Below are 72,089 nucleotides of genomic sequence, written 5' to 3' on the forward strand. Positions count from 1 at the left end.
TGTTTATTATGATTTTATGCCATGCTTATTTAAACAAATATAAGATGTAGATGATGCTTAAATACCAACATGGCTACCGAGCAATATATGTTAGGGAATAAGGAAACTAATTAATTATAGGTATAGATATGTTTATTTTAATTTGAATGTAAGCAACAGTATGATTCTTATTCCACTTAACTAAACTTTAACATCTTTTATTAGAGATATAGTGATCAGAACAAGAGAAATAGGGAGGCCCCAGCAAGCATCACAAATATAGATCAAAAGGGCTGTGCTAGAATGAAAGAAGAACTTGCAAGTTTCATTTTATTTTTTTCCTACTTTATATTGTAATGTAATATTCTATGATGCATTAATATATGAATAGATCTAGTGAATGGAACAAGAGAAATTGGGAGGACTAAATAAGCATCATAAGGGTTGTATTGAAATCAAGGAAGAACTTACAAGTCTTATATTGTTTTTTCATTCATTATATTCTATGATGCACTAGTATATATATTCATATAATTTTTTTTTCTCACAAAATATTTTAAAATATACAACCTTCTTGACTTGAAATATATCCTTCACTTTGGGAGCTATTTCTAGAGGCTCACATGCCTAAATAATATGGGATGAAAGGATGAGGAACACTTTCTAAATATGCATCCAAAGTATCTACCAATGATGTTGATCTATTGGAGACATATTAGAGACACTTTGGGATCTATTTTTACAAGCTCACTTTGGGAGCTATTTTAAAATCTCACATCTAAAGAATATGGTATGAAAGGAAGAGGAACACTATCTTATTATGCATCAAAAGTTTGTACCAATGATGTTGATCCATTAGAGGGAGATTAGAGGTATTTCATTTTATCTTAATTTTATGAATATAAGTTATTCCTATATGGAAGATGAGCATGGCTAAGATAAATTTTATAAATTCATGGTTTTTTATAGTACTGGATGCTATTCCAAAGACTTTAGATAATCCAATTGATATTGGACATGTACACATTTTTTAGATAAATTTTATAAATTCATGGTTTTTATAGTACTAGATGCTATTCCAAAGACTTTAGATAATTCGATTGATATTGGACATGGACACATTTTTAAATCAAGATTAGGCTAGTGGCAAAAAAATATCACAATTGGTGATTTAAATGAATTGGCATTTGAGAAGGCCATTGACCTACAAAGAAATATTGATGAAAAAGATAAGGCTATGGCTTCCTTGCATGAGCAACTTCTTGATGATTTGAGAAGAAGGATCTTAACACTGCCTTTGGTAATTTTCTTACTTATTTTCATATTAACTTTCAAATGAAATAAAATTCATGTCTAAATTATCATTAAAAGGTTCATGGATCATTGACTAGGATAGAAAAGATGACTATGCATACAAATTAAATACATTTTAACTAAGTAGTAAAATTATTTTTTCTTGTCAGCAGTTAGTATTGCAAGAACCTTAACTTTTTTCAAAGTGTGCTAATAAAATAACCTACTAATGATCTCTTTACCTTAGATGTATTTTTGAAGATTGGCACTTTCAAAAGGTTACAGAGAGTGAAGTCAAAATACGAATTTAGAGTAGGAATAACAATAATTTTGGAATTACTGTATCAATAAGAGTTGACTCCATAGCAATAAGCGTTGATAATGCAATAATCAGAGGTGCTTCTATATTCAAATCTAGTGATGAAATTAGTACATTGGGTCAAACCATAGGTCTGAATGTTGCATGAAAAACTCTCCATATAACCTATTTATATTATTGTGATTCAATTTGACGTCTATAATCTTTATTATTTATTCTAGAATTAATTAAAGAGCATTATTCTTTATTGTTACGATTTCATAATCTTCTTAAAATTTATTCCATGTGTTATATGAGTAGTATGCTTAGATATTTGATGAAACTTTCACATCGAAATAATGTATTTCATTGAAGGATAATTTTTGGTTTATCATCGTGTGAAATTTCTATACAAGGAAACTAGGAAAATTTTATGTTTTAGCAAATTCTTGTGAATGCACTAAATATAAGAAATGGAAGACAATATTAAGCTCTTATAATTTCAACAATTCTTACCACTTAGAACCTAACAAAGGGCAATGTTGATGATACAATTTTCCATTTATAACATAAGATATGGTAACATTTATGTCTCCTTATTTTTTGCTACTTAGAACATATAAATTGACCGTCACAACTTTAATGTAACTTTTTAGCCATTAAAAACCTAATTAATAACTAGTTTAACGATAACTTAATCAATTATAATCTCATAAATAGTGGCAACATTCATATTGCTTTTTGCCATTTGCAACATAAGAAATGGCAACTTTATATCCCCTTTTTTCCATTAAAATCTCATAAATGATACTTCTATACCATTCACAACCTAAGAAATAGCAACCATGTTTTCAATTTTTTCCATGTAGAGCATAAGAAATGATAACTTTGTTACTTTTTTTTCATTTTAAACATTAAAAATGAAAAGTTTATGTCACTTTTGCCAATTCAAACATAATAAATGACAATTTTTTCATCTTACATTTTGTCATTTTTTGCACACTTGATCATTAGATTGGGATTGAGATTGAGACGAAGGTTCTAAGACACACATTTTGAGATTGAGATTGTGATTTATCTTCTACCTCCAATTGAGATTGAGATATTGGAGATAGAGCATGGGGGTGGTAGGGTGATACTTCTCTCTTCCTTCCAAAAGTGTTCTCTCTTGTAAAAGAATCACTTTGAAAGCCAGAAATTTCATTATTTTTCTTCTTGAAATTGCTCTTTTGTGTGGATTTACAAATGTGACTTGGCACCTTACAAGGTCATCTTGGTGCCTAACTTGGACCATTGCACCCCTTAAAATTACAAGTGTGTGAACATGAGAGGATACGGCTCAAAATATAGAGAGAACAATAAGGATTCACATTTCTTGTGACTTGGCACCTTACAAGGTCATCTTGGTGCCTAACTTAGACCTTTATTTGCATTATGGCATCCTCTTCCATGTCTAAAAAGGAGTTTTTCAACATTAAAAAGCTTGATGGAACAAACTTTTCTTTATGGAAAGAACAGATAAGGGATGTGCTTATTCAAAAGAAGCAAATTAAACCCTTGGCAGGGATTGAAGCTAAGCCTGCAAATATCTCTGAGGATGATTGAAATGAGTTGGATGCGTTAGCAAAGTCTACTATTAGACTTCATCTTGCACAGTCAGTTTATTTCACAGTAGTAAATGATCAAACTACGGAAGATTTGTGGAAGAAACGATGCACCACTTATGAGAAGGAAACTGCCTCTAATAAAGTTTACCTCGTGAAGAGGTTGTTTGAGCTGCAGATGAAGGAAGGGGTCTCCATTGCTTCTCACTTGAATGAATTCAATATTATTTTCAGCCAGCTTCAGGCTTAGAAGATGAATTTTGATGCGGAGACTAAGGCAATATTTCTCTTATGTTCATTTCCATCCTCATGGGATACCTTCCGTACAGCTGTCAGTAACTCTGCACCTGGTGGAGTAGTGAAATTTGATGATGTTGTGGGTAGCTTGTTGGCCGAGGAGATCAAACAGAAGTCTATGGATGGCAACAAGCAGGATGCAGCCTTAAATGTGCAAAGGGGCAGATCACAGTTCAAGGGGAAGTCCCAAGAAAGAGGGAAGTCTCGTAGCAAATCAGGGCACGGAACATTAAGTGTTACCACTGTGGCAAGAAGGGCCATATGAAAAAGGATTGCTACAAGCTGAAAAGAGAGCAAAAGGATAAGAAAAAGAATGCAAATTGGGGTGCAAATAAGAAGGAAGAGAGTCCAAGGGAGGACAAAGGAAAAGTGAAGATCGAGGAGATCAATGCAATCACACATGATAGTGACAATGACGTTCTCATCATGTCTAGTTTATCTACAGAGTTGTTTTCCACTTCAGATGATGCATATTCCCAGGATTGGATTTTGGATTTTGGTGCCTCATTCCATGTTACTCCCCATAGGGAATGGTTCTCCACTTATGACAGTGGAAAGACAGGTTGTGTGCATCTTGGAAATGACTATGCATGTGACATAGTGGGAGTAGGTGACATAAAGTTTTCTTTTGCAAATGGGTCTGCATTTATTTTGAAACATGTGAGACATGTGCCTAAGTTGACCAAGAGTCTTATTTCAGTGGATCAGCTAGATGATGTTGGTTTTCACACCACTTTTGGCTTTCAAAGTTGGAAAATTCAGAAGGGCTCTATGCTTTTGGCCAGGGGTGCCAAGTGTGGGACTTTGTATCCCTTACATGTATCAGGGGTGTTTGATCATGTTGTTGCAATAACCGAGCAACTAAGCACTTCTTTATGGCATTGCCGATTAGGCCATATGAGCCAAAATGGGATGAAACTCTTATGCCGTTTGGGTTATGTATCGCATTTGAGTTTCTCTGATTTTGAATTTTGTGAGCACTGTCTCTATGGGAAGCAGACTAAATCAGCCCATAAAAGAAGGGGAAAGAAAGAGTTTGAAAAGCTTGATTTGGTGCATTCAGATGTATGTGGTCCCATGCCTACACGGTCATTAGGTGGGGCTGAATACTATGTGACATTCATTGATGATGCAACTAGGAAAGTGTGGGCTTATGCTATAGCTCGAAAGAGTGATGTGTTCCAGGTATTTCAGAAATGGCTGACCTTGGTTGAGAATCAGTCAGGTAGAATGCTTAAATGCCTATGGACTGACAATGGTGGAGAGTATCTCTCTCATGACTTCCAGCATTTCTGTGATACACGTGGGATTAAGAGGGAGCTCACATCCCCTCGTACTCCAAAACAAAATCTAGTTGCAGAAAAGATGAACCGTACCATTCAAGAAAGATTGCAATGCATGCTTTCCAATGCAAGTCTTTCTGGGCTGAGACAATGAAGACTGTAGTGCATGTGATCAAATAGATCACCTAGTAAGAGTTTGGATGGTGGTACTCCTGAAGAGGCATGGAGTGGCAAGAAGCCCTCTTACTCTCATTTGCATATATTTGGGTGTGAGGCATATGCACATGTGCCGCAAGAGCTTCGAAAGAAGCTAGATCGTAAGTTTATGAAATGTATCTTTCTGGTTTATGGTGAAAGTGGAGAGATGGGCTATCGTCTCTGGGATCCAGAAGCAAAGAAGATCATATGTAGCCATGATGTAGCCTTCAATGAGAAGAAGATGCATAAGGCACCCATGAGGGATGTGGAAATGAGGAGAATCACTTTCCAGGATGTGAGTCCACCTACATATGTTGATAGACAGCAAGCTGTCCATGCACCAAATGTGCAAGAAATGGTACCACCAAGTACTCCCACAGGTATACAATCAAGGGTAGATGATGGATCATCTATTGGTGGAAATGAAAAGCCAAATGTGGCTAATATGCAGGTGGGACAGCAAGCTGAAATGCCCTTGAGAAGATCATCTAGAGTGTCTAGATCACCTGATAGGTTTGTTCCAGGGGTAGACTATGTGATGCTTACTGATTGCGGGGAGCCTTCTTGCTACAGAGAGGCTATGATACGCAAGGATCAATGCAAGTGGGAGTATGCTATGCAATCAGAGATGAGTTCACTTATGAAGAATAAGACTTGGGACTTGGTTTCTTTGCCACATGGAAAGAAAGCATTGCCATGTAAATGGGTCTACAAAATGAAGGTCACAGGTGATGATGTGCCTAGGTACAAGGCCCGTTTGGTCGCTAAAGGGTTCAAGCAAGAGAAGGGTGTGGACTTTGAGGAGATATTCTCTCCGATTGTGAAGATGACCACACTTAAATGCATGCTTGGACTAGTGGCAGCAGAGGATATGGAGCTTATGCAGATGGATGTCAAGATAGCTTTCTTGCATGGGGATCTGCATGAGGAAATTTACATGGTGCAGCCGGAAGGCTTTGAAGAAAAGGGCAAAGAACATTTAGTTTGCAAGTTGAAGAAGAGTCTCTATGGTCTTAAGCAAGCACCTAGAGAATGGTATAAGAAGTTTGATGCTTTCATTCAGTCCCAGGATTTTAGAAGGAGTGAAATTGATCACTGCCTCTACACTAAAAGGGCTAAGGATAATAGCCTGATAACCTTGGCACTATATGTGGATGATATGCTATTGGCTAGCAAGAATACTTATGAGCTAGATGCATTAAAGGCCAAGTTGCATGAGGCCTTTGATATGAAGGATTTGGGACTTGCAGGTCATATTCTTGGTATGTGCATCACGCGTGATCGGAGTAGGAAACTCCTTTGGCTTTCACAAAAAGAGTATGTTACAAAAGTATTGCAGCATTTCAATATGGAGGGGGGGAAGGCAGTGAGTACTCCATTGCCTCCATATGTGAAACTAAGTCATACAGATAGTCCCAAATCATATGAGGAAAGGACCCTCAAAGGACCATGATGGTGTATGCTATGATAGCTACTAGACCAGACATTGCATTTGCAGTGGGAGTTGTTAGCCAGTATATGGCTAATCCAGGAAAGAGGCATTGGGAGGTAGTTAAGTGCATCATGAGGTACATGAAGGGTACCAAGGAGATGTGCATCTACTTTGGTAGAGGAGACATGCGTGTACTTGGGTACACAGATTCAGACTATGCAGGGCATGTGGATAGTAGGAGATCCACTTCTGGTTATGTGTTCACCTTTGCAGGTGGTGCAGTGTCATGGATGTCTCGCACACAAAAGTGTGTTGCTTTGTCCACCATAGAGGCTGAGTATGTTGCAGCCACACAGGGTTGCAAGGAGGCTATATGGCTTGATCGACTAGTGGGAGATTTGGGGATTCATACAGGTGTACCGACATTGCATAGTGATTCCATGAGTACTATTCAACTAGCATGGAATCTGGTCATCTTTCATGCAAAGACCAAACACATTGAGGTCAGGTACCATTTCATCAAGGAGTTACTTGAGGACAAGTGCATAGAGCTTGTCAAGGTTCATACATATGATAACCCTGCAAATATGCTGAGGAAGAGTCTACCTAGTCAGCGGTTTGAGTATTGTCATGTATTAATGGGCATTGGATAGTATGCTCACATGTTTTTCTCTCTTAAAGGCACATTGTCCTTTAAGTGGGAGGTTGTGGGGGTTAAAGGTCACTGTGCCTTTACCCTGGTTATGTACAATACTCAAACACATATATAAATGAATGAAAAAGAAGATTAGGGTGGTTCTGCACCCACCAAAACTTGTGTGGCTCTCTGTCTCTCTCTCTCCCTCTTCCATTCTTGCTTCCGTTGAGAGCACTCTCACTACCTTGTCTTTAAGCTCCACTCTCATCCCGTAAGGCAGGCACTCTCCAAAAACATGTGTGAGCATGCATGTATTTAAGATACCACTAAATTTAAATTTTTACATTTCTTTGTATAGTATTTTACCCCTTTTTTGAACATATACAAGTTTTGATATGGAATTGAAAAGCCCTCTCCATGCATGTACACACAATAATTATATCGGGTAAGTATTTTTTGGATCTAGTCCTATCTATACATGGTTTGTGAGTACCCCAAATTAAAATATCCCCTTCCTTTAGCAAACCTACTATCTTACACTTTTTATACTCACAACTTCCAAATGGGAAGGGGACACTCAATGGAAGGGAGGTACTGTGTTAAAGTATGCTTTAGAATTTAGCTAGGCTAGCTCTAATCACTTGCTCCCCATCCCCACGCCTATTGAGGACATAAGTGATATTGTAAGGGTCCTAAACATTAGATGGAAGTTAGGGGACGGTATCTATTGCTGGAAAGCTAGGTTTGATAGAATATGACACTATGACATTCTAGAGAATAATGTCCACCTTGATATGGTTAATCCTGCATAAATCAATATGGACCAATGCTAGTGGTCACAAAATTGGAAAGGGGGATGGTCTTTGCAAGTGCTATCAAGAATACATTTTCCATTTGTTTGTCTCATGCCCTTATGCTAGGAAAGTCTAGAAAATAGCTCAGATCTAGTAAGTCAAACCTTTGAATTGGAAGTCAATTCTTCTGGGCTAGTCCACTAAAGTCAAACAATCAGTCTGGGCACCTGTTAGAGCTCATGCATTATGGTTTATCTGGCTCTCTAGAAATGCTTTTCAGTTTAGTGGTACTGCTACTAATCTTGATTCTCTCTTCTTGACTTTAGTGATACTGCTGCTAATCTTGATTCTCTCTTCTTGGAATGGTTCACAGGATCAATAAATATTGGCTCAAGCCATCAGGACCTTCAACAAGCACCACAATCACCTATTCCAAGAGATCCAAGATCATGAAGTCGAGTACCAATAGCAACACCGTAGTGAATGCCAACACAAAGGCTCCATTCTCCTCGCATTGGACTCAAAATGAAGATATTGTTCCTTTTCTCCTTGCTACAGCATGCACTATTGACACCTATGATGAGCTACATGATGGTATATCCTAACTGGGTTGTAGAGGACTATATGATAATACGTCTTGTTTTCCCCTCACGTAGAGGGTGGATTGTAATGGAAACACAACTATGTATTTTTTGATCTCTTAATATAAAAAAATACTTCTTTTGCTAATATAAATGTCTTGATTTGGATAGATAGTATGTAAGGAATTCCTCATTTATGGGACAAAGCATTGGATTCAACTTGGCCCTTTAAGTCAACCATAACAAGGGAGCCATTTTTTCACTGGTTGGGCATATTGAAGAAATGCTCATGCAAGGCCTTCACTTAATGGGATTGAGCTTATGTCAAAGCCACATAAGCATTGGTTTTGATATGCCCCTATAATTCAACCCTAAGCGGTCTTGTTTCACAATTTCTATAACAAGGGATAAATTTTTATTTTATTTGGATGTATGAAATGGGTAAGGGACACTGAGTTAGAAAACAAGCATGAAAGGCCTTCATAATCGATGGCATTTAGCTTTTGGAAAGGCCACATAAGCATTGGATTCCACTTCCATGTCATAATCTCAATCACATCAAGAATGAAGGGCTCACATTTTTGTTGCCTGATTTGAAAGCCTTAACAAAATTTATACATCCAAATTAGTGAAAAATGGCTCCCTTGCGATACCAAGTGTGAAAATAACCATTATTTTATTTTTATTGTTAAAAAATAACCATTTATGGTTGAATTAAAGGGGCAGGTGGATCCAATGCTTATGTTCCCTGGCCACAGGCTCAATCCCATCAAGCATGAAGGCTTTGCACACTTTGTGTTTGACTCAAAGCATTTAATTCTATTGGATTTGCAAAACAATGAAAAATGGCTCTCATGGTATAGAAAGTGTGAAAATAGACCACTTTGGGTTGAATTAAAGGAGCAATAGATTTTGCTTTCCCCTCTAAATCAACCATAAATGCTATTTTTTCACAATTATCATCCATTATAGGAGCCATGTTTCACTGGTTTGACCAACCCAAGTGGCCAAAATGCCTTAACTTAGACAACGAATGTGCAAGCTTTCATACTAAATGGGATCAAACTTGTGGCAAGGCCAAAGCCACATAAGCAATGGATTCGACTTGCCTCTCTAATTCAACCATAGGTGGCCATTTAAATGGAATCATTTTTTGCGACTTTCGCCAAATCAAGCGGACAAAATGCCTCAAGTTAGCAATGAGTGTGTAAGGCCTTCATAACTGATGAGGTTGATCTTCTGCAAGGCCACATAAGCATTGAATTCCACTTTCTCTTCTAATTCAATCATAAATGGGCTTTACACTTTCTATACCAAAATAACCATTTTTCATTGATTTAGGTACAAAATGCATAAGGGCCCAAGGATTGAGAATGGGAAATGCCATAGGAGCATTCTGTCCCCCCCACCACTTCAATTGAATCATGAGATTGTGAAGTGCCACATGAGCATTCTTTGCCCCCTAAGGCCATCTCACGTTTCAAGGACAAGGTAATTCACCCTCCCTCTCACTCTTTCTTTCCCCCTCCCTCTCCCTCTCTCCCTCTCCCCTTCCTCTCCCATTTAGGACATGTGTTTAATAATGCATCCTCTCTGCCATCCCTCTCTCATTTTGCCATTCCAATTTCCATCTCCCTTTCCCTCTTCCTCTCTCCCTTGGTCTCCCCTCCCCCTCCCCCATTTAGGAAATGTGGTTTGAGTTTAGAAAATGCAACTCCCCACCTTCTCTCAATTCCCTCTCAAAATTTCCCTTGTCGTTTTCCTTTCTCTAGGAACCTCTAAACTTTCCATGCTCCCATTTTTTACTTTCCCCATCTAATCCCCACCCATTTTCTCCTTTCCCTCATCCACTCCCATCCCCTATCCCCTCTCATTTCCCCTTTTTCCTATTTCTTCCCAATCCCTCTCCCACCTCCCCTTTCTTTGCATCCCATCCATCCCCTCTTCCATTTCCCTCATGCCCTCTCCCATCTTCTCCCATCCTCTTTTCCATTTCCCTCATCCCTCCCATCCACTCTCCCACCTCCCCTTTCCTTGCATCCCCTCCCCTCCCCTTTCCTTGCATTTCCTCCTATCTCCTCTTCCATTTCTCTCGTCCCCTCTCCCATCCCCTCCATTTTCCCTTTTCCTTCATCGCCTCCAATTTCCCTGATCGCCTTTTCCCTCATCCTCTCTCCCATCAGGTTTTCCATTTCTACTTTACTCGCTCATCCCATCCCATTTGCCCTCTCATCCCCTCCAATTCCCTTTCTCCCATCTCCCCTTCCATTCCCTTCATTCCCTCTCATTTTCCTTATCTTCATTCCCCCTTTTTTCTTTCATTCATTTCCCATTTTCCTCATGCCCTCTGATTTCCCTCTCCGTTTTCCCTTCCTCCCCCATCACTTTCCATCCCCTCTTCATCCCACCCATTTCCCCTCTTGTCCCCTCCCATTTTTCCTCTTCTCCCTCCCATTACCCCTCATCCCCTCCCATTTCCCCTTTCACATATCTCATCTATCATCCAATCCCCTTTGCCTTTACTAATGCACATGTCATGTTGGGACTGCAAGCTAGCTGACACAAAAAGGAGTGGTCATTAAAAAAACTCAAGAAGGTGTTCCCCATGCTTGATTCATAATCCTTCAATCATATGTGAATTTGCAACAAAATGGTGTAGTTGCTTAAGCATGGCTATCTAGGAGGTGGCCATGAGTAGGAGATGACAAGGGATGAGCATCTCAAGAGGCCATGGGCAGCAATAAGGATGATGATAAAAAAGAGGATGAGGACGATGAAGATGTGAATTAACAATAATTGCAAGCGTTGGATGATAATGGCAACATCAATGACTCCTCTTAAGACTCGACAACTAAATGTAAAATATACTTTCCCACCTTTAGACATGCAATTAATATATATTCTTTTAAATATACACAACAGGAGTCTTATGAAGGGTCCAAATGAGTCCTTGTAGAAGCTCCTGCATAATGTACAAACAATGTGAACATGATACATCTAATAAAATATGGGCATCACCCTAGCCCTAGTGTTTTTTTTAAAGGCAAGTGTTAGAATTAGGTGCTTGTTTGGGTTTGGGACAAAAAATTAGGTGAACTAGGCATTTAACTTTTTTTGATATATCTATGTGATCACCAAAACAACCAAACTTTGACAATCTGTATCTTTCGATTGGCAAATCCAAATGGGTCATGTAGGCGGCCTTAGGCTTGCTTCCATTCATGTATAGGAGCTTGTAGCTAGGTGGATAATTTTAGGTAAGTTACCAACATGATAAATCATTTAACCCCACCTAAGATGAAAAAAATGTATTTGTCTTCATCCTTGGCCATGGAAAAGCAACCCCATTATGCTTACGATGTAACCAGAGTAGTAGAAGCCCAGTGTCCTCACCTTAGATGGGGTAGGTAATGCTAGCTAGGTTGTGGGATGTACCCTTGGCCTTGAAGAGCTCAAGAGGCTAATCATACAAGCCTTGCACCCTTGGGCCTTCAAGATGAACCTTTCAAGGAAGAGCTTAAGCATTCCTTACATACATCCCTATATGATGCTTATAATATAAGGGACATTTTTTTAACATCTATCAAAGTGTTTTCCCATTGTTGTTGCCTCAATATGGGTGGTAATGGCTGTACATTGGAGTAATTAAAGTCAGTGTTGAGGTAGATGACTTGAAAGATTTGAGAAAGTCACCAATGAAGAGCTTCCAAGTCTTCAAAATTATGGGCATGGCTAAGACAGATCATCCTCACAAGGCGTCCTGCTAATACTATGCTAGTGTTGCTAGTTTCAGCAACATGCTTGCTAGCCTTCAGCCACAACAATCACGTGGCGAAGCCCTTTTCCCGCGTAGGCCAGGTGCAGTGGAGGTTCAGGTGCTGAAATGGAATCCATAAGGCCTCTAGGTATTGGTATTCCCACTCGGAGCCCCAAGCAGCATCCCACCTGTGAACCGGGGAGGGTACCACTTGGGTGGGTGGGAAAAAGCCCTAGGAAGGGGTTGTTCTTGCAGCTTGGGCATCCAGATCTTGGAGGCCTCTAGAGATTGGATTGTGCATTGGAGGCCAAAGGGACCAACACGATGCGAGCGTTGCTGTTGATTCCAAACCACTCTTGTGTGTGTGGCAATAAGAGACTCCTACACAATTCTCTACAGAATTTTCCGAAGCGGACATGTGGGTGCGTGCACGCGGGAATAGGCCCTAAGCGAGGAGGCATGTGAATGCATGAATGACATGACAAGGCAGAATGGTCAAAGTGCACGTTGACTATAAGTGTCTTTAAAGTGCAGAAGGTTCGAGTGCTATGCATATTTTTTGCAACTTTCTGTCACACAAAAAACAAGAACAAGAAGAAGACGAAGACAGACGAAGACGACGATCGATGGGGCGGTTAAGCTTGAGCTTGCATTAGTTTGCTCTCTGCAACATCATGGATCAATCTGCCTCTTCTCCTCATCCTTCCTTGGATTCTTCCCCTTTGCTTGGAACCGGTAGTGCCGGCATCTCTGTCAGCCTTGATAATGGACGACCTGCTGCTCGCCGCGGTGGCCTCTCTGGCGCAGCTCGCTTTCTGCGCCGCGCTAGCAGTCGCAGGATGATGAGAGAGCCTTCTATGTTGGTTCGGGAGACCGCAGCAGAGCAGTTGGAAGAGCGGCAGAGTGATTGGGCGTATTCCCAGCCGGTTGTCATATTGGACCTCATTTGGAATTTGGCCTTCGTAATGGTTGCCGCGGTAGTGCTAGGATTGAGCAGCGATGAAAGGCCGCGTACCCCATTGAGAGTGTGGGTTATAGGTTATGCACTGCAATGCGTCGTGCACATGGTTTGCGTATGCGTTGAGTATAGGAGGCGCCGTCAGCAACGCAGACCCACAGCAGCTCATGGTATTTCTCCATCGACCAACTCCGGCGCAAATGATCGAGTCCATGACTTTGAAATAGAGGGGGACGAATCGTCAGAAGATGGAGAGATCCCCTTGGAAAGCACCAGGTTTATCTTCAGATCCTCTGTTTCAGTCTTATCGATTTACTACATTTCAGAAATTTAAAAGGCCTCTACACCCTAGCCATCGAAATACCCGCCTGTGTACCTGCGCAACAGAAAATACAACCACCAACAAATGAATCCGGTTATTTCACATTTATTTGAAAGCGAAGCTTTATGTCCATGAATCACATGCGAGTCACTGAAACTAGTACTTTGCTATTTAAAGGATCCAATGCCAAAGGCCTCGACCTCGACCTGGATAACATTTGAATACTCATGTAGAAACCATTGTTGTACTGGATAGAATTCAGCATAGAAAGTTTATCTTTTACCTCCTTTTAGATGAATAGTATATAAGATTTGCTCAGCCAATATGTGGATGGACAATCTTATTATGCAGTTTCACAGTATGCACTACCGATGCTAAGCTTTAAGGCATTTGTCTTCGACATGTGTTCACTACAAGCTTTAATATGATGTTTCTACTTTGAATGTTTTAACCCACAAGAAATAGCCTTGCACAAATATTTTGCATCACTCTACCATATATGCATAGTTTTCATCAGTCTGGGAAATTATGTGAACCAATAGCAGTATCGAAAAGGGAAAATAGATATTTTAAAAAGCATAGTTGCTAGATGAAGGCGGGCAGTTGATGTTGTGGGAAGAGCAAAGCGCAGAATTTGCTCACTCGAAACAGTTCCTAGCTACAAAAAATGGAGCAAGAGTCCCACCAAAAGGATGAGTTACATGATGTCACCAAAACGTTAAGGGATCGAATGATTAATCAATACTTCAAATCTACTCAAGGGTTGTAGGTTTGCACCAACTCATGTTGTCTTTGAAATAGTGTAGCTACAAATGCGAGTCTTCCATATACCTGGGTAAAGGAAACTCGATAAGGTGGTTGGATTGATGGAGTATTTCTAGGAGAGTAACTCGATTGTGTGATCCACAAGATTACCAGGAGGTAATTTCGGAGGGTACTCTTTAGGGAACAAGTCCAAATCTGGTTGAAAGAAGGGCTGCTGCAGAGAAGCTGGAGAAGTATCCTTGTTGAATTCTCCTTTAGTGCTAGCCTTTGTCATGGATGAGTTTGCCCTTCACCTCTAGAGCGTCGATAGAAACTTAGTTACGAAGACCTTTGTATAAGTGGATGCTCATGTATGTGTATGTGTGTGGATTTGTATGTGTGAGAGCATATGTTTATACTATGGTCCACACCCACTGTTGGGTGCTGATGATGTCAGTGGGGACGTCATAGTAGCTAGTTCCTGCTACGCGTGATGGAGTTTATGGTTTTCAACCTTATGAGTGACTATCATGAAATTGAATCTGCACTATGTGTTGTGTTTTTCGAGGATGAGTTTGGGCATTCCTAGAGTCATCTAGATGTATCCTTGTTGAATTTGGAAGGATAGATGCTGGACCTAAGTAGATCCGTCCACAATTTCAATTTCATAGTGAAGTGGACTTTGAGAAGTCTTCAAATGCAAATGTTGTACGAGAGAAGATACCAAAAATGATGAGAGCATCCACTGTCCATGAGAATTGAGACAGGAGGACCGCAAATAGAGTCTTGAAACTGGAGCACCTGCTTTGACAAGGGGGCGCTGAGGTTGACGTGTCCTGCATTGGTGGAACCCTTTTTCTTCACGTCTATCGAAGTAGGGTTGGGATCCTCTTGTGTGTCTGAAGTAGTAGATTACATATTAGAGTTTTACTGGGTGCTTTGGAGAGTTAATCCATTGATGTGATCTTGAACAAATTGTGCATCGTCCAAAAGAACCTATGGATCGTGACAATTTGTGGCAGAACCTTTATGATGAAAAGAAGAGTCAGATCTTTGAATTAGGATCTCCGGCTTTGTGTATCGGTACAATAGTGGTAGTGCTCCAAGAAGGTGGGAAACTGTAGCGCACAACCCGGTTGAACATCTTTGCTAGGACCGGTGCTAGGACCTCTTGTCCATGTGCAAAGTGCTCGGTCCGTAGGCTCTCATGGTCCCGCATTCTCCGATTGTGTAATCTGCGAAGTGCTGCTCGTACATTCTGTGTGGTGAACAAGTGGCAAGTAGTGGGCCTGGGCATAGAAGACATATCCGGTGGTGTCTGCATGTGGGCATTATAGAGGAAACATGCATACGTGTGCCCAGAGAGAGAATACATTTAGACACATACATACATATGTGTGTGCGCTTCTTCACACACGCGCGCGCACACACACACACGTGTGCACGCTCGCGTATCCAAGTATGTATCTACATGTATATGTATCGATAAGTATGTATCTACAGACTATGTGTATATGTATATGTGCGTATATAGAAGGATACACGCACATATGTATCTAAAAATGTGTGCTACACACACACGATATTGTTTTTTACACACACACACACACACAAAGAGAGAGAGAGAGAGAGAGAGAGAGAGAGAGAGAGAGAGAAGTTTATTAACACACACACACACACAAAGAGAGAGAGAGAGAGAGAGAGAGAGAGAGAGAGAGAGAGAAGTTTATTAACACACACACACACACAAAGAGAGAGAGAGAGAGAGAGAGAGAGAGAGAGAGAGAGAGAGAAGTTTATTAGAGGTTTTTGAAAGACTAAAGGGCCTATGAGACTGAAAGAAGTTGATACTATGAGCTGAAAGGGTGGAGCCTCTAAGCAGGCATCAACACCCAAGACGAATACATCATAGCCATCATCATAGAAACACCAATACATAAAAGGAAATTTCTGAGCCTATGGAGAGGATGGAGGCTGATGTGGCTACACCATGATGATCATCCGGAAGCTGGCATAGGAGTCAAGCATAAGAGGGAGCACGGCGGTGCATGAGGCTGGGCGGCATAGAGCCTGTGATAGAGCATTGCCGATGGCTGGTATGTGTGGTTCAATGTGGTCTCCTAGCTGTGGCCTTGTGTCGGACAAGTGCCACTGTCACCCTCGTGGGCTATGCCTCTGGCGTGGTGAGCATGGAGGGAAGTTCCCCAAGGCTGATATGTGCCTCAACTCTAGCGTGTTTCTCGCGCTCCTCCTTGGATCTGCTGTCTCCCTAGGGCCTACTGGTCCATTGGAAAAACTCACCAATCTTGCTTTGAGTGCCGAGTTTTGCTGTACAACCTTATCTTGCCTTTGTGTCCTGGGCAAATGCTCTCTGTGTCGGATGGCCTCATGAATGAGAAGTCACCAGACATCTCTGATCTGGGTAGGGCAAGAAACTAGATAGGGGTTTGAAACCATCCGTGAAGAGACGGTGATAGCGACCTCAGATCTCATAGTATACATGACATCTGAAAGCGAAGTGCTCCTTTGACTTGATCTCTTGCCGATCAATAAAGTGCAAATGCGATCCTCTCTGGGATGCCCTCAACTCATCCACTTTCAATGAGAGGTCAGTGTGATGAGACCGGAACTGCCTGATCGATATCCTCGAGGGGTGGGGGAGAGGGATTCGTGTATATTTTGGTGGGTCAATGAAGTCCTCCTAAAATCTGCAAGCAGAGGTCTTTGTAGAAGTTGAGCTTCATAGGAAGCTTGCTGGGTGCCAACCAGGTCCTTGAATGTGTGTAGCTATAAGAGATCCTCTTGGGTGACTTGGTTGACCTCGTGATTTGTGAGCGAGACGGAGGGAGCCTCAATGCTATATTGAAAGCGTGCTAATTTGTTTGTGTGGAGCCCAAACTCTCAAAATGTGTGTACGTGCATACCAACACCTTTGATCGCCCTCAGCTGCCAAAGAAACTTTTTGACAATTTTTAGAAGTTTAAATCTAAATAATTGCTCATCGCCTCTCTCCAATGAGAGGCTTAAAAATGAGACTCAAAAAACAGAAGTGTATTTACAGTGATATTTCTTTCACAATAGGTTATGGCTATCCTCAATGCATGTGAGACTCGTCTGTCCTCTATATTGGGGTCTGATAATCACTCCATCCTCTGATACTCTCCAAAAGTGATCTCGGTAGAATTGGTTAGCTCCTTTTACCCCCCTCCCCCAGTCCATGATGTATGCTGGATTAGATGCAACCATATGATGCGATTGATCTCATCTCGTGGGAGCAGGGGGATGGCACATCCAAGTTGTACTAGAAGGGGGGGAGTCGGTCCATTTGAATACCGTGACTTGCAAACCATCGAGATATGCATGCGTACTAGCCTCCAGTGTCACGAGGACGTGAAATTATGAGACTTTTGATTTGCGACTCCCGTAATTTGCGCGTGACTACCTTGAGCCTCTAGGGCGCAAGGGTCCGGCCATGGGGCGGGACTTGGGAAATTAAAATTCCTAGTGGGCCCTTGGAAATGGTGAATGTGCGCCCAGTTACTTGGCAATTAATTCCTAGGGCCAAAGTGTGGGAAATTAAAATTCCTAGTGGGCCCTTGGAAATGGTGAATGTGCGCCCAGTTACTTGGCAATTAATTCCTAGGGCCAAAGTGTGCAACAGGGGGCCAAAAGAGTGGTGCAATTAAAAAACTGCTTTTAGGGGCCCAAAAGAGTGGTGCAATTAAAAAACACTGCTTTTTGGAGCCTAGGGCTTTAAAAGGGGGGGGGGAAGCCCTTCTTTTAGAGGCAGTTGGCCAAATCAGTTTCAGAGGAGCTAGATCATCAGTTTGGAGCTTCCAGAGTCTGCTAGGGAAATTCGTTTTTACCTAGGGGCTAGTTTCAGGTGATCCAAGGCTTGCCAAGGAAATTCGTTTTTACCTAGGGGCCAGTTCCAGGTGATCCAGGGCCTGCCAGAGCAAATCGCAATTGATCCAGGAGCCTATTGCAGGTGGCGATTTCTGCTAGGGTGTCTGTTCTAGTTTGCGATTTGCTTTTGGGCTCTTCCAGGCTGTTCTAGGTGCCTGCGATTGGTTCTAGGGCTGTTTCAGGAGTTCTGGACTTGACCAGGCTGCTCCGGGTGAACTGCGACTTGCTTTTTCAGGCTTTCAGGCTTTGCAGGAGATTTCGACCTGATTTCTGGAGCTTTCTGGGTGTTGTGGCTGGTTTTGGTAACTTTCCAGGCGTGGGTGTTCACTTTTAAGCTGCTCTTGGGGCTGTGCCAGAGCAGAATCAGCTTATCTCCGCAGGATCTTGGTTTTCTAGCCAGAGTGACCTTTCTTCTATGGATTCCAAGTAGAAGAAGGCTTGTCTTTGCCGGCTTTTGCCGTTCCCAGGTTGGTTGCTGGCTAGTTATTGCGTTTGGGTTTCTTTCCTCGTGAAGAAGGGTTGATTTATGCTGTTGGGCATGTTGGAAAGGTCACCTCGCCATCTGTAAGCCCCCATATGAGGAGAGCATGGGGGAGGTGGACTTGGGTCCTGAGGGATGGCCACATGGGCAGCAAGATGGCTGCCATGGGGGCAGAGATCAGAGAGAAAAAGGAAAGTACCTGGACGCATCAAAGTGGCTGCAACACATGGCGTCAAGACCGTGGCAGATGGCGATGCATACATGGCATAGATCTGGCCTGGAAGAGACAGATTTGGAGTAGCACAAAATGGCTGGGTATCCCGGGGTATAGGCACCTACATGGCGGGCTGTCTGGTAGAGGAGATGGCACAGAAGGGCAGGGCAGACCAGCAGATTGGGTTGGCCACATGGAGGCCAGGTGCAGCAGCAACAAAGGGCAGCCTAGCAGCAGCCCAAAAGGGCCTGGCTAGGGCCCTTATATAGGGCTGGGCCCTTGCTTAGATTGGAGGGCCAAAGGCCCTAGAAGTGTGGGCCAAAGGGCCCCGGTTTTAGAGCCCTTAAAGGGGTGGACCAGCAGCAGACTGGTCGGCCAGCCTGGTCGGCCAGTATGAAGCTGATTGGTCGGTTTTTATGACAGGCCCCTAGGCCTATAAAAGGGAGGCCTCCAGCCCTCATTCATTATCCAACTATCCAGCAATCCAGTGTTGGAAAGGTCACCTCCCCATCTGTAAGCCCCCAAATGAGGAGAGCGTGGGGGAGGGAGACCTAGGGTAGGATGTGCCCAAAGAGAGATTACCTGGATGTGTGGATCTGGGACAGATCTGGAGCATTCATGGTTGGTGGGGTATCCCAAGGATGAAAGGCTGCATCAGGAGCAGCTCATGTGCCAGAAGATGGCAGGGACACAGTGTCTTGGATCAGGCCTGGCATGAGGCACTCAGTGGACTGCAGCAGGACCCTATGAAAGGTGCGCTGACATCAGCATGTGTACGGAGCAGGGCAGTGTACGGAAGAGATACGGTCAGGACAAGGCGCCGGCAAAGGGCTGCAGCAAGGCGCAGTATAGTGGGGGTCTATGGGCAGGTCTATGGCTTGCAAGCAGGGCTGACAGGTGGCAGGACAACAGCAAAGGAGCTGGACCCTGCATGGAACAAAGGGCCAGCAAAGGGCCCTTATATAGGGCTGGTTGAGCTGAGCCAACCAGGTCGGTTGGGCCAGCCAACCTGGTCTGTCCAGTCGGCCCAGTCAGGGCAGACTGGTCGGTATTTTTGCCAGGCCTTAGGGCCTATAAAAGGAGAGGCTTGTGGCCTCATTTTACATCCAACTATCCAGCAGTTCAAGGAGCAGACAGAAGCAGCCAGGAGCTACTCCCTTGGGCCTCACACTGGGGGTGAAGGAGAGTTGAAGGTGAGCTGCAGACTGAGTTCCTAAGGGCTGGGACCTTGGCTGTCTTCTAGGGCAGCAAGGTGTTGTGATCATCATATCCAGCAGAGCAGCATTCCAGGAGGTAGAAAAGAGCAGCAGGAAGCCACCCTCTGGACCTATATCCAGGAGGTGAGAGGGTGCTTGAAGGGCTGCAGACTTAGCCAGGAAGGGCTGGACCTTGGCTCTCTTCTAGGGCAGCAAGGTGCTGAGATCATCATCTTCTGGAGCAGCCATTCACAAGCAGGTTGGAGCAGTGGAACAGTTATCTTGGGGCCTATATTCAGGAGGACCAAGGGGACCTGTGTGCTGCAGACAAAGCTTGGCAGGGGCTGCCCACCTAGGCTGATTCACAGGCAGTAAGGTGGAGAAGAACACACTAGACGGAAAGTCTACAGACACTCGAGGTGGAGCACACGGGCTCGAGTCTAGAGATAGCCAGCAGATAGGAGAAGGACCTTGTGGTAAGATGAGAGGACCACACCATTGGTGGGACTCTGGATTTATCTCTCTTGTATTGTGTCCATAGTTTTGGACGGAAATATATATTTGGGTGGTTTCTCTATCTGGCTGGTTCATTGTCTATTGATGAGTCTGCACACCTATTTTATGCACATAAGTAAAGAAGTTTGTGATTCCACACCCACACCGCACACTGCGTGAGCTCCTGGGCATTACTATAAGTCTTCCGCTGCGTGTACCCTCTGTTGGGTATTTTCTAACATCCAGAAGGCAGAAAGGAGCAGTAGGAAGCCACCCTTTGGGCCTATATCCAGGAGGTGAGAGGGTGCTTGAAGGGCTGCAGACTTAGCCAGGAAGGGCTGGACCTTGGCTGTCTTCTAGGGCAGCAAGGTGTTGTGATCATCATCTTCTGGAGCAGCCATTCACAAGCAGTGGAACAGCTATCTTGGGGCCTACATTCAGGAGGACCAAGGGGACCTGTGTGCTGCAGAAAAAGCTTGGCAGGGGCTGCCCACCTAGGCTGATTCACAGGCAGTAAGGTGGAGAAGAACACACTAGACGGAAAGTCTACATACGCTCAAGGTGGAGCACGCGGGCTCGAGTCTAGAGATAGCCAGCAGATAGGAGAAGTACCTTGTGGTAAGATCAGAGGACCATACCATTGGTGGGACTCTGGATCTATCTATTTTGTACTGTGTCCATAGTTTTGGACGGAAACATATTATTTTGGTGGTTTCTCTATCTGGCTGGTTCCTTGTCTATTGATGAGTCTGCACATCCTTTTTATGCACATAAGTTAAGAAGTTTGTGATTCCACATCCCACACGCACACTGCGTGAGCTCCTGGGCATTGCTATCAGTCTTCCACTGTACGTACCCTCTGTTGGGTCATTTCTAACAGGGCAGTGGCCAGGGAGGCTATAGACTGTGGCAACCCGCTAGGAAGTGTTTGGTTGTTTGATTGCACTAGAGTTCAGCTGTTGAGGGCTTTGTCTTGTAGTTGTTCAGCCGTGTTTGGCTGGTTGGGCACTTGGATGTGCGATTGCAGGAGTGGTTCAGACAGTGGATGCTATTGGGGTCTCTGTTGCATGCTTTGGTTGGCTGAGGATACAGGATTGCCTAGGGATTGGATGCCGTTCACCGTTTGAAGTTGAGCAGGGAATTACAAGGTGGGCTGGACGGGAAGTCTGAGGGCATTGGCTTGCCTGTGGAGCAGCTTCCTAGAGACCTTTGTAATCAGCCTCTTGGCTTCAAATGAATGTTAAATAAATACTGCAAGGGGCGCCAGCGTTTGGGGCTAATCGGTGTCTTTGTTTCCGAGTAGGAGCGCTCTAGCTCCCCTGTGATTTGTGGTGTGTTGCAAATTTGCTTGTCTATTTACTGTATATGCTGTATTTGCGTGGATCCTACCACCCTTTATGTTGTTGAGGCTGGTTACATCCAAGCGGTATTAAGCTCTCTTTCAGCCAGTCGTATGGATGACTCTAGTGCCAATCTAAAATCTCTTTTGCCATCTTGATCACGATGGGATTTGAACCCACTGACTTTTGGATCCGAAGTGTGACTCGCTAATCCATTGTGCTATGCGATCAGGTTACTGCCTTCAAAAGGCCTCTGTGGCCTATGAGACAGAAAAAATGCAACCCAAGTCGATCCAAATACAAGTCATCATGGGCTGGTCCTAAGGCCCTTGCATTATGCTAAGTACTGACAAAAAATTTGACCTTGTGCAAGGGTACACTAAGATCCTGGGGTTCAACATCACATATTAAAGGGGAGAGAGAGAGAGAGAGAGAGAGAGAGAGAGAGAGAGAGAGAGAGAGAGAGAGAGAGAGAGAGATGTATTAACATCCATGGGAGGCCTCACAGGCCTATGGGACAAAGTACAAAGAAAAGCGAACTCATACAAGCCTCAGTCGGCTGAAGCAAAGGGCACGCTAGGACCCTTGCTGAGTACTCTAATCTATGCTAACAAAATCATAATCATGAATAGAAATAGTCATTTGCAACTGTAACTGCATAATGGACCAGATCAATCTATCCAGTATCAGGTACAAACTGAAAAAGCAAGCCACTCTCGGCGCTGGGACTCAGAAACAGAATTTGAAACTGAAGCCTGGTACATTGATGGCTCACTAGTGGGCTGCGAAGATGTCTCGTATCTTTGTCTGTCGAGTTGTCTCGTGCTGCGGTGGGGCATGCGATCTCCTCGCTCTTTGAACTCACTGAGCTATGTCCAGAGTGACCCCTCGTCTTTGTTGGTCCCCCTTGAGGAAGGCTGTGATAGGTCGGACCTCAATAGAGGGTACTCTGAGGACTCTCTGTCGCGCATGTGGTCTCTGCCTCCCTCTCTCGGTGGTACCGTGCTGGCTGCTGATCCAGACTGCTCTCATGTCGGCTAGCTCCTCCTCCTCCACTCTAGTGTGTCCTAGGGCTGACTCAAATGTATAGAAGTCTGTGACGCGACGGTGTGCCCGGTCATCCTCTATGTCCTATGGTGGTCTGGCCATCCCCTACTGCTTTTTGATCTGTCGTATCCCTGTGCTGACGCATCTCCATTAGATAAAGCGCGATACAGACCTGGTCGTGGAAATGCATCAATCGTGATAAAGGGCTGAAGCCACTCCCCTCCAGGTACAGATAGTGCTAGCTCCCCTGGATCTCGTAGTAGGTTGGGCAAACACAAAGAAAATGCTCCTCTATCTCAATTGCCCCCAGTGTACATAGCGTGCAGACCTGCTGCTCTCTGGATATACCCGTTGCTCTCCCAGCCTCGATCCTCAACTGATGGGACGAAACCTGCATCTGACCAATTGCAATCCTCAGTGCATGGAGACTCCTCTGTCCTCGAGATACTGGGGTCTGATGATGAATCCCTCCTCTGATACTCTTAAGAAGTGGTCGCGGTAGAACTGGGTCTTGGTGGGGAACTCCTGGTCCTCCTCCCAAGTCTAGGATGTATGAAGCTGGAGAAGGTCTAACTGTATGATATGGTTGATCTCATCTCGTGGGGTGGGCTCAGGAGGTGCATCCATGCTGTATTGAAAGGAGGGAAGCCTGTCCATCTGGATACCGTGCCTGGCATACCATGTAGATATGTGTGCATACCATGTGTGTGCCCTGCTCTCCGCTAGCCGTCTGGATGATTCTAGGGCCAACCTCGAAAGTCTCCAGTGGGGTAAGTCCCAGACTCTGTGGATGAAAGTCGCTGTCTTAACGATGGCATCAACCTAAAGAGGTGTCATGGCGAACTCTACCTGTACTATGTCATGTGGGACTGAGGGCTTACATCGGATCATCCTGGACCCCATTGTCATTGTAGCCGCTCGAAGCTCCTCCAATCTCTCCTCGTGAGATCGCATCCCTAGAAGGGTGCTGCATACATGGCATTCGGTTGCACCAGTGTGTAAAAAAGCCAGCCCTTCATCGGTGGATCTTGGAATTGTGCCTAGAAGCACTGTTGCTCCAGTCTAGCCAAAGCACTACGCCCTCGTGTGAGTCGTGCCTGGGCTACATGGGTCATCGTGAAGATGGGTCCTGTGAAGACTGCACCCAAATATGTGTACGACTGCACTATTTCCATTGGTTGCCATGATAGGTGAAACTAAGTCGGTGAATCACTGCTCGTGAGGTGTTGAAGATCATAACCTTAGTTTTCCCAAGGTTGACGGTTAGGTCTCTCTCTCTCTGCAGAACACCTCTAATGCCTTCTTTTTTCTCTGCAGCCCCACTGCCGAAGAGGATGTAAGGACTATATCATCAGCGTATAACAATATATGTATGAGGAGATCACCAAGTAATGAACCCTCGCCCCCTAGGCGATCTATGAAAGATGTGATCTCATCGATGTAGAGTCCAAAGAGAGTCGGTGAGAGAGGGCAGCCCTGTTTACTCCAATTGTGCTCTCGACCCAATCCGATAGACCGCCTGGAGGACGGACCCTACCTCTGATTGACTCATATAGGCTCATCACTCCCCAAATCAACGTTTCTGGAATCTGCATCTCCTGTAGTCTCCTGATCATACATGATCGTGGGACAGTGTCGAAAGCCTTTCGAAAGTCTACGAAACATGTGTAAACTTTATGATGTCTGAACCTTGCCTCCTCAATGACAACCCTCAGATTGAAAATGTGGTCTACAGTAGAGTGTTGCCTCCTGAATCCTGCGTGCCCTAGTGTTCGCTACCCCTATGCCTCTGTATGACTGTTGATCTCCCTCTCTAGTACCGATCCAGAGATCTTGGCCAACGTGTGGCCAATCATGAGGGTGTGATAGTTCCTAGTGTCCATGAGGTCTCTTGCTTTCTGTATCGGTATGATAGTGGTGGTGCTCGATGCTGGTGGGAAGCCATGACAAACTACAAGGTTAAACATATGTGCAGGAAACCTCTTGCCCATGTGCGAAGTGCTCTGTCTAGAGGTCCTCATGATCTTGGGCTTTCCGGTTGTTGGAGCCGGCGAAGTGTAGCCCGCACATTCTGCATAGTGAATAGATGGCAGGTAGTGGGCCTGGGCATAGAGGACATGTCTGTTCGTGTCTACCTCAGGACATCATATAGGGAGCATGCATAAGTGTGCCACACTCTCGGATCAGTGATGGGGATGGTTCGCTTCCCCTCCGAAAGAAGTCCCCATCCAGTGGTCGGGTCTCCTGCGCAAAATGATTTGATGATCTTGTGTTTGAGGAAGGCTCGTCTCTTGCGGTGTGTCAACCGTTGAAAGATCTGGTGTGCCTCATATGATGTCAACTGACCGAAGGCTCGCTCCCGCGTGAGGTGGGCTCGCATCTCTCTTCACTCATCATCAAACCAGGGGTTTTGAGGCATCTTCCCATCTTGTACCCGTGAAGATCGGGTCGTAGGAAAGGATCTGGTGGCAGCATTATGTATCATTGTGGCAAGGGTGGCTGAAGCGTGAGCGAGGTCTAAATCACCTTCCAGTAGAACCGGAAGCTCTCTGGTTAAGTGACACACATACACTGGATCAAGGGCACCGTCAAAGTGGATCTGGGTATGGGCTACAGTGAGGTCATGTATCCGTGAGACAAAAGCCAATGGGCCCAGTAGGTAGTCCACTGTGCTAGTCCCACCTCCATGAGAGAGAGAGAGAGAGGTCTGCAGGAGGCCTCGCGGGCCTAGAGACAAAAGTACAATTAGCAAAATGGCTGTTACGAGCCGCTGTGAGCTGAAGCAAATGGCTCGCTATGGCCCTTGTTGAGTGCTAAGCTAAGCTAATAACCTCAATATTTCAAACTCTAGACAGACTCAAGCAAGTAGTGCTAAAGCTCCAAACACATATTGTGAGGCCATGGTAGCTATCCGATGAGATGTGAAGATTCTTCGTATCTACGGTTGGCGTGCCGTCTTGCGCATGTTAGAAACATGGTGAAGAGAGAGAGAGAGAGAAGGTTAGGGTGTGAGGAAATGATGCTCAAATGAAGACATGAAGAAGGCTTTCATTCATTCATCAAGTATGACAAGATAAGTGAAGTACAAGCCTTATATAGGCTACTCACTCACACACTAGCACCTAGTGCATATGGGATACGTTCCATGATGACACGTGGCACTCACACAAGACACACACACATAAACTAGTACTAGATCACCTAGTACTTCACACCAACACACTCTATGGCTATGATATCTCCAACACCCCCTTTAGAGCAAAGAGTCTGAGACGCAACACGCAAAGAGTAGACGGATCCCCCCTCCACCGCAATACTACAAAGAGCAAGTCCAACTAACTTCTTAGTTAGCTTGCGACCGGCAAGGGCAAACCATCACTCGTCACGCCCCCTTACTTTGAATTGGGTGGTCAATACCATCAAACCAAAGTAAAAGACAATACATTCATTTTTGGGGGACAACCCCAGGGCAGAGTACCTCTTGTTGACTCCAAATGCATTCACTTTAGAGGGAAAACTCAAGGCTGAGAACCTTTATTGACTCAACACAAGCACACATAGCATAGGGGCCTAGAAAGCTCAACCCTGGTCAAAAAGATCCTGGTCGTCAAGAGAGAGCCCGTGAACCTCTGCTATAGCTGCATGTATCTCCTTCGGGGGCTCTTCAGGTTGAGCTTGGTCTTCAACCAGAAGATTGGCATGATGCTTCTCTTGTTCTTGTTCCTTCTTCTTGAAGCAATGGGCTTCAATGTGTCCTTTCCTCTTGCAAAACCTGCAAATAATGTTCTTGTTGGTCTTCCATTTGCTTGTGGAAGCAAATGCATAAAGGGGGGAAGCCTGCCCATCTGCATACTGTGTCCGGCAAGCCATGTAGATATGCGTGCATACCATGTGTCTGCCCCGCTCTCTGCTAGCCGCTTGGATGACTCTAGGGCCAACCTTGGAAGTCTCTAGTGGGTAAGTCCCAGACTTTGTGGATGAAAGTCACTGTTTGAAAGATGGCATCAACTTGGAGAGGTGTCATGGCGAACTCTACCTGTACTATCTCATATGGGACTGAGGACTTACATTGGATCATCTTGGACCCCATCGTCACCTGTAGATGCTCGAAGCTCCTCCAATCTGCTCTTGGGAGTTTGCATCCCCAGAAGGGTGTGACAGTTGGTCGCACTAGTGTGTCAAAAAGCGAGCCCTTCGTCGATGGATCCTAAAAGTGCCCCTGGAAGCAGTGTCGCTCTAGTCTAGCCAAAGCACTACGCCCTCGTGTGAGCCGTGCCTGGGTTGCATGGGTCATCGTGAAGATGGGTCCTGTGAAGATTGCTCCCAAATATGTGTACGATTGCACTATCTCCATTGGCTCACCACGATAGGTGAAACCAAGTTTGGGAATCATTTCTTGTGAGGTGTTGAAGATCATAACCTTAGTTTTCCCACGGTTGACCTTCAGGTCTCTCTCTTTGCAAAACACCTCTAAGGCCTCCAGATCTCTCTGCAGTCCTTCCGCTGAGGAGGGGGATATGAGGACTATATCATCAGCGTATAACAATATCTGTATGAGGAGATCACCCAGTAATGATCCCTCTCCCCCTAGGCGATCTATGAAGGATGTGATCTCATCGATGTAGAGTCCAAAGAGAGCCGGTGAGAGAGGGCAGCCTTGCTTCACCCCAATTGTGCTCTCGACCCAATTCGGTAGACCGCCTAGAGCACGGACCGTATCTTTGATTGACTCGTATAAGCTCATCACACCCCAGATCAACGTCTCTGTAATCTGCATCTCCTGTAGTCTCCTGATCATACGGGATCATGGGATAGTGTTGAAAGCCTTTCGAAAGTCTATGAAACATGTGTAGACTTCTGATGTTTGGACCTTGCCTCCTCAATGACAGCCATCTGAGTGAAAATGTGGTCTAGAGTAGAGGGCTGCCTCCCGTGCCTCTGTATGATTGCTGATCTCCGTCTCTAGTACCGATCCATAGATCTTGGCCAATGTGTGGCCAATCATGAGGGTGCGATAGTTCCCAGTGTCCATGAGGTCTCCTGCTTTGTGTATCGATACGATAGTGGTGGTGCTGTATGCTGGTGGGAAGTTGTGACAAACTGCAAGGTTAAACATATGTGCATGAATCGGGGCTAGAATCTCCTGCCCATGTGCGAAATGCTGTGTTTGTAGGCCCTCATGATCGTGTGCTTTCCAGTTGTGGAGCCGGCGAAGTGTAGCCCGCACATTCTGCGTAGTGAATAGGTGGCAGGTAGTGGGCTTGGGCATAGAGGACATGTTTGGTGGTGTCTGCCTCGGGACATCATATAGGGAGCATGCATAAGTGTGCCATACCTCCGGATTAGTAATGCAGATGGGTTGCTTCCCCTACAAAAGAAGTCTCCATCTAGTGGTTAGGTCTCCTCCTCGAAATGATTAGATGATCTCATCCATCTTGTGTGTGAGAAAGGCTCGTCTCCAACTGACCCAAGGCTCTCTCCCGTGTGAGGTGGGCTCGCATACCTTTGCACTCATCATCAAACCAGGGGTTTTGAGGCATCTTCCCATCTCGTACCCGTGCAGATCGGGTCTTAGGAAGGATCTGGTGGTAGCATCTTGTATCAGTGTGACAAGGGTGGCCGAAGCGTGGGTGAGGTCTAAATCACCCTCCAGTAGGGCCGAAAGCTCTCTGGCTAAGTGACTCACATACACTGGATCAAGGGCACGATCAAAGTGGATCTGGGTATAGGCTGTAGTAGGAACTCTCTTGTGACTGGCATAGTAGCAAGAACACCTAAGGCCAGATATGAGTGGTCGGCTTCAAGGGGGGGGGGTATAGTGAGGTCATGTATCCATGAGACAAAAGCCAATGGGCCCAGTAGGTAGTCCATTGTGCTAGTCCCACCTCCATGTGGGAAGCATGTGAATCCCCCAGGTGATGGCCATCTCTGAAGGCCATTGTAGATGATGAGATTGTGAAGAGAGAGAGAGAGAGAGAGAGAGAGAGAGAGAGAGAGAGAGAGATGCATACATGCTTACATAGATACACACACGCGAGCGCTTGCACGTGTGTTTGTATCTATGTATATGCATACATAGATAAATAAACACACGCACCCATGCGCGCGTGCACGCACACACACATACATAGATGTATGCATGCATGTATATGTGTGCTCGTATGTGTATGCACATGTATATCTAGGGTAAACACACACACACACACATTTTTTTGGGGGCTGAAAACCAGTTGTCAAATATATTACAAAAAGCAGTCCCAAAGAAAGGGACAAACTACTGCAAGTATCAAAAACCTCATTATATCTAGGGTACACACACACGCGCGTGCACGCATGCGCGCATACACATTCCATGTATTGCATATTGGTTATTTCACATACAACCCAGTATATATCCCAGATTGTTAGTTTTGTATTCATCAAAGAATAGATCTTCTAAGCTACTTTTGGGCTTTAGGACACTTAAGAGGTGTTTGAAAAACATTAAAAGATGTTAGGACCTAAAAACAAGCAAAGTTTTGTTTTTTTGCGGGGGAGTGTGAGTCAAAGAGTCAATGCACTGACTTGCTTGTCAATAAGTCAAAGGATTAAATTTGATTGGCCCGGTCAATGCCTGATTTGACCACCCTGACTTGGCTGAAAGGAGAGTGAAAAGGCCTATATAATACCCCCAAGCAGTTTTTATTTCTCATCTGTTAGTGACAAGATTCAATCCCCTTCTATGGAGAGTAAGCGAGCTGTCTTTGAACTATGTTGTAGCCTTTGAGCACCCCTTTGCTTGTAGTTTCTTCAGCCCTTTAATTATTCATGATGTGGATCCTCACCATCTTTATTTGTACAGCATATGATGTTCTCCTTAAGTGCTAGCCTTTATATTGTCCGAATCTGCCACTAACCTCCGAATTGCTGATAAATACTTGGTAGAAAGTCCATTATATAAACAAATATTAAGGATATGTGGACATGATCTTATGTGCAGCATAAGCTGCATAAGTTTGTATGTTGGACTGCACCCAACTTAGGTTCTGATGACATTGGTGGGATGTCATAGCAGCTAGTCATTGTTGTACATGATAGAGTTGAAGGTTTCCAACCTTGTGGGGGTGGCTGTCATAAAGGTTTGGACTGCGCTGGCTAGTCCAAACTTTTCTTGAGATTCACCTGTTGGAAATGAAGGATAGAATCACTCTAACCTCACAACCTATGCGGAATAGAAACAGCTCCGTCTTACACACCCAATGATGCAGACCACACAAGAGAACCTCACTCAAATGAGTATAGCCAACATATACAAGAGAGAGAACCTCACTCCGCGGGTCTTTAGAAACCCAGTATAGCTGCTTATGCTTGGGCACTGATGACGACATAAGTGTTGCTTTGCTTGCTAAGTATGTCTTCCTTTTGCTTTTCATAAAAGTTTTTGTTTACCTCTTTTTTCTTCTCTTTCATTTTCTCTTTTATTTTCTCTGTAGATTTTTGATCTTTAGAACAACAAAATTTCTAAATTTGTATGATTGGACTTATTCTAGTCTTACAAAGGTATATACAAGAGAGAGAATATGAGAGAGAACTCAGATGTATTCCTCCACTAAACTGTGGGCAAAACCAAGGTCAAAGTGAGCACAAGATATCCAGCAAGGGGCTGGGCAAACTCTGGAACTCTCTTAGAAGACTACTCCTGCTCCGCGCTGCTTCTGTAGGCCTCAGTGGCTTCTGTGGCTGATGAGGAATGAGGGGGGCAAGGGGCCCCTTTTATAGGGGGCTGGAAGGGCCTCAAACTGGCCGACTTTTTGGTTGGTCCAGAGGCTAGGTGGCTGACCTGCTAGTGGGCAGCCTATGTAAGGGGCTGCCAGGGGGTTCATTAGGGCTTGCTGCCCTGCCTTTTCTGGCCTTCTTTCTGTCCCCATGTCCCTGCCCCTCACAGTTATACGCCCCCCCATGTCCTCCTCATATGGGGGCTCACAGGTGGGGGACATTGACTTCCAACGCCCCCACTTAATGATGCCACTGTGGGCCGATCCCCATGCGTCGAATGAGGTGTTCCATTTGCTCTTGTGGGAGAGCCTTCGTGAATACGTCGGAAAGGTTGTCGGCAGTCGGACAGTAGATCAGCTCCACCATGTCGTCGTTGGTGAGCTCCCACACGAAGTGGTAATGGAGTTCGATGTGCTTCATCCGTGCATGAAACACTGGGTTCTTCGTGATGGCCATGCAACTCCTGTTGTCGCACATGACCACCGTCGCCTCCTCTTGAGTCGCGTCCATATCCTCAAGTATCCACCTAAGCCACAACGTCTCACATGCTGCAGTGCAAGCAGCTCGGTCCTCCGCCTTTGCAGAAGAAAGGACAATTGAGGGTTGTTTCTTGCTCAGCTAGGAAATGGCCTTGATGGAAGCACAAAACAGTAACCTGTAGTCGAACGCTTGGTGTAGCTGTCACCTGCCCAATCTGAGTCACAGAATCTGCATAACTCAATCCTTGTGGTGTATGTAATCCCACATGTAAAAGTACTCTTCAGATACCTCAGCACTCGTAGACCTGCCTTCCAATGATTCTTTTTGGGTTTCGCAAAACACTGACACAAGAGCCAACGGCAAAGGAGATGTCCGGCTTGGTGTCCTTTGATACTCTAAGGAAATGGTCGTGATAGAACTCGATCTCGGTGGGGTCCACCCCCCCTCAAAAAAAGTAGTCCATGTTGTGTAGAGCTGTAGCAAATCTAACCGTATAATACGGTTGATCTCATCTAGTGGAATCAAGGAGGACGGGGCATCCAGACCATACTGGAAGGGCGGGAGTTGATCCATTTGGATACCCTGGCTATCAAACCATTTGGAAACGCATACAAGTCGTCGTGATGACTCTAGTGCCAATCTTGGCAATCTCCATCTAGGTAGAGTCTAAACCCTGTGAATATATGTCACTGTCTGAAAGATAGCATCACTCTATAGAGGGTTCTCGGCAAACTCTGCCTGTATAATCCGATGGGGAACTGAGGGCATACTCAGGAATACTCCAGATCATCTGGGAGGCCATAGCCATGTGCAATCTCTCAAAACTCTTCCACATAGAGAGACAGAGAGAGAGAGAGAGAGAGAGAGAGAGAGAGGGAGGGGGGGGGGGGGCAAGTATAAGCAACACTAAAGAAAGGAGAGGAGACCTAGCAATTGCAATTGTTGTCGAATCCCAAGAAATTGGGAGTCAAAGTGTAGAAAAAGACAAACAAATAACACGAATAAGGATCTAGATACCTAGGTATTATGGCAACGATGATGATTAGCATCATGAGCAATATCATTGTCAACAAAATCAAGTCTATACAAGTCAATCAATCAGATAACTGTCCTATTGTGGGTAAATAAAAGAGTGTCTGCAAAATTAGTCATGCACTTTTTCTTTCTTACAGGATACATCTTTTTCTGTGCATTTAGAGTTGGTACAATAGTCTTTCCAGAGGACATGGGTTCTATCTTTTTGATTCAACTCCTTCATTGTGTACATACACATTTTTCAGTTTGTGTCAAAGTTTCTGCATTAAGGATTGTTAAAGCATGAAGCACAAATGTTGTACCTGGCATTCAGCCATTTTATATTACATTTTTCAGGTTTTGTCCATAGTGCATCGTAATGTAGATTTGCACATGGTGTTCTATTTTGCAGTTTAGCCAAGCGTCTAGAGTCAGCCAATACAATGTTCTCTTTTGTCTGGTGGGTCGTTGGATTTTATTGGATTACAGCCGGTGGTCAAGCTCTTACACATGAGGCTCCTCTATTGTATTGGTATGGCAAACTTATTCACAGTATATTATTATTGCTCTGCCTTATTTTTCCTGCTTCAGCCCAAGGATACTTAATAAAGGTCAGCAATTCTCCTTTTGAGCTACTTGAAATATGTTTTTGTTGATTTGGTCTATTTTTTGCAGGCTTTGTGTTGTCTTCCTGGCCTTCGACGTCCTCTTTGTAGTTTTCTGTATTGCACTTGCATGTGTTATCGGTATAGCTGTCTGTTGCTGTCTACCTTGCATCATTGCCATACTGTATGCTGTGGCTGACCAGGTATGTTTAGCAAGGCCATGTAGTTATATTTTCAATTAAGAAACACCATATTTGTCAAAGGGTTTGACTAGAGTGTATCAATCTCTTGTGGACAGCTCATTCTGAATTGTTATACTGGACTCTTTAATATTGAGGAACATAGACAGGAGCAAACTGCAAGTGCAACATTTCTGCACTTATAGCAATTTTAAATTCCTCCAATTTAAAAAAATCCAGTCTTACATGACTGTTGTGTTAGTAATGACTGCTGCTTGCGTCCGACCGTTTCATGCAAGGCTAGTTCGTGTTGCGTACAATAGAAACATCAGGTACTCATTAAGTACATTAGGGTTTTGCCCGCAAAAAAAGCTTTTTCTTTTTGTGTCTTCTTTTTCTTTTCTTTCTTCCTCTTCTTCTTTTTTTACCCTGTAAACTGTATGGTGCCCTTTTTCGGAATCTGCTCCTAATTTCGTCCGTACCATGTTCGATTTTGTTGGCGTGCTGTCTGCCAAGTCTGCTTTAGCCTTGGCTACCTACAGCCCAGAAAACCCTCTTGGGCCAGCAGTGTGCTATCTTTCTAGAATCTGGCTCCATCTTATCACTACAATACTATATAGTTGTTCTATGCATATAATCTAAGTACTTACATTAGATCCTTTTATTCATATATTACACACACACACACACACACACACACACACACACACATGCACACACGCACGCACATGCAGTTTCAGGAACTTTAGGTACTCAAACCTGAAAACCTCCTAACGTTACTACACAAAGCTGTTAGATTTGTCCTCCCTCAGTCAACCAGGACACCATCCCCCATGTGTAGTCCCTTTGAAGGCTCTACATAACTCAGCGTCGTACGTATCTACATTAGCTTCAGCATCGTACAAATCTGCAGTCCGTACAACTATTCGATGTCCGTACCTGTTTCGTACATGTGACGCTGTACAACGTACGGTCGTCCGTACAGGCTCGAGGTGCACGTGCCTGTACAGCTGTACCAGATCGTACAGCCGCACATTGTGTCAGCAACCGTACAACTGTACGTTGTTGTCCGTACAATCCCAACTCATTTGGTGGATTTTATTGGTAGCACGAACTCCTCTAACGTATAGGTGCAGGTTCAGTTAGCAGGTGTTTTTCTTTGCATTGAGCCATTGTTTGGCTGTGTATTCAAGGAGCTCTGTGGGTAGTTGTGACCACATTTGGAGAAATTTGGGCCTTTTTGGTAAAGCTTGGGGCTTTTTGTGAATTTGCCCCAATTTCAGCTCAATTTCTCCCCAAAATTTGGGGCTTTTGGTTTTGCATTGCAATTTCCTGCATAATCGGGGCTTTCAGTTAATTTGCCCTCTTTTGGATGCAATTTCCCTCAAGAAATTGGGGCTTTTGCAAGTGGGTTGCAATTTTGCAGTGAAAAAGCAATTTGGGAGTTTGCAGGCAATTTTGGACTCATTTTGAGTGACATTGTAGACATTGGCAAATTTCGCAATGTTTTTTGGCAGTTTTGGAGAGCATTTGCAGGATAATTGAAGTGCATTCTGAGCCTTTGACAGGCTGTGACAGTATTTGTCACTGTGGGCAGCTTTTTCTTTGCAGATTTTACTTGTGCATTTTATATCCCAGGAAGGGATTTCACTTGGTCAGTTTGCTGTATTTTTTAATATTTTTTGGTATAAATGGCTCAGAACAACTCCAATGAGGTGTTCAGGGTTCTCACATAGGAGGATAAGTTGGATGGCACCAACTACTCCTTGTGGAGTTTCATGGTTCGCAATATCTTGGTTGGCAGACATCTTTGGGATTATGTCAATGGGGATGAAGCAAGACCAGATACAACTACTACACCTGTCACTCCTACAGCTGGAGGCAGGGGTAGAGGTATAAATGCAGCACAGGTGGTTGGAGCAGCCGCTCCAGGAGCTCCCACAGCAGAGCAGAAAAGATGGGACTCTAGAGATGCACAAGCTCTTTCAGTAATTTCTATTTCTGTCAAGAGGTTCATTATACCTCATATTCGGTCATGCAAGACATCTATGGCAGCTTGGGAGATACTAGAGAGTATGTTTGCAGCAAGAAATGATGCCAGGGTTTCCTTTCTGAAGTGAGAACTTTCCCATATACATATGGAGGGAGATTCCATGAATTCTCACCTCTCAAAGCTTGAGGACCTCAGGGAACAATTGCTGAATATTGATGAAGTCATTCCGGATTCAGAGATGATCACCACCACTCTGAACTCTCTTCCCGAGTCCTATCTCGGTTTCCACACCTCGCTGAATTTGTTATTGAGGGGGGGCAGCAATCCTCTCTCCTTTGACGAGTTGGTAGGACTTCTGTTGCAGGAGGAGCAAACTCGCAGAAATATGGCAACCCGGGCTGGCGAGTATGCTATGCTTTCCAAATTCAAGCCCAAGGGTAAAGGGTAGCAAAAGGCACATGCCAATCAGCCTACACATCAGCATAAAGCTGATTCTGGACAGCCTTCTTATAAGGCAAAGGGTGATACAAATAAGCAGAAAAAGAAGGGCATCTGTCATTATTGCAAAAATCCAGGTCATTATATTGGAGAGTGCAAGAAGCGCATAGCCAAAGAGAAGAAAAGGGATTCTGGTATGGCTGTGTCAGATGCATCAGTTCCACATTCTCATGATGGAGGAGATGCTGCAGCCAACTTGGTTGAAGAGCACTATGCCTTTATGTCTTGCACTTCAGATTTTTCAATGGGTACTTCTGATATTACAGCCACTAAAGATGATGACCCATATGCTTTCTTGACTTGCAGCTACGATCCTTCAAAGGATGAATGCTCCTTTAGTGTTGATGAGACACTTCATACTTGGTATTTTGACAGTGGTGCTTCAAAGCACATCAGTTCCAAGAAGAGTCTGTTTGTAACTCTGCATTCTTCACCCACCAAGAAGGTAACTTGTGCGAATAATTCTTCTTATTCAGTGTGTGGAGTGGGAGACATTATTCTCACATCCACTGATGGCATAGATTTCAGAATTTCAGATGTACTCTATGTGTGAGGGATAAAGAAGAATTTGCTTTTAGTGTCCTCACTTAATAGAGGAGGATTTCAGGTGGTTTTTGATGATAACAAGTGTGCTGTCAAAGACAAAGAAAATGACTATGCTTTGATGTTGTATGGCACTTTGTATCGGGGTCTTTTTCAGCTTGATCTATATGAAAAAAGATCCCATCTTGCATTATCAGTTAGCACTCCCACTGTTGCGATGCAGAATGCGGAGTTATGGCATGCCATGGGCACATGAACTATGGCAGCTTAATGACACTTCAGAGGCATGATATGGTTTTCATAGATGACTTCACCAACTACACTTGGGTCTATGGTCTCAAGGCAAAATTGGAAGTGTTTATGCATTTCAAACACTTTGTGGCTATGGTTGAGAATGAGACAGGACTCAAGGTGCAGAGACTTCGAACAGATCGAGGGGGGGAGTATATGTCTCATGAATTTGAGACATTTTTGAAAGAAAAAGGCATCATGCATCAGCTTACAGTGAGGCTTACACCTCAACAGAATGGCAAAGCTGAGCGGAAGAATCGCACCGCCATGGAAATGGATAGATGCATGCTCACAAGTAAGAAGTTGCCTCACAGGTTTTGGCTGGAAGGCCTCATGTGTGCCAACTACATTTTAAATCGGGCTCCTACAAAGGCTTTGAAGACAATCACTCCCTATGAAGCATGGCATGGGAGAAAGCCTTCCGTGGACCATTTTAGAGTTTTTGGTTGTGTTGCATATGCCCACGTGCTTGTGGAGTTTAGACACAAGTTGTCAGATAAGGCACTCAAATGCATTTTTGTGGGATATAGTTCACAAAGCAAAGGCTATTGTCTCTGCAATCCTGCTACACGCAAGGTTTTTGTTAGTAGAGATGTTGTATTCTTTGAAAATTCTGCACATACACATGCTGAATTTCAGATTCCAGCCTCTTCAGATGATGTGTTTGAGGGGATGCTTCCTATAGCATTTGGTTCCCCCGCTGAAACTCAGAATTTACAGCAACCTCTGCCAGATCCACATGTACAGATTCAGCCCCCAGCTGGATTAGTACAACCTCAGGGTGTGGATGAAGTTGCCAGGAACTGCAATGTCTAGCAATATGATATTTGAATAGAATGCAATGGAATTTGGTCTACCAAAACCTATGACACAAGTAGGCTCAATGTATACATCATTGAAAAGATAACTTTCATTTTCACCAATGCCACTATGCTACTATAGCCACTTAAATATTATGTGATCCCCAATTGTGGGCATTATTAAGACATTAAAAGTTTAGCATTGCTTATTACACCATTGAGAAAAGAAGCGCAAGGTCAATAATATCATGCATGTGCAAAATGTTTTTGGAATCGTATATATTATGATCCATATGTATAGGCAGCTTATGAATGTTGATGTTTGAGGAACCTTTCTCATAGATTCTCATTAGCATTTGAAGTTGTTGATTAATTAGTCAAAATTTTCTTAAATGTGTAAATGTGAGTCTTAGTAATCTAACCATCTAAATTGATCTCAACTTTTAGTTATTTGAAGTATTGGTACAATGAAAAAATAACTGGTACAGTGACAATCAATTGCAAATCACCTTGGCACTACTTTGTATTTATTATAATTTATGTGTAAATTCTAGCTCATTTTTGTTTATAGAGGTTAAGAATTTTACTTTATTACCATGTTTATACTGATATAGTGACAAGTGGTAGCAATAATCTTGGCATTGATTTGTACAATCCATTGAAAATAAGAATGCCATGCACGATGAATTGCAGTCCATTAATAAAAATTAGACTTGGGATGTCGTGGATTTGCCATGAGGTAAGAATGCCATAGATACACGTTGGGTTTTCAAAGTCAAAAGAAAGCCAGATGGATCCATTGATCGGTACAAGGCAAGGCTGGTTGCAAAAGGATATGCTCAGAAAAAGGGCATAGATTATGAGGAGACTTTTGCTCCTACATCTAGAATGACCACCATCAGGTCAGTTATAGCAATGGCTGCAAATTTTGAATGGAACGTTCATCGGTTGGACATTAAAACAATGGAGACTTGTTGAAAGAGGTTTCTGTCAAACAACCTCTGGGCTTTGAAATTTCAAGAAATGCACATCAGGTATGCAAGCTGAATAAAGCTTTGTATGGGCTGAAACAAGTCCCACGTGCATGTTATGCCAAAATTGATGCCTTTCTAACTAGCAAAGGGTTGCACAATAGTCCAACTGAGAGCATTCTCTACATCAAGAAGGATGGGGGGATATTTTGGTCATCATTCTTTATGTAGATGACATGCTGCTCACCAGATCAAATGAGGAAGTAATTGCAGAGTTCAAAGTCCAATTGAAAGCTACATTTGATATGTCAGACTTGGGCTTGTTAAATTTCTTTTTGGGGATCCAGTTTATTCAAGAGAAACGTGGCATTGTTATGTCTCAGTCCAAGTATGTTCAAAAGCTCTTGGATAGATTCAACATGCATGATTGCAAGCCTATGTCCACTCCCATGGAGCCAGGGCTGAAGCTTACAATGCATGATGCAGGTGAATCAATTGATGTCACACTCTATAGCCAAGCTGTTGGATGCCTCATTTATCTTTGCAATACACGACCTGATATTCAGTTTTCAGTTTCTCAGGTGAGCAGGTATATGCACAGCCCAAAGATTATGCATTGGCAGGTTGTAAAACGCATCTTACCTTACTTGCAAGGTACAAAGTCTTTTGGCTTGATGTTTCCCAGGGGGGGTGACTTGCAGATGCATGCTTACAGTGACTCAGATTGGGCTGGAGACTATGATACTAGGCAGTCCACCAGTGGGAATTGTTTCTTTCTAGGACATGCTTGCATTTCTTGGTTGAGCAAGAAACAATCTACAGTGGCTACCTCCTTATGTGAAGCTGAGTACAAGGTAGCTTTCACAGCAACAGTTGAATGTGTTTGGCTGCGTCGTTTATTTGCTGATCTTCATCTTTCATTGGAGGGTTCTTCTCCGATTCTCATTGATAGTCAGAGTGCTATAGCAGTGGCAAAGAATCCTGTGTTTCATGCTTGCACGAAGCACATTGAGGTTCACTATGTCAGAGAGAAGTTGCATGCAGGAGTGAATTATTTCCTTGTACATGACATTGGCACTGCAGGGGGTGTTAGAATTATTCTTATATTCTAGCAGTGACCAATGCAATGTAATAAGTAGGTTAGGGGCACTTTTCCCTCATTAGAGGTTTTTTCCCCTAACCACAGTTAGTTCACTAACTATGGTTAGTGAAGGATAAGTTTTTGTCACTTAGACAAAACCTTTCCCTCCTCTTGTATTCACTTACTTCATCTATTGCAATTTGACGTTCATCGCTCTTGCTCTCTCACTCTCTTTTTGTCTAACAGTGTGTTGGGCCATGTGGCCAACCAGCTCCTTCCTCCGCCAGTCGTGTGGTGCTATAAATAGGGACCATGTGGGGTGTTTGCCAGCCTATTTATTGGCTTCTACTCCCCTGTCCTAACACGTGGCATTGCGCCACTCTTGTGCCTCAGATAGAGGCCTTTTGCAGGCCCTTTACTAGGACCAAAGGCCCTTCCATGTAGGCGCCTTTGTCCTCTGCAGGTCCTGCCCTTGTTCAAGCCATATCCAGCCACTGGATCCATAACTCCAGCTCTGTACTTGCTGTCCCAGGCCTCCGTACAGCTCTTGAGTGTCGCTGACATCAGATCCTCTTGTCCTAGGTCTCCCTCCCCCATGTTCTCCTCATTTGGGGGCTTACAGATGTGGAGGTGACCTTTCCAACACGTGCTGCCATATCTTCATCAGTAGTGTCAGCTAAAATGCTTGACAGTCTTGCTGCCTGTCGATTTTTAAGACTTTAGTAAACCTTTACTAAGGTTTCTTAACAGCTTAATGATTTTTTTCTATATATTATGTTGAAATCGTGAAATTTGGGGCTTTTGTAAACTAGGGCCTCCTTATCAAATTGAACCTTCCATCGGCACATTTAGAGTCATGGGATACTTGCCCCACAGCTGCTCCCATGGCCTTCACCGACATCATCCTTTTGGGAGACTCCTTCCATGATCTTCACCAACAAACTTCATCCACATGCAGGAATGTGCTCATATATGTGTGTGTGGAAATTGCTTAGTTTGTACTATTGGATATATTCTAATCTTACAAAGGTATATCTCATAGTGAGAGAGGGCTATTATTGTGGGGCATGCCCAGAGAGGATAGGATAGAGTAGGGTTGGTTAGGCTAGATCAGTAGGCTAGGGAGGGCTGAGTTGGGTATAACTTGGCCCCTATCAAGGTGAGTCAACCGACCTGCATGGTTGGGTTGTCGGTCAATGGCCAACCAATGCTGGCCGACCTGACTGGCTGGGGAGGGGGGGCTATCAAGTCCCCCCCCCCATTCTCCACTCAGTCTCTCACATGCGGGGTTCTCTCTTGGAGCATTGACCAGCCCCCTTGGCCATCGATTGTATCCGTGGATCTGAATATAGTTGCTATTGCCTATCTCTTTCTCACACGCTTCTGCACGTGCACAGCTCTCACATGGTATCATTCGCCATCTATATTGAGGAATCTAGAGAGGGATGGGATGATTCGCACTTGTGAAGGCATTTGCTATGTAGATCCTAGGCATTTGGGAGCGATGGATGCTGATTGCAGAAGGCATGCTGACACAGAGGTCCAAGGAGATCCGGAGCAGCCTCCCCAAGCTGACTTGAGGCGGCAGTTTCGAGCACCATCAAAGGGTGATCTGCTGCAGCGCTTCTAGGCGGCTATTCGTGACAGGCTGGTACGATTTGAGGCATAAGGACCCGCTTGCCAAAGCCAATTTGAATCAGCCTTTTCACGATGTCTTGAGGCAGCAGCTTGGGGCTGACTACCCATGGTGACGTGTATCAGCTGTTTGGTGCAGTCTGCCCACAGAATCGACAATATACCCCTCGGCCACTAGTCCGGAGGTAGAGAAAATAGGCGTGCGTTTGCAACAACCTGTTGGAGTAGTGCATAGTGACGGAGATTTGTGTTGGAGACGTGTGAAGGACAATTTCTTTCACATTTCCATCCTGTCTTGCATCCCTTTCTCTTAGCTTTGTGGGCTGTTTTTGCTAGGATCAGCAGCAGGTATACGAGGATTGGAATAGCTTCATGGGATCCCGTGTACGAGTAAGGAGGATAAGCTCGACGGGACAAACTATGTCCATTGGAAGATCAACATGAACGCCCCAAGAGCTCTATCCACTGGGATGCTGCTTGGGAAGATGAATTTCAGGAGGAGATCAAGGATGGGGAGGATGAGGACTGGAAGCCACATTCAGCCTTGGTTCGGACAATCACAAGGAGGTCGGCCGTCTTGAATAGTGCATACAAGATATGGCATAAACTAGAGGATCTCTACACAAGGGATTCGGCAATGCGTGCTATCACTTTGCAGGGGCAGCTGTACAATGTCGAGTGCCCCAAGAGAGTACCATGCAACCATTCTTGATGCAAGCAAAGGTCCTCCGTCATCAATTGCAAGCCATGGGTGTTGCCGCCGCAACAAGTTAGCCGGCGGCACTCCTTCTCACCAAGCTTCCTCGAGATTACAATTATGATTTCTAGAGCATTGAGGTGCCAGGTTCCCACAAGTTAGCTGGACTTTGATGATCTATGTTCTCTTCTACCCGAGGAGGAATCATTTCTCTTCTCCAGGGTAAGCTCAGGGTCACTCTAGATGGCACTACAGGAGCAGAAGAAGTTTCGACAATGTACAAGAAAAAGCGGAGCAAGTGCTACAAATGCGGGAAGAGAGGGCATCTGGCTAGAGAGTGTCGGTCTAAAGGCAAAGCTAAGGCCGGGATTTGGAGTCAAAGATTTCTTCCCAATCAAGTGGCTCCAAGGTAGCATTGGTTGCTAAGGATCACCAGTTGGCAATGGCCTTCTAGTAGTAAGATAGTCTTCCCTCGCGTAGCCAGAGAGGGCATGTGGGTGGGAGTGGGCTGATAATGGCCTCGATCATTTGACAATTTGGTAGGTAAAGCAAGGCTGTGGAGCTATGGACCAGATGAGTTCGGAGGTCATTGCTTGACGTCATAGAGACTATGGACTTGGTGTGTACTGGAGTTTCGTACTTTCTCTCCCGAGGAGGCACTATCTCATTGAAAGTAACCGGTTCGGACCGTTGTCTTGCAATCATGGTCGTTACAAACCCTTTATAACTCCTAGGGGCATACCGAGCAAAGCCTAGCCTAGGTTACTATGAGCAAAGATCCTCTCGCAAGAGACAATAGGGCAGTCTTGTGAGAGCAGCCTCATAGCAATGTATCTTGGTTTAAGAGTATGACATAACAGCAGTTGAGAGGCTCTTTTGAGCCCTTTTCTAGGAGGCGTACGTTACAATGAGCAAAGATCAATGTATTTGATATGGAGAGATGGTTTCTCTTCTTCTTGTGGGATAATTCTTAAGTGCTCCAATTCCTCTCCTAAGAGACAATAGTGCAGTCTTGTGAGAATAGCAGTGCGTTTTGGTTTAAGAGTATGACACAACAGAACAACAGTTGAGGCCCATATATCATTTGTAACTGATTAGTATATGATCACATGTCAATCAACATGCATATGATAACATTTCCTGTATGGCGAAGATAACATCATATGGATGCCCTTGCATAGACTGTCAAGGTCCGAGATTAACTGTTAAATGCAGGTTTAATATTCTATTATGAGATGTCATTATGTTACAGAGCGTGTCCATAGCATGTCCTTCAAAATTGTTGAGGAGGTGCAGATCTATCAAAATTTTAAATCCTTTCCAGGCACAGGCAGCATGTGTTCATTCTCATGACAGTCCAATGCAGTGGAGCAGCTTTGCCAACATGCATGAGCACAAAGCTTCAGTTCATTGTCATGTAAATTGTACTTTCTGACAGGGCTGCCATGATTCTTCCTGAATCCTGGCTTCTCACAATGTTTAGCATTTTCGAGGCATTTCTATCTTGGTGATGGATTAGGTCTCCTCCTATATGATGATGGCATGCTTAATTGTTATCTGCATGGAATGTCGTTGTGTAATGTGAGTCAGTAGAGCCTTTTAGTCATAAGTGCCTTAAGATCTTGAATGGGGCTCTCTTAGGTCTCTAGAAGTGTACTAGAGGTGTGGTTGTGGTTGAAGTATGATGTACTAATCAGGGAAGCAAGCCTCTAAATTTTAAAATAGGCCATCTAACTGTATCCCTGCATGCAGATCTGTAGCAATCGAGGGTGGTTGGGGAATGGGAAGGCTTGTCAATGTATCTTGGATTACAACAGTCTACAGTCTTAGGCTGTAGACTTACCTTTTCACGAAAGGAGAGATCATAGCTAGGTGGGGTCTAACTACCAAAGCACAGTTCAAAAGGATCTCATGGTGGACAGCATGCTCATTAGATGGCACTAGAAACAAGGCTTGTATGTAGCCCATATAAGCAAGATGAACCTCTTGCCCTAAATTAAATTGACTAGTGGTCTAAAATGTACATGAGGCAGAGTTGTCTTGTGGCTTGGCTAGCTCTAGATCTCCTACATCTATGTGCAGTCAAATGTTAAGACTGTAGCCTAACCAAGTTGTAGGACCCCCAAAGAAGTAATAAGCTACTTACTCCTATGTATGTAATAGGTATATCTCATCAAATCAAAGTGTTATCAAGATTGATATGGAGATCAACACGCTCCATACACACTTGGTATGAAACACATGATTTGCTCCCAGTGCCCTGCTGAAGCCAGCCTCAAGTCTTTACATGTACTCAGGGGTGGGTTCCCATTTCCATCTTCTACTTGTCTTTTATACCTCGACTTGAATTCTGATTTGCCGCTTCAACTCATTTATGATGGTGCTCAGCTTTACCTCTGTAGGATGCATGAGGGAGACATCTTAGTCCCAATGTACTTTGAGCATTAGAATGGTAACATTGACCCTCACTGGACAATTTTAGTGGGACAGTATGGATGGTTTGGAAAATGGCAGACGACATGACAACACAAGGTGAACATCCCCTTGAATCAGAAAACTATAGTTGTTCCTTGCCCTCTTTGGCACTGTTACGAGTAGTATTTGCTGCAGACCACTCTTTGCACTGGGTGCAACCTGCATCCAAAGTGGTCCATACAGTCATATGAGGGCATGGAAGTCCTATCAGGTGTTTGAGCCCTTTCTGGATGGTGTGCCAGGAATTGAAATTATCAAGGAAAAAAGATATAATGGACATGCAAATTCTTTGAATTTACGTCCAATTGGTGATCAGCTGTTCAACTTTATATCGAATGGTCTTATGCGGGTATAGATGTTAAGCCAGGCAATCTCCAATTCTAGAGGACAGGATAATCAAAGGCCAAACTGGCGCAAAGGTCCGATAAATCACAGGTAAAAACACCACAGGTGACTCCCCGTCAGGACAAAAATCAAAAACCAAAGCCCTGTCAAAAACAGGCCCCTGAAGAGCCCAGGATCGGAGGCCACAACTGGCCACATTCTGGCTGAGCAGCTGCCTCCACTTCTGCCTCCTGGCTGCCTCCTCTTCTGCCTCTTTTTTCAGTTCCAGATCTGTCTTCTTCCTGCACCAGATCTGTCTCTCCTTCCAGCTCCAAATCTGCCTCCTTCCTGCTCCAGATCTGTCCCTCCTTCCAGCTCCAAATCTGCCCCCAACTTCTGCTCCAGATCTGCCCCCAACTTCTGCTCCAGATAATGTTCTTTTTATTCCAGATCTGCAGCAACCCTTGCATCAGTTTGTTGTCTCAGATTTGGTTCAGTTCCAACTTGTGGAGCTAGTGTAGAAGTCCACTACAGTTGCCTTCCCTAGAGGATTGATGTTTGCTCCCTCCAGAGCTTCTCTCTCATATCTTCTCTTGTATTGAGTTCCGTTTGTGATATATATTTCTTCTTCAGCTATCATTAGTCTTCAGTATTGTTTTATTTGTCTCCAAGTACTTTCTTTATATGGTATCAGAGCCAGGTGTGCCAATCGACACCTGAGCCTTGATCTGGAAAGCTTGGAAGATAAATCATCAACTGAAGATGTCTTCTCCCTCTTCCCCGAAGCGATCTTAGCCTGAATCGACCTCTATTCAACCACCACCCTCGTCATATGTCGAGAGATAGTCTGCAAGGATTGAAGGTGATGAATACCTCTCCAAACTCTTTAAAGAATTTGCTGAATTCCAGAAATGGAAGGAACTTGAAGCAGGTACCTGCACACCTCGTGCTTCTACTTCTCCACGTTTTTCTCCGATACGTCAACAAGGACCTCTATTCAACTCAGAAGAAGCTGAGCAACATCTCAAGTTCGGTGCCAACGAAGAACAAGTATACCCTGACGAAAGAGGACAGGCCGGCATGAGAACATTGGGTTATTCGACAGTGCCTATCCCACAAGAATCAGTGCAAGGTATGTTGCCCTATTCCCTTGGTGCAACTCCATCTGTTATGCAAGGCATAGGAACGAGTAATCACGAGGACACAGATCCATACATGCATGTGAACACGCGCAGATGAGAAAGGAGAAATGCGTCTGACAATGAGTTTGCTTTCGGTTCACATTCTTCCTTCCCTCCCATCCCTCTCATATCTTCCGCTGCCATCTTTCCTCCAGTGGCTTCTCATCCTCCTCCTTCTCCCATGCCACTGGACTCCTATAGTTTATTTCCCTCTATCTCTCCCGCTGCCCCTTTTTCCCCTCTCATGTCATATTCCGCCTCTCATGTTCATCCCTCCCCCTCAGGACCTTCTCCGAATCCTTTTATTCCTCCGGTGGTGCCGCCTCTCCCTTCTTCTCACTCCGCTCCTGTTCTAAATTCTCTTATGCCTCCACCGGTTGCTTCTCCCTATCATTCTCTTTCTTCCTCTCACCTTGTCTCTGCAACAGTCAAACATGCTTTCACTGATATGACTCGTTTTAACGGGTCTAATTATACCACATGGTCAAATCTCATGCGCCATGTGCTTGATTCTCAAGACCTATGGGAACTCGTTCAAGGTACTGAATCGCAACCTGATCCTCATGTTTATCCTTATCAGGTAGTTCGCTCGTGGCGACATCGTAATGCCACTTTTATTGTCGAAATCATGCAAGGTCTTTTGCTTGAATTTCACTCTCAATTACAGCATTTTGATCTTGCCTCTGAGCGATGGGCACATCTCACTGACCGCTATGCAGCTCGAGATCGTACTCGTCGCATCAATCTTGACCATGATCTCCAACAATTCCAGATCATTGCTGACGATGATCTCAAAGTTAAACTGGTAGATTACCGGCGGTTAGTTGCTGAATTTGCCACAATTCGTCCTCCCAAATCCAAGGATGACCAAGTTACTTTCTTTTTAAACAAACTTCCGCCCAAGTATTTCAGTTTTATGCAACAAATCATTTCTCAACCATCTCTTCCTACTTTTTATGAGTTCGAATGTCAACTTTTGCGTTATGCTCGCCTTTACTCTCAGGTCCACAAAAAACATAGTGTTCCTGCTTCAGAGGGGGCTCTTCTCTCTGGGAAACAAAAAGATCAACCCAACTCCGGGAAGCCCTCTCCCACTCCTAACTCTAATAACTCCTCTAGTAGTAAACCCGCCTGGCACACCCTTCCCAACAAGAATAGGTTTTGTCAGCATTGCCAGAGAGTTGGGCATATTGATGATGAATGTTGCTCCAAAGCCAAAGGCATTCTTCCACAGCCCCCTACCACGACTCCTCAGCCACCTCGTTGGACTCCTCAGCCACCTCGTTGGCGCCCTAGGAGTGGTCCTCCTCCTCCGAACGCTGGTCTTTGGAGACCACAAGGTCATGTCACTAATCATTTCACCCCATCCCCTCCTTTTATCACTCCTAAAGGTCTGTCTGACTGGTCCACTGGAGGTTCTCTAGACTTCACTTCTCAAGCCTTGATCCATATCACCGAGCTTGACTCCTCCCCATCCATATCTGGGTCGGCATTTCATACTCTTCATGTGGCTCTAAATCCCCTTGGATTGTGGATAGTGGAGCCACTCATCATATGACTTCTCATCATGATCTCTTCATTTCTCGCCAACCGGCAACAGGGGGAGTCCGTTGTGGCAATAACTCTGTTGCTACTATTCATGGTGTTGGTTCAATCACTTTTGATACTGACAAAGGCCCCAATCTTGCTCAATTGGATCAAGTGTTTTATGTCCCTCAATTAGGGATCAATCTTCTTTCCGTCCATCAACTTTGCCTTCTTGGTCGCACGGTGCTATTTACAAAGATGTATGTCGACATCATCGATGAGACCTCGGGACTCCTTTTAGCTCGAGGCGAAGCGCAACCTCATGGTCTGTACTTCATAACTCAATTTCTTGAGACTCCCTCCCATACCGGCTCTGAGTTTCATCGGCTTTATGGTATTGCTACCCTGAAAGATCCAACTAACACAGAACGATTATGGCATTATCGTCTGGGACATTTGTCCTATGACTCTTTATATGAAATGTCTCGGGATCATCTAGTTGATGGCCTACCTAAATTATCGCAAGCCAAAGATATTTGTCGTCCATGCCAATTAGGCAAACAAAGCCGAACTCCTTTTCCTTCTCATTCCACTTCTCGAGCCAGTGAGATATTGCGTCTAATCTACCTCGATATTAGTGGCAAATCTCCTATTCCTTCACTGAATGGCTCACAATATTTCTTCTTAATTGTGGATGATTACTCTCGATATCAATGGGTGTTCTTCATGAAAGAGAAATCTGACACTTTTTCCTTCTTTGCTACTTGGGCTCGCGTGGTTATGAACCAAATGGGAAAGTCTATTGGGATTGCTCGTAGTGATAATGGTGGTGAATTCATTTCCTATGAATTCACTCAATTCCTTCACGAGCATGGTATCCAACGCCATCTTACATCTCCAAATTCGCCCTCCCAAAATGCTCGTGTCGAACGGAGACAACGCACAGTCATGAACATGGCCCGTTCCATGCTTTTTGCAATCGAGTTGCGTGAACGTCTCTGGCCAGAAGCTATGAATACTTCTGTCTATATCCTTAATCGTTGCCCTACTCAGCCCATCCCGAACATGACGCCTTTTGAGGCCTTCTATGGCTACTGACCCTCTATTTCTCATATTCGCATCTTTGGATGCCGCGCGTACACTCATACTCCCAATGATACTCGCGGTAAACTAGAACCTCGTGCTGAACTTCTACTTCTAGTTGGCTACTAAGCAGAAGCCAAAGCTTATCGCTTATTTGATCCTCGCACAAACAAAGTTTTGGTTCGCCGAGATGTGGTCTTCGATGAAAGAGATGTTCTAAAAAATTCCTCTATTCTCTCTGCTGATGACGTATCTACTCCTGTTCCCTCCGACAACTCTCCACCCGAAATTTCTCTCTCCTCCTGAAACTTCTTTCTCTCCACCCATTGCTTCTCCTCACGATCCTTTGCCACGCTGATATCGACAAACCATGAAGGATTCCAGGGATTACTCCCTTAGAACTTCCTCCTGCCGGTCCTCGACGCTCTACTCGAACAACTTCTTCCACTACCACATCCTCCATTTTTACCACAGCCTATATCATACATTCTGAACCTGCCACTTGGCAGGAAGCAGTTCAACATCCTGCGTGGCATCGTGCCATGGAACAGGAGCTTGAGAGCATTGATCGCAATGAGACCTGGATTTTGGTCGATCGACCTACTCACAAAAAGGTCATAGGAACCAAGTGGATCTTCCGAACAAAACTCAAAGCCGATGGAACACTGGACAAGTACAAAGCTCGCTTAGTAGTGCAAGGATTTCGCCAAAAACATGGTATCGATTATGAGGAAACCTTTGCCCCTACTGCTCGATTAACTTCCTTTCGCCTTCTTCTCGCCCTAGCTGCTCATCACCGCTGGTCTATCTATCAGATGGATGTCAAGAGTGCCTTTCTCAATGGCTACCTTGATGAGGAAGTCTATGTGACTCTCCCACCTGGTTTTTCTCCTTCTGGCCATGATAATAAAGTATTCCGTCTCTGCAAAGCTCTTTATGGGCTTAAACAAGCACCTCGATCGTGGTTCCACAGAATAGACACCTTCCTCAAAACTAATGGGTTTCCTTCCACTCCTTTTGATCCGAATTTATATATCCATCAATCTTCAGAGGGGGTCTGCTTTATCTTACTCTACATAGATGATCTTTTGCTTTTGGGCTCTACTCCCACTACACTTCAATTCATTAAAACTCAACTCAGCACCACATTCGAAATGACTGATCTCGGTCTTTTCTCCTATTTCTTGGGCATGGAAGTTGTTCAGCATTCTCGTGGCATTTTTGTTTCTCAACAGAAATATGCTCTTCAACTCCTTGATCAGATCATTCCCCACGAGCCTAAGCTCGCTGCCACTCCCTTAGATCCCACAGTCAAGCTCTCAAAAGACTTGAAGTCTCCTCCCTTTGATGAACATCTCTATCGACAGGTTGTTGGCAAGCTGCTCTGGCTCATTCACACTCGTCCGGATCTTGCTTACTCAGTTTCCATTCTCAGTCAGTACTTTAATGAACCCAAGCTCACTCATTGGCATGCATGTATTCGTATCTTGCGGTTCATACGTGGTACTTACTCTTATGGTTTACATTTCAGACCAGGACTAACACTACAGGGATACACTGATTCCGACTGGGCTGGCGACCCAGACAATTGCCGTTCTTATGGCGGCTAGATTTTCTCGTTTGGCTTGGGGCACTTTTGTTGTCTACGTAGAGGATCGTTGGTTCAGTACAAGGAAAGTGTAGCTCTGCCAGAAACTGTCGGAGATATATGGCCTCTATGGTACAATCATACAAGGCCCGGTATTCAGCCTCAGTAGAAGAGCTAGCAACAGTTTCTTGTTTACGGCTAGACCAAGAAACAGGTGCCGAGCCAAACGAGAAAATGTAGCCGCCATGAGAACGGCAATTGTTTGGGTCGCGAGCCTAGTCGGAATCAGTGTATCGCTGTAGTGTTAGTCCTGGTCTGAAATGTAAACCATAAGAGTAAGTACCATGTATGAACCGTAAGATACGAATACATGCATTCCAATGAGTGAGCTTGGATTCATTAAAGTATTGACTGAGAATGGAAACTGAGTAAGCAAGATCCGGATGAGTGTGAATGAGCCAGAGCAGCTTGCTAACAAGCTGTCGATAGAGATGTTCATCAAAGGGAGGAGACTCCAAGTCTTTTGAGAGCTTGACTGTGGGATCTAAGGCAGTGGCAGCGAGCTTAGGCTCGTGGGGAATGATCTGATCAAGGAGTTGAAGAGCATATTTCTGTTGAGAAACAAAAATGCCACAAGAATGCTGAACAACTTCCATGCCCAAGAAATAGGAGAGAAGACCGAGATCGGTCATTTCGAATGTGGGGCTGAGTTGAGTTTTAATGAATTGAAGTGTAGTGGGAGTAGAGCCCAAAAGCAAAAGATCATCTACGTAGAGTAAGATAAAGCAGACCCCCTCTGAAGATTGATGGATATATAAAATTCGGATCAAAAGGAGTGGAATGAAACCCATTAGTTTTGAGAAAGGTGTCTATTTTGTGGAACCACGATCGAGGTGCTTGTTTAAGCCCATAAAGAGCTTTGCGGAGATGGAATACCTTATTTTCATGGCCAGGAGAAGAAAAACCAGGTGGGGGAGTCACATAGACTTTCTCATCAAGGTAGCCATTGAGAAAGGCACTCTTGACATCCATCTGATAGATAGACCAATGGTGATGAGCGGCTAGGGCGAGAAGAAGGCGAAAGGAAGTTAATCGAGCAGTAGGGGCAAAGGTTTCCTCATAATCGATACCATGTTTTTGGCAAAATCCTTGCACTACTAAGCGAGCTTTGTACTTGTCCAGTGTTCCATCGGCTTTGAGTTTTGTTCGGAAGATCCACTTGGTTCCTATGACCTTTTTGTGAGTGGGTCGATCGACCAAAATCCAGGTCTCATTGCGATCAATGCTCTCAAGCTCCTGTTCCATGGCACGATGCCACGCAGGATGTTGAACTGCTTCCTGCCAAGTGGCAGGTTTAGAATGTATGATATAGGCTGTGGTAAAAATGGAGGCGGTGGTAGTGGAAGAAGTTGTTCGAGTAGAGCGTCGAGGACCGGAAGGAGGCAGTTCCAAGGAAATAATCCCAGAATCCTTCATAGTTTGTCGATACCAGTGTGGCAGCGGGTCGTGAGGAGAAGCAATGGGTGGAGAGAAAGAAGTTTCAAGAGGAGAGAAAGAAATTTCGGGTGGAGAGTTGTCGGAGAGAATAGGAGTAGATACGTCATTAGCAGAGAGAATAGAGGAATTTTTTAGAACATCTCTTTCATCGAAGACCACATCTCGGCGAACCAAAACTTTGTTTGTGCGAGGATCAAATAAGCGATAAGCTTTGGCTTTTGCTGAGTAGCCAACTAGAAGTAGAAGTTCAGCACGAGGTTCTAGTTTACCACGAGTATCATTGGGAGTATGAGTGTACGCGCGGCATCCAAAGATGCGAATATGAGAAATAGAGGGTCGGTAGCCATAGAAGGCCTCAAAAGGCGTCATGTTCGGGATGGGTTGAGTAGGGCAACGATTAAGGATATAGACAGAAGTATTCACAGCTTCTGGCCAGAGACGTTCAGGCAAGTTGGTTGCAAAAAGCATGAAATGGGCCATGTTCATGACTGTGCGTTGTCTCCGTTCGACATGAGCATTTTGGGAGGGCGAATTTGGAGATGTAAGATGGCGTTGGATACCATGCTCGTGAAGGAATTGAGTGAATTCATGGGAAATGAATTCACCACCATTATCACTACGAGCAATCCCAATAGACTTTCCCGTTTGATTCATAACCAAGCGAGCCCAAGTAGCAAAGAAGGAAAAAGTGTCAGATTTCTCTTTCATGAAGGACATCCATTGATATCGAGAGTAATCATCCACAATTAAGAAGAAATATTGTGAGCCATTCAGTGAAGGAACAGGAGATTTGCCACTAATATCGAGATGGATTAGACGCAATATCTCACTGGCTCGAGAAGTGGAATGAGAAGGAAAAGGAGTTCGGCTTTGTTGGCCTAATTGGCATGGACGACAAATATCTTTGGCTCGCGATAATTTAGGTAGGCCATCAACTAGATGATCCCGAGACATTTCATATAATGAGTCATAGGACAAATGTCCCAGACGATAATGCCATAATCGTTTTGTGTTAGTTGGATCTTTCAGGGTAGCAATACCATAAAGCCGATGAAACTCAGAGCCGGCATGGGAGAGAGTCTCAAGAAATTGAGTTATGAAGTACAGACCATGAGGTTGGGCTTTGCCTCGAGCTAAAAGGAGTCCCGAGGTCTCATCTATGATGTCGACATGCATCTTTGTAAATAGCACCGTTCGACCAAGAAGGCAAAGTTGATGGACGGAAAGAAGATTGACCCCTAATTGGGGGACATAAGACACTTGATCCAATTGAGCAAGATTGGGGCCTTTGTCGGTATCAAATGTGATTGAACCAACACCATGAATAGTAGCAACAGAGTTATTGCCACAACGGACTCCCCCTGTTGCCGGTTGGCGAGAAATGAAGAGATCATGATGAGGAGTCATATGATGAGTGGCTCCACTATCCACAATCCAAGGGGATTTAGAGCCACATGGAAGAGTATGAAATGCTGATCCAGATATGGATGGGAAGGAGTCAAGCTCGGTGATATGGATCAAGGCTTGAGAAGTGAAGTCTAGAGAATCTCCAGTGGACGAGTCAGACAGACCTTTAGGAGTGATAAAAGGAGGGCATGGGGTGAAATGATTAGTGACATGGCCATGTGGTCTCCAAAGACCAGCGTTCGGAGGAGGAGGACCACTCCTAGGGCGCCAACGAGGTGGCTGAGGAGTCCAACGAGGTGGCTGAGGAGTCGTGGTAGGGGGCTGTGGAGTCCGACGAGGTGGCTGAGGAGTCATGGTAGGGGGCTGTGGAAGAATGCCCTTGGCTTTGGAGCGACATTCATCATCAATATGCCCAACTCTGTGGCAATGCTGACAAAACCTATTCTTTTTGGGAAGGGTGTGCCAGGCGGGTTTACTACTACAGGAGTTATTGGAGTTAGGAGTGGGAGAGGGCTTCTCGGAGCTGGGTTGATCTTTTTGAATCCCGGAGAGAAGAGCCCCCTCTGAAGCAGGAACGCTATGTTTTTGGTGGACCTGAGAGTAAAGGCGAGCATAACACAAAAGTTGACATTCGAACTCATACAAAGGTAGGAAGAGATGGTTGCGAAATGATTTGTTGCATAAAACTGAAATACTTGGGCAGAAGCTTGTTTAAAAAGAAAGTAACTTGGTCATCCTCGGATTTGGGAGGACCAGTTGTGGCAATTTCAGCAACTAACCGCCGGTAATCTGCCAGTTTAACCTTGAGATCATCGTCAGCAATGATCTGGAATTGTTGGAGATCATGGTCAAGATTGATGCGACGAGTACGATCTCGAGCTGCATAGCGGTCAGTGAGATGTGCCCATCGCTCAGAGGCAAGATCAAAATGCTGTAATTGAGAGTGAAAGTCAGGCAAAAGACCTTGCATGATTTCGACAATGGAAGTGGCATTACGATGTCGCCACGAGCGAACTACCTGATAAGGATAAACATGAGGATCAGGTTGCGATTCAGTACCTTGAACGAGTTCCCATAGGTCTTGAGAATCAAGCACATTGCGCATGAGATTTGACCATGTGGTATAATTAGACCCGTTAAAACGAGTCATATCAGTGAAAGCATGTTTGGCTGTTGTAGAGACAGGGTGAGAGGAAGAAAGAGAATGATAGGGAGAAGCAACCGGTGGAGGCATAAGAGAATTTAGAACAGGAGCGGAGTGAGAAGAAGGGAGAGGCGGCACCACCGGAGGAATAAAAGGATTCGGTGAAGATCCTGAGGGGGAGGGATGAACATGAGAGGCGGGATATGACATGAGAGGGGAAAAAGGGGCAGCGGGAGAGATAGAGGGAAATAAACTATAGGAGTCCAGTGGCATGGGAGGAGGAGGAGGATGAGAAGCCACTGGAGGAAAGATGGCAGCGGAAGATATGAGAGGGATGGGAGGGAAGGAAGAATGTGAACCGAAAGCAAACTATTGTCAGACGCATTTCTCCTTTCTCGTCTACGCGTGTTCACATGCATGTATGGATCTGTGTCCTCGTGATTACTCGTTCCTATGCCTTGCATAATAGATGGAGTTGCACCAAGGGAATAGGGCAACATACCTTGCACTGATTCTTGTGGGATAGGCACTGTCGAATAACCCAATGTTTTCATGCCGGCCTGTCCTCTTTCGTCAGGGTATACTTGTTCTTCGTTGGCACCAAACTTGAGATGTTGCTCAGCTTCTTCTGAGTTGAATAGAGGTCCTTGTTGACGTATCGGAGAAAAACATGGAGAAGTAGAAGCACGAGGTGTGCGGGTACCTGCTTCAAGTTCCTTCCATTTCTGGAATTCAGCAAATTCTTTAAAGAGTTTGGAGAGGTATTCATCACCTTCAATCCTTGCCGACTCTCTCTCGACATATGACGAGGGTGGTGGTTGAATAGAGGTTGATTCAGGCTGAGATCGCTTCGGGGAAGAGGGAGAAGACATCTTTAGTTGATGATTTATCTTCCAAGCTTTCCAGATCAAGGCTCAAGTGTCGATTGGCACACCTGGCTCTGATACCATATAAAGAAAGTACTTGGAGACAAATAAAACAATACTGAAGACTAATGATAGCTGAAGAAGAAATATATATCACAAACGGAACTCAATACAAGAGAAGATATGAGAGAGAAGCTCTGGAGGGAGCAAACATCAATCCTCCAGGGAAGGCAACTTCTGCACTAGCTCCACAAGTTGGAACTGAACCAAATCTGAGACAGCAAACTGATGCAAGGGTTGCTGCAGATCTGGAATAAAAAGAACATTATCTGGAGCAGAAGTTGGGGGCAGATCTGGAGCTGGAAGGAGGGACAGATCCGGAGCAGGAAGGAGGCAGATTTGGAGCTGGAAGGAGAGACAGATCTGGTGCAGGAAGAAGACAGATCTGGAACTGAAAAAGGAGGCAGATTTGGAGCTGGAAGGAGAGACAGATCTGGTGCAGGAAGAAGACAGATCTGGAACTGAAAAAAGAGGCAGAAGAGGAGGCAGCCAGGAGGCAGAAGTGGAGGCAGCAGAGGAGGCAGCCAGGAGGCAGAAGTGGAGGCAGCAGCTCAGGGTGTGCAGGGAGCTCAGGAGCATAAGATGGTGAGGAGCACCTAGGCCCCCCCCCCTTTAAATAGGGAGAGGGCCAGTTGGTCAACCAGCTGGTCGGCCCAGATCTGACCGACTTGGTCAATCTGGTCGGCGAGTTTTGGTCGGCCAGAATGTGGCCAGTTGTGGCCTCCGATCGTGGGCTCTTCAGGGGCCTGTTTTTGACAGGGCTTTGGTTTTTGATTTTTGTCCTGACGGAGATTCACATGTGGTGTTTTTACCTGTAATTTATTGGACCTTTGCGCCAGTTTGGCCTTTGATTATCCTGTCCTCTAGAATTGGAGATTGCCTGAGCCCCTTTTTCTGGATGGTGTGCCAGGAATTGAAATTATCAAGGAAAAAAAATATAATGGACATGCAAATTCTTTGAATTTACGTCCAATTGGTGATCAGCTGTTCAACTTTATATCGAATGATCTTATGCGGGTATAGAAGTCCCAACAGCTAAAAATTTGGTCTTTAGAACAATGAAAATCTGAATTTGTTCGATTGGATTTACTAGTCTTACAAAGGTATATTTTTCTTAGCGGACATGCAAATTCTTTGAATTTTTGTCCAAGTAGTGATCAGCTGTTCAACTTTATCGAATTATCGTACGTGGATGCAGAAGCCCCAACAGCTAAAAATTTTAGTCTTTAGAACAACTTAATTTGTACGATTGATTTATTCTAGTCTTACGAAGGTATAATGGATATGTCTATACTGTTACAACGTATCAGTATCTAGATATTAGTTTCAAGCTTCATTCAGAAGAGAAGGCAAATTTAGTCTTTCAATTTGATTACCTTTGTGTTTTGTAGCATGGGTTGGGAGTTTGCTGATGCTGAGTAACGTTCTTATTATCTCCCATGTGGGCAAAGACAGCGATGAGTCTGTTCTCAACCTAAATCTTCTTTACTCTGTTGACAGGAGGGTGCATCTGAGGAAGACATTAATGCACTTCCGAAATTTAAGTTCCGACGAACAGGAAGCTTTGATAAAACTAATGGAGAGAAACCGGGTCCATGCAGGGGTGCTATGCGCTTGATTGGATCCTCAGAGGCACCTAGAGAACGCATACTATCTGCAGAGGATGCGGTAAGCTCGGACAAGCCTAGCCCCAGTTTTGTTGTTTCTGGACAACTAGATATCCTTACTAATCAGAGAGTTTTGCAATGTTTCGCAACAAACTTAGTCTTGTCAAAAATTGCTGGACGTAACCTTTAAATGTCTTTGAATTGACTCTAAAAATGCTGATATGTATTTTTTAGAGTTGTTGTATGAACAGTATAATGGATCTCTCGTGATATCTTTTCATTTGATTTTTGTTGCTCTCTGATATTTTCGTTGGTTTATTAGTTTGGTCTAGCTTTGCTTCAGTTCCAGCACTTAAAATCAGGGAGAGAACCCGTGCTTAGAATTCTGGTTGGCAATATTGGGATGGTCCTGCTCGAATGTACCATCTTGGGACTGCTGTTCGTCTTGACTTATTGTAGACTTTTATGCGCTGCAGGAATGCTGCATATGCCTCTCAGCTTATGATGATGGTGTAGAACTTCGAGAGCTTCCATGTAGCCATCATTTTCATTGCACATGCATTGACAAATGGCTTCGCATCAATGCTACATGCCCACTTTGCAAATATAATATTATCAAGAACAACGGTGCTGTCAGAGAGGATGCATAGAAGCTGAATGTGCTCTGAACTGTGATGGAAATGCCTATATAGTCTGAGAGCCACACGTGTATTTATAAACACCAATGTCTGCAGTCTTACAATGGTAAAACCCTGCAGACAACCAAAAGGGTATTTTCAGAGAGACATCCCCAGAGGAATGTCACAAGCATGCGTGGAAGTGTTAGGACATATAAGGTGTTAGTCAAGCTACTAATATGTAGTGAGACATGCTTGTTTAGATTGTGGTTCTTGTTCATGCTGAGAACACTTTCTGCATAATGCGTTTAAATGGAACACATTGTACTTATGTTTGAGAGGTTCATTCAAATGACCTGTCTCCCATGGTTAAGGAAAGAGAAACAATTGCTGACCTTGGAGCTCTCTTGCAAACCTGAAGACAACTAATATCAGGAAGAGGACTTGGGATTTGGTCACTTGTGGATACATAAATCACAGTTTGCTGGAGCAATAAGAGACGAATTCAGCTCCCAACCATTTCACAGATAATGTTGATGAACTGGACAATATAATGTATTTTTTTGAAGATGTTAGTTTTAGTTTTGAAATCTATCTAATATATTTCAGTGCAACGGAACTGTATGTACTTCCGATGAACTTTTTGCTAGTCCAACATGTCACAATGGTTACTAGGACTAATGCACTCCACTTACTAATATAGACAACGTGTGACTGAAATGTACTGTGAACGCTGCCTTTGGCAATGTCTCTTAAGGGCTCTTTGGTGGTATGCTTAATTGCATAGTGTTAAAAAACAAAAGAGCCCAGATGGAGGATCTAATCCAGTCTCATTTGGAGTTATGATTTGACCAGAGTGGTACAATCTCTCCACTTTTCTTTGAGAATACTGTTCATTTGTTTTACGCATATTAATTTCTAGTAAATGGGATATCAAGTGGAACACAGTTTGCAATTGTATTGTGTCTTCATGCTCTATTGGTATTCTTTGACTTGTGAAGATATCATTCTGGCTTCTATTTTGCAAATATTGAAACCTCTCAGTGCTCTCTTGCAAGGGAAAGATTACATTGCATAACATTGCGGAATATGCTTTAATTCAGAGATCTGAAAGAACATAAACTGAAATGTACAATCTTGCTTGAGAAAAGGGGAACATGTGATTAAAGGGGCCAAGGTGGGGCTGCCCCCTCCCTCCCCCAGGCTCTTTATTACAATGAGATACAAGATCAAGGTGCTGAAATAAATCTGATCAACACCTTCCAAACATGAGACCGAACTGAGGACTTGGACTATAGCACGAACTATGTACAAGATATGACAATGAAGGTCAAGGCTAAGCAGTAAGTTTATATACGTAAGCAGTGTCTCAAAGATAGACTAGCTAGGGTGCTCGAGGCTACAAGGGCTCTCTAGCCTTGAGGGAAGATGCCTGCGCTATTACCATCGCTTCCACACATTAGTAACACTTGGCCAATGCTTTGAAAAGGAGATTTTGATTTAGCATGACTGTGTCTCTTAGTTTCATGATGCAACTTAATGCTAAAATTTCTTTTTGTCTGCTACAGATTCGTCCCAAAAATTGAGTATAGCTGTTGGGAGGGAGCAGCATTGCATAAGGGGAGAGTTGCACCAACAAAAAGGAGCAGGTTTGCATAAGGAGACGTGCTATTGTGGGAATGTGGAGAAGCAGCTTCTTGCAGGAGGGGAGTTGCTGCAGAAGGAGCTGCTGTACAAGAAGAGGTGGTTGTTGCAGGAGAAGAGCCTACTGTTCAACTGTAGAGGGGTTGCTGATGCTGTGCAGAAGAGGATGCTGCTGCTATGGAGGAGCAGCTGCAGGCTAAGCTACTAGTGTAGAGGTGCTACTGCAAGGGGCTGTTGTTGCAGAAGAGGGTTGCCGTTGGTGCAGAAGAGGTTGCTGCTGCTGTAGGAGGAAGAGGGGTATGCACCACCAGCAAGAGGGGGAAGAGAGTGTGTACAATGAAGGGGGGTGGGGCTACTTTTAAGATGTAGGGTGAGGGTTGCTTCAAACGTGAGAAATTTGGCCTAGATTGGCATGGTGGGCTGGATAGGAACTTGACTTCATGCAGTGACAAGTCGTGCCATAGGCCATCCACTGCTGTAGGAGGAAGAGGGGTATGCACCACCAGCAAGAGGGGGAAGAGAGTGTGTACAATGAAGGGGGGTGGGGCTACTTTTAAGATGTAGGTGACAAGTCGTGCCATAGGTCATGGATGGCCCTGCCACATGTCCTATGCCATCTCACAGCCTGCCATGTGTCTTGTGTCACCTCATGGGTTGGCATGTGTTCAATGCCACATCATGCCACATCAGCATGCTATGTGCTATAATTATAGACTGGTTATTCTAACCACTCTTATTTGCTTGACTAATAAATTCAATTTGTTTACTTCTGTTTTGGCAGGTACTCTATTCAAAGGCTAGTCTAAGATTAGTTTGAGTTTGGTTGGCTGCCTCACATATCCTACAGGTCTATTTTGTTTGTTGTCTTGTTGTGTATCTATTTAATCACATGCCCACACCCAAGGCTACTACAAGCATTCTCCTTAATAGTTGCTAGGTTAGCATATGCATTTTATGCATGGGTACTCGGGTGGGGTGTGGTCTTTTCATTTCTCATAAGTGTTCGTCTCAGCTTGTCGTCCACTAATGCCCGCCACCCTCAAGTGCTAGATCGTAGCCAACTAGTGCCTAAATAAGTAGTAGGAAAACATATGCATTCTTTTGGCAAACATCCTAATTAAAAGAACTTGAAATTTCAAAAACCGAAGGTATGCAATAATTCAATTAATTACCAAGTGATTAGATGTGTTTTGTGAAAAGAAGTAACAAAATTTTAACATAATTTATGCCTTTGCACATGCAATAGGTACTAACTTGATGTTGGACCTTCATTGCTTGGGGTGAACTAAATAGTGGATATACCATTGTAAGGGGAAAGCTTAGCATCTTATTGGGGAAGCTAAGCAACCTCACATGAGCCTTGAATGGGCAAACTATTGGTAAGCCTTAACAAGAATATTTTGGCAATATACGTTGTTAGGAGGGCACTGTACATTGTATCCCTTTGTGAATCGGCTTAATCCATATAGCACACGTGTGGGGCAATTTATTTCTCTAACATCCTCTTAAATTTGATGATCTATATTAGGTAATCTATCATAGGTTAATAGGTTAATATTCGATTCCATGGGAGATCGAAAGGGTTTGTAGTAATGTAAGTGAAAGTGTTTTTGGGTGCACTTTTTGTGTGTTGATGGTCAATTCTCCGTATTTCTATGTCAAGAAAATAATGGAGGTCGTCCATGTCCTTCATATCCACCTCAAAACCAGATGATGTTTGACTAGAGAAATAAGTTGACCATTTCGATCTGTGATGATTACATCATACACACAAAGTGAAATAAGAACTATAGCTTTGGTTGTCTTTTTGATATCGATGGATAAGAATTTAATGATTACCCCATGTTGAGAAATTAATTTCAAACTCTTGCATTCCTTGCATTTGAGTAATTAACAAGCTTTGTGCTCTTGGCCTTTGACAACATACGTTTGTTGAGCATATGTTGGAACAAATTTAGACAATACATTTGAATTTGAATGATTCACATGCACATCACTCATGCATCTGCATCCATGTAACATTATGACAAACATTCTATTATATATAGCATAATTTTTTAAAACATAACATAGATTGTAACTCATTTGCATTCATATATCATGCAAAAAAACATTCAAGTAGACATTATGCATTTGCATCCTTACAACATTGCAACAAACATTCATAACTAAATAACCTTATTATTGTTGTTGATTAAGAAAACCCTTGATGTTATAATCGCTTTACTAATTCTTGAGCGACTTATTTTGACCTCAAGTTGGTCTACAAGATCTTTAAGCTTGAAATTATAATCTAGATTGGCTTTCAAAGAAGCATACTTGGCTATGATCAATTTTTTGTCACGTGTGATTAGTATGAGCCTTTAATGTTGGCCTTGACCATGTATAAAGTTTGATCGGCTTTCCCATCTCATTCTTGGTCATCAACATTTATGGCAAGATAGGGCATTGTTATAACATCCTAATGCTTCTGAAAGCCAAGCATGTTCCCCATTTTGAGCTTCAAGGTTCTAGTCAAGTTTACAATTGTGATTTATGAGAATGGTCTCATCATGTTTTGCCAATTCAGCGTCTATGGTATTTTGGATGTTAAAGAGTGGCACTTTTAACAAATAGACTATACTAGTAAACATGGCACACGGATCATAACGTCAAGGGTAGCGAAACTAGTAGAATTTTTGCAAATTAAATAGTTTGATGATGATAGCTTCAAAAGTGTCCAGTTTAGCTCTAGTATCTATAAAATTTAGTACTTGGTATGGTAGACGTACCAATGAAACAAGGTCCTCGAAAAAATAATGGCAATGCCCGAGAAACTGGCAATGAGAAATCACCAACATTTTTATTGCACGATGAAATGGCTCTTTGGTCCAAGGGAAGGTATAAAAAGAGTTGGTTATGGCTAAAGTATGCAAAATCCCTCCCTCTCAAATTTTGAAGAATTCAAAAGCTATGCGATTGACTTAATGGAATGGTATCAACTACATCCTCGCCGCCCTTGACTGCCCCGTCTCCGCCCCCCTGCAGTCCCCCGCCCTCCCTGTTGCCTCTTCTGCTCCTGCCGCCCCTCCTACGCCCGCTGTTGTGCCCCCGCCCGCCCCCTCTTCTCTAGCCTCCGCTGCCTCCCCAGGGAACCTGCTTGCTGCGCCCCCCTCCGCTTGCCTCGCCTCTCACCACCCCTCTCCCCTTCGCCTCTGCCTTCTCTTCATCTCCTCCACCTTCGCCCCCCACCAACTCCACCTCTTCCACCTCCCGCACCCTTCTCCTCTCCCCTGTCGGCTCCCCTCTCTGCCTCCTCTCCGCCCTCTTGCCTCTCCTCGTCTTCTTCTCTCCTCCCCTCCTTCTCTCCCCCCCTTGCCTTCTCGCCCTCTGTCCTCTTCCGCCCTCCGCCCTCCTTGCCTCCATTCTTCCTCTTATGTCCTTGCCCCCTCCTTTGCCCCGCCTCATCTCCACCTCCCCCTCTGATGCTTTTTCCCTCTTTTTCTTCTCCCTCCCTACAGCAGCGGGAGCACTTGTGCTTGTGAAGGTGAAAGAAAAACCTTGGTGTTGACCCTTGGTCTGGCTAGAGGGGCTCTATGGTAGCACCCTCGAATCCCACAGCCATTAAGGTTCTTCTTTCCCTAGCTGACAAGCAACAGGTACAGTAGGCAGTTCAACCCCTTTAGGACAAGACGCTTGTGGGCCTCACACCTACACGAAGACAGGTGCGAGAGTGGATCTAGGCGAGCTTGGCATTAGAGGGAGACCACATCCAAGAGGTCACCATCTATGGACAAGGCATTTTCCTCATCTAGTTGAGCTCCCCCGACACCGCCTCGACACTTGTGGAGCAGAGCCCAATACTCCTTGGCCCACACCTTGTCTACCTCTTTCCTTGGTATCATGGGTTCACAGTCGAGGACATGGATATGACACACCATGTTCCACGGTTTTCGGTCACACTGCTTCCCAGGGCTCCCCAAGGAGTATCGAGCCATCCTCCCTTCCATTGGTTGGCATTTGGCACAGTGCTTGAGTCCCTGCCAGAGACGGCCGCCTCCATTCTAGTAGATGATGGAGTCCCCAGGATCAGATTGGTGGTGGAGAGCCCGGAGTCCCTCCCAAAGTTGATCCTTCTCGAGACTCTAGAAGGGGGCACACTTCGCTAGAGGGTGGAGATCTCCAAGTTACCAGGCTTGTGTCTTTGGTGCAAATAGATGGGTCACCTTGCCAGAGATTGCCCCCGTGGCCTCCCCCATGCGCCTCCCCGCCACCTTTGCAGAGTAGGCAAAGTCAGCAGGCCCAAGTTCAGGCGTGAGTTCAGCGCCCTCTCAAGCAGGAGTAGCAGGAGTCTCAGACCCCATGGGTTACCCCCTCAGCAGGGGACTAGACATAGGTTAAAAAGAAAAAGAAACAAAGTAAGCAGGCCCGCAAACGTAGCAGGCAGAGGGCCAATCGTAGAGAGAGGGACAAGGTTGACCGAGAGGCCTCGAAGGAGGATCAGCAAGAGCCACCTCCTCCAGCAGGGCAGGGGCCACTGCCCACTCTGTCGATCCTCCAACTTCAGAGGTTCAGCCTCTGCACCCACTGTTAAGAAACTGAACGAGACCGCCACTAAGCCTAGGGCTATATGAGATTAGTGTAACAATCATGGAGGATTGAACCATACAAGAAAATCCATAATGGAGAAACAACAACGTAGGCAACACTCAACAATGTATTCCAATGCTTGATAAACAATACAATGATAGACCTCTTATATAGAGAGTCTCAAGGCATAAGCCTACTGTGTGGCATCCTCTGCAACTTGTGGTGACCAATGTCCCACATCCATTCATGTAGTCCACATCCTCTTGTGTGGCTACCATAATTTCCACAAACATACCCCTCTAGGGTACCAACACAAGTACCAACACAATATCCCAACAATTGGACATTGCACATTTCAACACCCCTCCTCAATGTACAATCATATGTGCCCATCTCACCTCTCACCCATTACACTTTGGCATTGCCAATCTAATCTGTCAACACTCCCCCTCAATGACAAATTTGGAGTGTACAACCACGTGCGTGTGCATGTGTCTACCAATCTAGACACCTAACATCCACTTTGCACACCATGTTGTGCGGGCGGGACACCCAAGTTCTTATTGAACATCCCATGTGTTCGGGAAAAGGAACCAACCCAAGTAGTGCATCATCAATGTACACTACTCCTGCACACCACAATCAAATATCTTTTTGAGCACCCGTGGGCTCGGGCAGAGGACCCTCATAAACATGGGTGAGAGAAAATTACATCCATTTTATGTCGATGCAAGGGCATGGCACCCGCAAATAAAGGTGTCCTAAAAATACATCCATAGGTGTACATTGTGAATGAGCATATCACTGCTCACAATCTTCCAATACATGTGTCACTAGATTTGACACAAAAATGTCTATGCCATAATATGCCATTGACCAAATATGTGGCTCTTGCCACAACCAAGATTGACATATATTTTGATTTCCATATGGAGGTTCATCTTAGGGAGTGGTATGGAAAAGATAAGAGGATAAGGGGCTAAGGCTTGTTTCAAACCACACAACGTAAGATCATTTACACCACACAAGCTCTTTAGGGTTTTTATTCCCAAGCAACCATTTTGAAGCAGCCATCTCTTTCTCTCAGCCGTCATCCTCACGAGCTTCTTCAATTTTCTCCTTCCGCTGTTATGCTTCTCTTCAATTATGCTGTCGCATAGCTGACACTTCTCATCGGATCCATTTGCACCAAAAATGGCATTTGAGCCCTTTGGCTTTACCTGTCGTTCCTCTCTTCCACTTGCAACATTATCAGGCGAGGCATGCGACTCTGCTTCCTTCTTTGAAGTGGGCTCCTTTTGATAGTGAGGCTTGTCGTAGATTGCCTCAGGATGCCGAGAGACAATCAGGCCCTTGAAGATAATCGGCAAGCCTCTTCCATTTCGTTTTCATGTGGATATCTCAAACGCTTCCTTGATTGAGTTCCTTCAATATAATCACTGCTGCTTCCACGATAGGACATAATTGTGTCTGTGGGGTTACTACAGCATGCACCTGTGGAAGCAATCACAGAGTCGTCATTTTCCACCCGTATCTTTGTGGAATCATCGCCATCTTCGATGCCAGCACTGCATTTGTGATTGCCTTCTAGCTTCTCCCTTGTATTCACATACGTTGCATCTGCATTCGCATGCTGTTTTGATGGTGATAATGACCCGAAATACTCCGTGGCCGACCCATATGGAGGTCTTGTTGCTGCGGTAACGATAGCAACAGGATTGTAGACCATGCCCATAGTGGGATAACCGATAGCAGCTACAAATACTGGGTCTGTATTGTCAGTTCCTTCTTCGGTAAAACCTTAAGGTACAAGACCCTGCCAGAATGTTGGATGCTGTTTGGGTACCACCTGGGAGGGATGCCAAGGTGTGAAACAGCTTCCGCCAGTATTTGTGCCTGCAAATGTATGAGATTTGTGCAGAAGATCAGAAGGCACTGGTGATGGAGATACGGATGGAATGGGGCTTGAAGATGTACAGCTAGCGGCGGTAGAATCATTTGACTTATCAAGATCTCCTGAGCAATCCAAGTTCATCTTCTCTCCTCTCTGTGCGTTCTCTTTCACTCTTCTGGCTGTGTCCGAAACTTTTTCCCACACCTGGGGTCCTTCATTAGTCTCGGAAACTCCTGCTTCAGAAGATTCACTGTCGGTGCTCTCACCAGATCCTTCAGGTTGACGTACAAAGTCGGTCTTCATCATGGGCAGCAACTTGATTCTCTGTTCTTGCATAAGCTCTCACATAATCTCTCTCAAATCAAATGACCAGCTCTGATACCATGTTAAGAAACTGAATGAGACCGCCACTAAGCCTAGGGCTATATGAGATTAGTGTAACAATCATGGAGGATTGAACCATACAAGAAAATCCATAATGGAGAAACAACAACGTAGGCAACACTCAACAATGTATTCCAATGCTTGATAAACAATACAATGATAGACCTCTTATATAGAGAGTCTCAAGGCATAAGCCTTCTGTGTGGCATCCTCTGATCCACATCCAACTTGTGGTGACCAATGTCCCACATCCATTCATGTAGTCCACATCCTCTTGTGTGGCTACCATAATTTCCACAAACATTCCCTTCTAGGGTACCAACACAATATCCCAACAATTGGACATTGCACATTTCAACACCCACCCTGCAACAGCAACGAGCCCCAGGAGCTCCAGATGCGGTGATGGCGGAAGCTGTAGTCGCTAGTTTGACGAGGACTATGGAGGACCTGTGATCCAGATCCCTGGCGAGCTAGATCAGTAGGGGGACTTGATGTCGTCCTTATCCCTCCTCCTCCTCCCCCTCCCCCTCCAGGGTTGCCCTCGCCCCCTCCCCCCCCCTCAGCCCCCTCTCCTATAGTCACCCTCACCACTCTCCCTCTTCTGCTGTCCCCCTCTCCAGTTTAGCAGCAGGTTCTTTCGCTTCGACACCCCTACCAGCAGGTAAGGGAACGATGACGCCCCCTTCTGCCTCCTCATCATAGCAGCAGGCTCATTTAGGGAGGGATCCTGAGGGACGAGGCTCGTCTTCCTAGTCAGCAGCCCCTAACCTCGAACCAGGGTGTCCCTTACCGTGGGACTTCTGGAGGTTAGGACCCTGGAACTATCTGGAGGTTTCAGACTCTTATCCTCTACCATTGGAGGTAACGCTTAGATCCTTCAGCCTTGAAAGTGGGGTTTGATTAGTGTAGTGGGATCTCTAACACACCCCATTTGGAGATTTCCGTTTGCCTCCACAGGGGTGGAGAAATGGTCTCGAGAGGTGTTCGATGCTATTTTGGGGAATCAGATTACACTCATGATGGATGAGTGGATAGGGCCACATGGACTAGACCTTTGGTATGCCCATGGTACAGAGGTGAACTTTCAATTGAGCTTCACATGCGAGGAGCCGGTGTGTGGTTTGGCGACAGGAGTTATCAGATTGCCGATGGAGGCAAAGGTGGAGCAAGGCACACCTCTGGCCCCTCCAAAAGTGAGCGGAGCTGTTCGGGGTGGAAACCTCCTTCATGATGAAGTGGGCATGGAAGATCGGTATTGAGATGGTATCCACACTAGTACGGCGATGCACAGAACTGACTACTCGCCCTCTAAACCCTCGGCAAAATCACACACAAAGCAGTCTTTTTGGGACAGGCACCCACTTATAGGAGAGCCTTGTTCCTGACTCCCCCGTCCTCATGAGTTGGACCATAGTGAGTTGGAACGTTCACGGGCTCCACGACTGTGTTCATAGCCAGCCGCAGTACCTGATACTCCAGTAGGAGTTGTAGAGGGTAGTGGTAGGGTGGGCAGTGGACATCCTTATGATTCAAGAGCACATGTTTGCAGCTTCAGACATTAGACGATGTGATCACGTTCTCCCAGGGAGAGGTCCAGAGGAGTGGTCCCTTGTGGTAGGACGGAGTGGAGGGATTTGCATCTCAATCTCATAGACTTTGGCCCCAGAGGTCTACGATCAGGGCCAGCTCATTCCAGGATGGGCAGTTTGGATGGGAGTTCAAACGGGAGAGTCTAGGTTTGGGATCTTGAACATGTATTCCCCAGTGTGCAGACAGCACTGCCCAACCTTTTGGAGGAGGCTGTCAAAGTGTCTTCCGGATGTAGACTCCTGGATTGTTGGAGGTGACTTCAACAACCTGGAGTTTGGGGAAGACAAGTAGGGCGGAGCCTCTTTTTCTAAGATGCCCACAGCAGAGCGTAGCACTTGGGAGCAGTTCATTTTTATGATCAATGGTGGCAGAGACTTGTGGAGAGAGCCAGATTTCAGCAGGACAGTTGGCAGCCTTCTCTTCTCCTTTGGATAGAGGAGACACGATGGATTGCTAGAGAGACTAGACCATTTCTATGTTGGGGACTGGGCACTACACAGAGGCGGATCTACCAGGATTTTGGCAGGTAGCACGATGTCAGACCACTCGCCAGTGGTACTTCACTTGGATCAGCCCCACCGAGGTCTCCCCCAAAAGTGTGTCTGCATTCCAGAGGAGATTGAGCAGGTCATGGCAGGGAGGAGCAGTTAGAGATGGCACTGTGTGAGGGCTGGGCTACATGGGTGGCCAATGCGATTCAGAGGAGGAGTGAGGAGCTGCAGGTTCACACCCTTCGGCGAAGGAGTATCCTTCAGGAGCAAGAGTCTCCATCGAGAGGCTCAGGAAGCAAGACCCAATGTCTCAGTGGCTTATGACAGATTCGAGAGTGCTCACATCTCGAGCTCCAAGACACGGAGGTGCGGCGGTCTGAGTTCTATCATTGCTCCCGGGCCCGATGGATGTAGTAGGGGGACAGGATGATGAAGCAGTTCTTTTAAACCACTAGGCCCCGATCAACAGGCACACAGCTACAACATCTCCGGGACTCGCAGGGCATTATGCACATTGACTCGCAGGAGATTTTGGACATGACCACGGGTTTCTATAGCTAGCTCTTTCAGACGGAGAGGATGACCCCAGCTGGTCTTGTGGCCCAAGAGCTAGTTTGGGATCACGTTCCACCAATAGTCTCGCAGGACTTATGCAGCAGACTTGAGGAGCCTTTCACAGATGAGGAGGTCTGGGAAGCCCTCAAGGCTCTCCCGACCGAGAAGTGCCATGGGTGAGGATGGCTTGACTCTGACCTTCTTCCGAAACTTCTGGGAGATTATCTCCTCCCCTTTCCATCTAGCTTGCTAGGAGATTTTTGACACAGGCTTTCTCCCTTAGTCTTTGAGCAGGGGGTGGATTTGTTTGATCCCGAAAGGGGGAGATAGGTCAGACATCCGATAGTGGAGGCTGATCACTCTGCTTGATACTGCATACAAGATCCTCGCCAAGGTCTTGAGTTTGCGATTACGGCCCCATCTTATCGACATCATCCATGACACACGAATTGGGTTTGTCCAAGAGCGTTTTATCCTAGACAACATCTTCATGTTCTAGGAGGCAGTGGATTGGTCTAGAGAGGAGTCACAGCTCTTGGCCGTCCTTCTCTTGGATTTTGACAAGGCCTATGACAGGGTGGAGTGGTCTTTCTTGGAGGGCACTATGAGGAGATTGGGTTTCTAAGACAGATGGGTCAGAGGAGTTTTAGTGCTATATGCAGGGAGCTCTAGCCAGATGCTTATTGGAGGGCACACAGGTGAGGCCTTTCCTCTCTCTCGCTCAATCCGCCAGGGCTGCCCACTTGCTCCCTTCCTCTTCTTGTTTGTAGTGGAGGCTTTGGGCTACTATTTGGGGTTGAAGCTCCCAATCAAACAGGAGGAGGAGCTACTTGACTCGGAGTTTGCAAATGACACGGCATTGTATGAGGGCACCACAGCGAGTCTGGAGAGAGTCAAGAGGGCCTTGGCTATTTATTGTGAGGCCTCGGGGGCACAAATCAACTGGGCAAAGTCTATAGGTTTCTTCACAGGCTTTGAGGAGACACAGGAGATCTGGGAGTGACTTTGGCTTCAGATGGATACCCCGGGGCCAGACAATGAGATACCTGGGATGCCAGATGGGTATTGACATTATAGCAGAGCAGCAGATTGCCTCGGTCCTTGAGAGTGTTTGATGCAAGCTTCTCTATTAGAGCTCGGCCAAACTCTCCTTAGCAGGTCGTGCCTTAGTGGCAGACGAGGTCCTTCTTACCATGGCCTGGTATATTGCCTCTTGTTGGTGCTTTCACAGAGGTTGCATTGGGCATCTTCGACGGTCGGTACGAAACTTCCTTTGGTAGGTTCAGATGGCATGAGGAACACTAGGGCCCGTCGAGTAGCTTGGCACACTGTGATCATGCCACAAGCACTGGGAGGCTTGGGTGTCATTGATCCAGAGATGCAGAGCAAGGCCCTTTTGGGGTAATTTGGTGGTTCGTGGCCTCACCCTAGGTGCAGAGCCTTGGAAGCTCCTCTTATAGTGAGGGCTTTTAAAGAACACCCCATGCACTGGGGGACATTGGCAGCCTTCACATTGATGGATCTTCTCAGAGGCCCCCCTTACGAGGAAGGGCTCCCCCCTGATGAAGGAGTCTTCACAAAATATGGCAGAGATTGGCAGGGGGTCTCATCCATGCTCCACCCAGATGCAGAGAGGAGTTTGAATGCCAGCCCCTTATGTGGCACCCAGACATTAGAGATTAGGAGGGCCGTATGCTCGGACAGTGGACTCACATTGGTTGGGCACAGTGGCACAGTGGTCCAATAGGGTCCTTTGGCTGTTGGAGCAGACTTCCTATGGAGACACAGGCGAAGCTTGATGCCCTAGCTCATCTGAGAGGGGTAGGGCAGCGGATGGGCGAGATTGAATTAGCCATTCTAGAGTCCTAGTGGGAAGGACTTCACGTTTGGAGAGACAGCAAATGGTTGGGGCAGTTTTCTCATATTGGTGTTCCCTTGAGGATGTTGATGTAGCACGGTAGCACGCACCCCGGCTTCTTCTGTGTAGGACCTGGAGGCCTACTTCAGCCACTCACTGAGAGTGACCCCGAGATGGATGGGAGTCTTGATGGGATACATTGGTAGATGATTAGAGTGGTGGGCCATTTGGGGAAGGAGTGGTACATTGACCCTCCTAGTATTTCAGAGCAGGATGCCTCTAGATGGCGCCTTTGGTTGTGGAAGGGTGGACCCCTGAGGGAGGTCCAACGGGATCCAGGAGAGTGGTTATGGCCCTCGAGAGGTGGCACAGCTGAGTAGGTGGATGAGGTGCCCTTCTTTTCCTACATCACATGGATTGGCAGGAGGCTTGAGATGGACTCGTTGAGGTGGACCCCTTTGAGGGAGAGACATTGGGTGACCCAGAGAGTGCCTCGGGATGTGCGCTCTAGATTCTAGATGCAGTTGTGCTCTAGCTTGCGGTCGAGGAAGATCTCTTACTTCTTATGGCTGGTCGTCCACAGAGGCTTGCCCATCGGACCATGGTTGGAGCAGATTTGAGTGGGCGAGCAGTGCCATTGTTGCTTTGTTGGTGCCTTGGAGACTATCCCGCATTGCCTGTGGAGCTGTCGTAGCGCAGCGAGGATCTGGATGGGAGCCCTCAGGATCATGACACGTATACAGAGTCTTCATAGAGACTACACCTGGGGGATGGTGGCTTGGTTGACAGAGGGAGGACATGCATTTTAAATTGATGAGATCTCCCCAGCCTACCAGATACAGGGTTAGAGCATCAAGAGGATCGCACTCCACTAGGCGGACCCCCCTGATAGTCTAGCTCCTCCTCCTCCTAAGGAGGACAGTGTCTAGGAGGTGGTAGCCAGCATCACGGCTTGGAACATTTGGGTGGCTCGTTGCTGCAGTCTTGTGATGGGTGAGCACCCCGTTCTACCCATGGCTACCCTAGTTGCCTTATGGCAGGATATCATTTACACTCTACAATCCACCTAGAAGCACGAGACTCTAGGCTCCAAGGTGACTATCGAGAGGCATGCTTGTTTCTACAAGGCTTGGTTTGTAGGTGCTTTCTACATCTTCACTCTGCGAGGGATTCGCTGGCTATATAGTCCCCCCACTTGGCTGTTAGCCCTAGTTCCAAAGATCCCCTAGGTAGTGAGTTGGGTTTCTCTGGAATAGGCTGATTTTTCTTTTTGCCTTTTTCAAAATTTTCCATACTCAGCACCTTTGGGGCTGCTGTCTTGTATGAAAATCTTTCAAGCATTAATAGAAGGTTCCTTTTTTTGAAAAAAATAAATAAATAAAATGGAATGGTATCCTGAATGTGTGGAACACGTGCAATCGACCTTGGAGTTAACTGAATATTGTGAGGGTTGAGGAAAAAGATAAGCTTGAATCAATGAAATGCCTTGGAAATAAGGTTTATACCTACACTTCTAGAGTTGTTTAGTGACAAATGCAACTAGTAAAGGATTTGGAAGATCGTTGTCATGTATGAGGTTAAAGAACATGTGAGTGAGAGTGTGTATAAAACCATGCAAATTTTGACTAGCTACATCTAAGTTTGTGGGAAATATTGATTATTGTGGCAAAAGGATGAGGGGCATACATCATGTGGGTTCCTTTAAAAACTTTTAAGAGAGTACATGATGCATTATTGAAGGCCTTAGCCTCTATTCTAAATCGAATAGAATAGTCTATAGAAATGGCACTATGGGTGCATGAATAGCTAGAAAAAGGGATGGAATTCAATGAGACGATGAGAAATAGGGAGTGTACTCCTTCTAATAGAGCTATCTTATTCCTCCAACAATATTTATTCCCTATTAACATTCTTGCATGGTTACTCATAAATTTAGACTATCCTTTATTTTAATTATTTCAAAATGTTCTAATTCACATCTCAAATATTTCCACTATTTCAAAGTTTTTTTAATGTATTGCAATAATGGTGATATTCATAAATTGCTATTTTTTCATGGTTACTCTTGAATTAAATGTGAAAGACATCTAAAATTTATCATCTTGATACATGTGCATAGTCTACAAACATTTTCTATGTTTCAAATTGCAAGACATTAATGTGACATTTCCAATGTGATATATTTTCAAGAGATCAATTGTATCTTCTTCCACTTTGATGGCTTAAGTTTGTCAAAATTATGAAAATTTTAAGCTTTGCAAATTCATGTTTTCTTTTGGGAAAGATTGTAGGGCTTACCTCAAAGAAAAGATAAACATTTGATAATT

General features: G+C 44.9%; 1 protein-coding gene across 1 annotated transcript; it reads left to right on the forward strand.

Annotated features, from left to right (window-relative positions):
- Positions 1 to 12,714: 12,714 nt before the first annotated feature.
- Positions 12,715 to 57,252, forward strand: LOC147879930 (E3 ubiquitin-protein ligase At4g11680-like). The gene is made up of 5 exons (XM_087371572.1): positions 12,715 to 13,387; positions 32,518 to 32,637; positions 32,781 to 32,913; positions 56,051 to 56,218; positions 56,634 to 57,252. The coding sequence occupies exons 1-5, from the start codon at positions 12,828 to 12,830 to the stop codon at positions 56,805 to 56,807; spliced, it is 1,155 nt and encodes a 384-aa protein (XP_087227698.1). The 5' UTR covers positions 12,715 to 12,827; the 3' UTR covers positions 56,808 to 57,252.
- Positions 57,253 to 72,089: the final 14,837 nt, after the last annotated feature.

Source organism: Dipteris shenzhenensis, chromosome 33 (assembly GCF_047967505.1).
Source record: "Dipteris shenzhenensis isolate YYH24624 ecotype China chromosome 33, Dip_SZ_1.0, whole genome shotgun sequence".
Classification (NCBI taxonomy): domain Eukaryota; kingdom Viridiplantae; phylum Streptophyta; class Polypodiopsida; order Gleicheniales; family Dipteridaceae; genus Dipteris; species Dipteris shenzhenensis.

Excerpts from the sequence above, each read along its gene's own strand:
- LOC147879930 (XM_087371572.1), top strand. The coding sequence starts at position 12,828 with ATGGATCAATCTGCCTCTTCTCCTCATCCTTCCTTGGATTCTTCCCCT. Across the intron at positions 32,914-56,050 it reads TGTATGCTGTGGCTGACCAG|GAGGGTGCATCTGAGGAAGA; the intron begins GTATGTTTAGCA and ends CTCTGTTGACAG. Across the intron at positions 56,219-56,633 it reads TACTATCTGCAGAGGATGCG|GAATGCTGCATATGCCTCTC; the intron begins GTAAGCTCGGAC and ends TATGCGCTGCAG.